The sequence below is a fragment of the Pangasianodon hypophthalmus genome, chromosome 1 (genome assembly GCF_027358585.1).
Source record: "Pangasianodon hypophthalmus isolate fPanHyp1 chromosome 1, fPanHyp1.pri, whole genome shotgun sequence".
In the NCBI taxonomy this organism is placed as follows: Eukaryota; Metazoa; Chordata; class Actinopteri; order Siluriformes; family Pangasiidae; genus Pangasianodon; species Pangasianodon hypophthalmus.
The window spans coordinates 12,497,031-12,569,119 of NC_069710.1; the positions used below are offsets into that span (position 1 = coordinate 12,497,031).

At 37.3% G+C, this 72,089-nt stretch overlaps 5 protein-coding genes across 7 annotated transcripts in view; 2 read left to right on the top strand and 3 right to left on the bottom strand.

Moving 5' to 3' along the window:
- The window catches only part of LOC113533697 (corticotropin-releasing factor receptor 1), a 23,830-nt gene extending 19,596 nt beyond the window's left edge, over window positions 1-4,234 (bottom strand). The window contains exons 1-3 of the mRNA XM_026925967.3: window positions 3,359-4,234; window positions 1,745-1,835; window positions 48-92 (exon numbers count right to left, since the gene is read on the bottom strand). Of these exons, the coding sequence (XP_026781768.1) occupies window positions 48-92; window positions 1,745-1,835; window positions 3,359-3,382 (160 nt within the window). The 5' untranslated portion in view covers window positions 3,383-4,234. The remainder of the gene's footprint in view (window positions 1-47; window positions 93-1,744; window positions 1,836-3,358) is intronic.
- A 7,055-nt stretch (window positions 4,235-11,289) lies between these two features.
- Window positions 11,290-21,060, bottom strand: crhr2 (corticotropin releasing hormone receptor 2). The gene is made up of 6 exons (XM_053235360.1): window positions 20,175-21,060; window positions 18,561-18,651; window positions 16,864-16,908; window positions 16,657-16,776; window positions 14,968-14,991; window positions 11,290-13,975 (listed from the first exon to the last, which is right to left on the bottom strand). Exons 1-6 carry the CDS (start codon window positions 20,196-20,198, stop codon window positions 13,935-13,937), a joined length of 345 nt encoding a protein of 114 aa, XP_053091335.1. The 5' UTR covers window positions 20,199-21,060; the 3' UTR covers window positions 11,290-13,934.
- A 9,732-nt stretch (window positions 21,061-30,792) lies between these two features.
- Window positions 30,793-45,844, top strand: LOC113534230 (protein FAM171A2). The gene is made up of 8 exons (XM_026926892.3): window positions 30,793-31,089; window positions 32,099-32,326; window positions 33,915-34,007; window positions 35,479-35,631; window positions 35,744-35,923; window positions 36,706-36,819; window positions 37,427-37,553; window positions 37,712-45,844. The coding sequence occupies exons 1-8, from the start codon at window positions 30,999-31,001 to the stop codon at window positions 39,279-39,281; spliced, it is 2,556 nt and encodes an 851-aa protein (XP_026782693.1). The 5' UTR covers window positions 30,793-30,998; the 3' UTR covers window positions 39,282-45,844.
- Window positions 45,845-46,984: 1,140 nt separating this feature from the next.
- dcakd (dephospho-CoA kinase domain containing) lies at window positions 46,985-53,995 on the top strand. Of its 3 annotated transcripts, none has more exons than XM_034302612.2 (6): window positions 46,985-47,278; window positions 47,837-47,949; window positions 48,492-48,695; window positions 49,229-49,316; window positions 49,821-50,113; window positions 53,875-53,995. In XM_034302612.2, the coding sequence occupies exons 2-5, from the start codon at window positions 47,838-47,840 to the stop codon at window positions 50,104-50,106; spliced, it is 690 nt and encodes a 229-aa protein (XP_034158503.2). In that variant the 5' UTR covers window positions 46,985-47,278; window position 47,837; the 3' UTR covers window positions 50,107-50,113; window positions 53,875-53,995. The 3 variants fall into 3 exon arrangements, with proteins under 3 accessions (XP_034158503.2, XP_053089680.1, XP_053089676.1); XM_053233705.1 differs by lacking the exon at window positions 53,875-53,995 and adding an exon at window positions 52,556-52,670; XM_053233701.1 differs by lacking the exon at window positions 53,875-53,995 and having other exon boundaries at window positions 49,821-53,382.
- Window positions 53,996-61,843: 7,848 nt separating this feature from the next.
- Window positions 61,844-67,774, bottom strand: LOC113533726 (C1q-related factor). The gene is made up of 2 exons (XM_026926013.3): window positions 66,883-67,774; window positions 61,844-63,515 (listed from the first exon to the last, which is right to left on the bottom strand). The coding sequence occupies exons 1-2, from the start codon at window positions 67,480-67,482 to the stop codon at window positions 63,336-63,338; spliced, it is 780 nt and encodes a 259-aa protein (XP_026781814.1). The 5' UTR covers window positions 67,483-67,774; the 3' UTR covers window positions 61,844-63,335.
- Window positions 67,775-72,089: the final 4,315 nt, after the last annotated feature.

A 72,089-nucleotide genomic window follows, 5' to 3' on the forward strand; every position in this document is an offset into this window, starting at 1 on the left:
AGGAAATGGATGGCACAACAGAGAACAGCTATAACCATGACACATACCCGAGTTATTAGTGTCAGAGTGATTAGCAGCATCCAGATGGTACACTGATTAAAGAGAGACAAAACAAAAAGAAAGTGATAAATCCACATTTCAACACAAAACCACTAACCAATTTTATCTAAACAATACAGATCCAAAATGTACACATATAAATCAGTAGTGTACTTGCTAACACGCTCTCTACAGTTTCGAAGTTGTTTTAAAAATAAAACAAGACAAAAAAGATCTTCCTTTCAGTATTCGCTTTAAATTCTGGTTAGCAGGTTAGGGTTTCGAGAAAACATGGCATCCTGACCCCTCCAACTATTGTATGAAGAGTTTTTACAAAGGTAATTTAGCTATCTGTCTTGTAGCTAACATTTTCTTCTGATTGCTAAGTCTGCATATTATGACTTAAAAGGCAGCATTAGCATTGTCTAGCATTAGTTAACCAGCTACTTTGAAACAAAAGCTAAGCCTCTTTTTTTTAAAGAAATGTCTGTGTTTCTATGTTGCTCTTTGTAATTCGGTATTTCTTGATAAGTCTCTTTGTAAACAATACATTCGGCTAACATGACCTGACAGACATTTTATTTAACATGCTAGTTGCTTTAGTGGTTTAGCTAGTTCAATATGTTAGTCAGCTTGCTCTGATACAAAAGATACGCCTTGAAGTTACTATGTTTGTAAATTGCTAGAAGTAATTACTAACGTTAAATTTGGCTAGCTATCATGAGTTTCTAGCTAGCATTAGCTGTTTAGTAGTTAGTTGTTATCTTGTTTTTTGCTGCAGAAGCCAAGCCTATTTGACGTTTCTCTGCTTACAAGTTGCTAGAACACAATCGTAACAATAAAACTGGTTAGCTATCATCACATGACCTGACAGAAAGCCTACATAACCTGCTAGCTAGCGTTAACTGTTTAGTTCTTAGGTATGGTAGTCAGCTTGCTTTGTGATACAAAAACTCAGCATTTTTTTAAAGTTTCTATGCTCTCCTAATGTTATATTTGGCTTGAGAGACATCTTACGTAACTTGATATGTAGAGTTGATTAGGTATTTAGCAATCAGTCAGTTTTTTTTAATACAAAAGTAAGCCTTTTCGAAGTTTCTATATTTGTAAGTTGCTATATGCAATTCATAATCGTTGTTAGAAGTAATCAACACTGTTAAATTTGGTTAATTATCATGGCATGACCTATAACTTATGTACGCTGCTACCTAGAGTGGGTTGTTTAGCTAGTTAGTTATGCTAGTTTGCTTTCTGATACACAAGGTACACCTTTTTGAAGTTTCCTTGTATGTAATTTGCTATTAGTAATTCCTAATGTTACATTTTGCTAGCTATTATGACATGATCTGACAGCCAGCTTAGGTAACTTGCTAGCTAGTATTAGTTGTTTAGCTAGTTTGCTATGTTAGTCAGCTTTTTGATATAAGAGCTTATGAAAACACCTAGTGGGAAATTGTGAGTAAACAAATGTCACATGTAGAGCCACTAGAAGCTAAACAAGTAATTGTGGACTTTGGTATCATGGTAATATGCTAATATAATATCAAGTTAGCGATTTAGCTCAATGTTCATGACTATTCCATAACCTCTACAAAGTATATCATTGACAGGACTGGATGGCATGGATATCTACCTAACTGACTGAATATGAGATTAAAGATGCTCACACACACACACACACACACACACACACACTGAAACGCACATGTTTGGTTTCCAGAAGCCAACATTAGCACAGCATTGCAGGTGAGATCAGCTGACACCTTCACAATCACAAAAGACAAGACAGACAAAACCTGAGAAACGAGAGCGAGACAGAAAAAAAGAAAGAGAGAGAGAGGACAAAATGTCATTCTTTTTGCACTCAGTTGATCCCACATCCTTTTTTTTTTCTTTTTTTTATGAGTTGGCTATTTTAAGAAAAGCACAAGTTGCACGTGAGCCAAAGTCAACACTTCATATCAGTCGATATCAGCTGACAATTCAGCTTCTGTGTCTGCGTGTAATGACAAGCCTAATATAAACACTGCGTTCATCACATCGGTATGCATGAGGATTCAATACACTTTCATATCTTGAACTTTTGCGAATTACTTCAAGCATATCGATGACAATTATCACGTATGTAAGGAATAAAACACTTAGAGGTGTACTGTTATAGAAAAATAATCAAATCAGTATCGAAGTTACTGTAACCATCCAGAAGCTGATTATTTTCCTATAATCGCATGACGGGTTTTATTCCTTTTATACCACAGCAACGATTACAGCTACTTATGTTTATAAGAGCAGCTCTGACAGTAGTTCGGTTGCAATACGTTATCGTTTCTATGGTAACTGTATACACTGATGTTTGTTTGCTGGGCAGATGATCTACGTGAGCGTGTTATCGTTATAAATTTTCTGTTTATTTAACATCTCCAGTGTCGCCGCTTTGTAACAGTAAGAGGTAAAGCTGTAATGTTAAGGTTTTTTTTGTTTTTTTTTTGCGTTTTCTTGGGAATATGACAAGCTTTTTCCTGTAGTAACAACTGTTTATAGCTACTCTATCAACAGGGTACTAACTTGTTTCAAAAATGTTACACGACATTAACTATAAACTGATATAAGATGTACAATGTACAACAACATTCTTTAGTAAATAAAACACTTCGGAATGTGCTGTAATTGGATAGTAGTCTACTTCAAGGTGAAAACAGTAACTGCCCTTCGTGTCAAGTCGCATCATACTGCCTCTTCATTGATTAATTTCCTCTAACAGCATGCTTTGTCATGTTTTTTTTCCTTCACAGTATAAGCTGTACAGAAGAAAACAAAACGTTGCAGGAAGAAATGGGAAATAGACCAATGACTAAACACGCTGGAATAAAATATGTGAAATTTATTTATATATAAATGTATTTTATTGATTGTTTAATTCCAATAGCAGTTCATTTTTCACTTACTGTATATTGTATAATTGTTATTTTGCATTGTTTTAGTTTTGACTTGTTAGCTTTTTGTCATTTTAGGGTTTTTTAAAGTGATGACACACACTCCAGTGTGGAGGATCAGGATAAGTTCAATACAATAATGCATGTTAAATCAGAATTTAATGCAGCCTACAACATAGCACAATTCTCTCATCAAATGTTTTTTTTTTCAGTCCTGCTCCTTGAATCCTCCTAAACTGCACATTTCAGCGTATTTCCCTCCTCACACACCCATGTTCACAGCCTGAAGGGCTTTACAATGAGTTGATTCAGGTGTAATGGATCAGGAAAAGTGAAAATGTGCAGACACTTAAGGAGGTCTGGAGGAAACAGTGCATTAGTCTCACCTTTAACATTAGGCAGATCCACATTTTCCCTTCCAGTTGATCAGATGGCAGGCTTATTAATCAGTTCAGCTTCCCAAACAACATCCTGTTTGACTTGACTGAGGTTTTGTTGGTGGGTTTTTTTGTGCCTTTAGTGTGAAGCAGTCTCCATCTCCATGCTTCTGAGTTGTCATATTTATTTAGAGAGCTGTCACTTTCCCATGCTCATGGAAAAGAAGAGATTTTTAACCTATGTATGCGTGTGGAGATGTTGCATGAGGTAAACACTGCTGCATTATCCTGTCGAGGATGCAAGTTACTCACAAAAAAATATTAGGATTTACAAATTGCACATGTCCAAAGAAGCAAAAAAATATCCAGGTGATATCGTAGTGCATGAATTATGAAGTGAAATATCCAATGCATATCAAGGCAAGTCCAATTTTTTCAGCAGATAAATGTCGAGAACTTTCTTTTTTTTGTGGTCTTCTTCTTTTTTGTGTAGTTTTCTCCTTAATTTATTTGTTTTGCCCATTTAATCGAGCTCCTGTTAATCCTGTTAATCCATTGATCGTCTCCGCTTTCTCTTCAACTTCATCACGGTTTGAAGGGGAATCACGCACCGTCCACGCGCGCACTCAGTCCCGCAACCTGACGCTCAGAGGGAAGCTTTGATTGGCACGCGGGTGGGCGTGGCTGACCGTTAATAACCCCCGCAGCAGCGGCGCATTAACCGGCGGAAAGTGTCTCACTGTCCTCCATCTGCCCGCGTGGTCTGCGCTCGTTAAACGCTTCTCAGAGAAGCGGGTATTTGTTTTCCTGGAAAAATGGCAACAATATGTGCAGCCTATACACTGTACAGTAACTGAGGCACGCACGCGCTTCGCCTCGGACTTGCAGGTGTCCCGGTCACGGCCTGCGCGCTCGCGCGCTCCCGGGGTCCATTACAGAGGACCGGGCCTCGGGCGGAGCTTCCGGAAGCTTTTCATGACCTAATGGCTAATAGTCCTACTACTACTACTACTAGCAGCCTAATAACAACAACAACAACAACAATAATAATAATAATAATAATAATAACAATAACAACAACAACAACAATACTACTACTACTACTACTAGCCTAAAAATAACAACAACAACAACAATAATAATAATAACAACAACAATAACAACAACAGTACTACTACTACTACTACTAGCCTAATAATAACAACAACAACAATAATAATAATAATAACAACAACAATAACAACAACAGTACTACTACTACTACTAGCAGCCTAATAATAACAATAATAATAATAATAATAATAACAACAACAACAACAACAACAACAATACTACTACTACTATTACTAGCCTAATAATAACAACAACAACAATAATAATAATAATAATAATAACAACAATAACAACAACAGTACTACTACTACTACTAGCAGCCTAATAATAATAACAATAATAATAATAATAATAATAATAATAATAACAACAACAACAATACTACTACTACTACTACTACTACTAGCCTAATAATAACAACAACAACAACAATAATAATAATAATAATAATAATAACAACAACAATAACAACAACAGTACTACTACTACTACTAGCAGCCTAATAATAACAACAACAACAATAATAATAATAATAATAATAATAATAACAATAATAACAATAACAACAACAACAATACTACTACTACTACTACTAGCCTAATAATAACAACAATAATAATAATAATAATAATAATAATAACAACAACAACAATACTACTACTACTACTAGCAGCCTAATAATAACAATAATAATAATAATAACAATAACAACAACAACAACACTACTACTACTACTACTACTACTACTACTACTACTAGGCTAATAACAATAATAATAATAATAATAACAACAACAACAACAACAACAATACTACTACTACTACTACTACTACTAGCAGCCTAATAATAATAATAATAATAATAATAATAATAATAATAATAATAATAATAATGATAATAATAACAACAACAACAGCAACAATACTACGACTACTACTAATAATAAGAAGAATAAAAAGAAGAAGAGGAAGAGGAAGAAGAGTTAGAACAACAACAGCTACAGCAACAACAACAAGAATAATACTACTAGTAATAATAATAATAATAATAATAATAATAATAGGAAGAACAAGAAAGAGAAGAAGAAGAACAACAACAATACTACTAATAACAATAATAATAAGAAGAGGAAGAAGAGGAGGAGGAAGAATAAAGAGAAAAAGGAGAAGAAGAAGAATAACTACAACAACAATACTACTACTGCTACTATTACCTATTGCATCTGGGAGTCTCATGTATTATGTTAAAAAAAAACAACAACAAAAAAAAACAAAATCTGTCTCCAAAAGTTAATTTAGATGAAACACCAAGACAAGTGTTAGTTAATCTCAGTTTAATCTGAGTGTTTAATTTCCCTGTGCTTTATAGCAGGGTGTCGCATTCCCGGCTGAGTTTAATAGCCTACTGCATTAACATACCTAATTCATCTCACCAGCTAATTACCAAAGTGGCATGTGGCCTGCTTAGCAATGATTTATAGGCTAGATATAGTTCCCTTTCCTTCTGTTTATTTGCACTAAGATTATTTAAGACTCTAGGTCTCAGCTTCAAAATATCCAGCACAAACAAGCCACAGCACATTGTCCTGTAATGTGTTTATTTCGACAATTAAGCACTGTCTCTGTTCTCACTCGCTTTATTGTGCAAACTCAAATAAATCTCTCGGAATAGCACGAATGGAATTGCTGAATAATTACCATCAGGCGCTTGTGTTTTTCAAACTTATTAGGTTATTATTATTATCATTAGATTCTTATTTCTCTCAGTATTTAAATAAACAATTGTTATTGGATGATGTATGATTCTTAAATTCCTAAATAGCCATGATTTCTCCAAGTCCTTTTACATATATTAAATTGAGACTATAAGGGTTAAAATTCAACAATTCCTATATCCATGGTTTAGCTCTAGTGTATATTGCTGATCTCCTGAATCAGTTTAACCCATCTAGAGCATGTTGCTCAGTTGAGGCAGGTCTACTCTTTTTCTTATATCACCCCTAAACTCTGGAATAATGTTTCAGAGAACATCAGGAATGCCAGATCAATGGATGTTTTCTTTTTTTTTCTTTCTTTTTTTAAAATTTTGATTGTAGTAATTTAAGTAGACCTATTCTCAGTTCATGGGTCTTTCTTCTTGTTAGGTATACTTATTGAGACAACACCTACCAGTAAGAATGCCAGACATGCATCAAGGGATCTATTATCACAGAAACAATCAGAACTTTTGTGACAGTTTGGTCATGTTTTTAAAATTTACCCAACTAAAACCATGAGAATATACAAAATAGTTATGTTTTCTGGTTTGATTTTGTGTATGTGTATACAATTCTCACCTGCCTGTTGGGGTTTAGTAGTCATTAAACAATATTTTAAATTCATCTGTTTGTGTATGTAATATACATACACACAATGTTGGTCAGTTTGGTGTCCTAAAGTAAAATTTCAAGCCAAAAGAATTCGCACTGTGGTTCTTTTAAGCAGAAGTAGCATACATTAATGGTGCACTACAGGTAATAATATAATCAAATAGTACATGATTTCAGACACAAATTCAGGCACAGCTAATAGAACAGGACTCTGGCCATTCCCCTCTTTTGAGTTGCTGTTTAGGGAAATGGGCCAGAGTTGAGGAGCTCCGTTCAGGCTGGGCTAAATTCCAAATTAAACAGAAGCCTGAGATGAAGATACCAGTGATATAACAAATCTAAAGCAAAAAAATTAGATATCTATAGGAAATGTATTTTACTATTTTTTACTATGATTTATAAAGCAGAGCAATAAAAAAAAGACAATGTACATTTAATACTTCTTTTATTGCATGACTAAAAAATACAATTCATACAATTACTACAATCAAGAACACTGCAAAGTCCTGCTTATGATATTTAAGGCTTTGAATGGGTTTTCATTTAGTGTATCTTCCTGATCTCCTAAAGCAGTATAACCCATCCTTTGTTTCAGATAACATCAGGAATGCCAGCTTAATAGATGTTTTTAAATCTAGATTTTTTTTTGTCTTGTTATGTTGTTTGCTATAATAATAATATTTCCTGTCTTGAAATATTATCAACACTGATGTACTCAGGAATACAAACACTGCATCACAAATTATGAAAATGGACATTTTTGTCATGAGTACCAATGGGTGTGCAGTTCACGAGGAATCTTCCTGTAAACACTGTAACATCATGATCTTGTATAAATGCAGTAGCCTATTTTATGTTAAACAAAATCCCATGAAATATTTCATTATATATTTCAAAATCAGATAATGCAACCATTTGTTTGAATAATGGTGGAGGAAATGCGTTAACCATTCACCTGTGGCCAAACACACACACAAATAGAAAAGATGACTCTGGTGACTTTGACCTCTTTGTGTAGATAGTGGATGCCTCCCTGTGATGTGTATATATGTATGCATGTGTGTGTGTTTATGTTTGCATGAAAGATAAAAAGTGACAGAGCTGGTTTGCTTCCTTTCTATTTCTGACTGCTGCATACCTCATTTCTTCTCAAATGGAAAAAGGAAATAAATAATTCCAGTTCAGCGATTAAGTGCACTGATCAAATGTGATATTATCCTCTTCACACTTCCTGCCAAGACTATGACCCAAAGCTCACAATTATAAATACACCAAGCCAACAGTACAAATATAATATAAATATAACTAACGCTTATATTTAACTTTTATTATATTAAATTAACTTATATTAAAGCTTATATTTAAACATCTTAACCTCCAAGATTTGGCACTGGTTATTATCTTATCTTTGTTGTTGACAAATATGTCATTTGTTCATGATACAGTGTTTTATTCCTGTTATACCATAGCAATTTGCCAACTTTATCTTTTTATTTATTTATTTATTTATTTTTTACTGATTAATGATAATGAGCAACAGTGTAGCAAACTGGAGAAACTCAGCAACCAGTCAAGCTCTGCCATGTGAGATGGTGAGACATGGCCACCAACTGGGATTGGAGTGGAATCAACTGTTTTTGTCAAATAAGTTTTTTATTCAGTCATCGAATAACCTTACAATAATCACAAGTTCCAGTAGTAATTTTTATATGCACAGAAACTTTCAAATAAAATAAATAAATAAGTAAAGGAATCAACTGTTTTTGGACACTCCAGTCCCAAGTCATCTGTCTCTGTGCCACCACTGACAGAGACCGTGTCCCTCCAATGTTTGAGAAGGTTATGGTGGTATATCTGCTGTGCGTTTCTCCTGTCTGTGAGCAAAATCTCACGGTCAGTTTTCTTTTATCATGTCCAACACATCATGAGTCTTCTGCCCATATAATAATTTAAATGGGGAAACCCCTGTGGAGGCCTAGGCTACCACACAGACTGCAACTAATAATTTTGCAACCATTTATGCCAATTTCGACTACAAACTTACAAATCTTGTTGTTAAGCAATTTATAAGCATTTAAGTGCTCCTCTAACCCTTCCATTAGTGGATGATAAACGCTGGAGTGGATCTCTTTAATTCCCAGTAATTCGTACAGTAATTCATGTCATATAAATGACGTGCCTTGATCTCTTCCGCTTCTCTTCTAGGTTCCCAACTTGGGAGATTACTTGAAACAGTGGAGCTCTTTTGCAGATGCACTGCTTTGGATTATCTTGTCACGCAGTCCACAAGGACTAATATGAAACAATATGCTTGTGCTGTCCAATCTAACGGCCTGACGAAATCCATGCCAGTTCTTCTGAGTTGGATCTCGATAAGAGGGAGAAGGCGCAACATGGTGTTTGGGGTAGCTGGGGGATTCATGAGCTGATATTCTGTCCTGCTGAGTGTCCCAGGTTACTCGGTATAAAGGATCCTTAATAAGAGTAAAATGGGGACAGGTTAGTGCTGCCCCAGCTTGCCCCAGTGTTCTTTGTAGTATATTTGCATGACTGTTCCAGCTAGAGGCTCGAGGAGAGGAGGCAGGTTCTCCCTCTCAGAAGGGCCCGCTGTCTTTCCGCTTGCCCCTGCCTTGTCATGGTTATCTGATGTATCAGTATCTGGAAGTGGTAGCCAAGTCAGCAGCCAAGTGTGTGCACGCAGATATTTGATCCTAAAATGCATCCCCATTTCTTTTTTCTCTCTCTTGAAGTTAATAAGACAAAAAATGCAGCTTGTCATGATACAGAGAAACCAAAACGCTTCTGACAGAAAACTTACTGACTTACAAAAATGCTGACACTGGAGACTTCTTCCATAAATGATAAATATACAATTCTTCACAGAAAACATCACAATTATACATTTTACTTTGTCAGATAACATGTAAATTTTTATTTTAAAAAATCAATTTATTATTAGGTTATTATTAGGTTATAAAGTGACCTCTAGCGTGCCCTTACAGTGAAGAAAATGTCATGAGGTGCCTTAATGGCTGACCTTACGATGAAATGCCCTTTTAAGATTTAAAAGGAGGATATGAGACTGAAGGGTGGATTTCTTCCAAGATGGCAAAGGTTAGGGATTTTCAACATCGATTACAATGGCTTTAAATGCTTGTTTTGAATGAGGATTAAGGGTCAAACAAACCTGGTCAAATATGCAATGCCTTTGTTTATGTAAATTGTTGTATATCAATATAAAGCTCCTGCATTTCTGTCCATCACCTCATTCCCTCTCTTACTGTACCTGTTACACATTTTTTCTCAGCATAAATCCAAATATCTTGATTGGAATTTGCAACTAATTAGAGACACAGGTTAAATTATGTAATGCATTATATTGTATTATATTATTTTTTCTTTGTATATAATGCAAATTATACAAAACACTGAATAATTATGGCTAAAATAGCAACCCACTAATAATACTACCTCTCATTTATTCAGCTCATTTTGTCTTTTAAACACATGTAAACAGCTTGTTTCTGTTTTAACCACATTAATTATAAAACTCGCTATAAACAGATTGGCCTTGACTTAGCATATGTTATGGGAAACCCAGTTTCTGAGTCTTAACTAACCAAGGTCAGTTAATTCTAAAGCTTAACTGCTATGTCTAAGCCTGTCAGAATTGCACACTGAATGAGTGTGTGAAGTGTGTGGGAGACACCAGAGATGGTCCCTGGAGAGACCCCCTGAAAGAGCCAGCACTCAGAGTCCCACCTGTCAGAGACGAGCTGCAGAGTTTGTGTGTGCATGTTTGTATGTGTGGTATGCAGTGGCAAGGTGCGAAGGAGGCTTCAAATTGGTCCCTCTGGTGGGTAGCACAGTGTTTCTGAATATAGAATATGTTCAATATGTTCAAGTCCAATAGGGTAGCAAAGCTAACACTGGCTGCTGTCTCGTAATTTAGAAGAACATTCTGTGTTATGCAAATGAAACATTTTTGTACGAATAACTGTCACTGTTCTCTGCATTTCTCTGCAATTAGCATACATTGTAATAGAATAGAATAGTACAGAGATATACTGAGATACATTTAAGCAATATTGCACTCGCAATCATCCTGTTATACCGAATATCAGCACGGCTGTGACTCACCCACAGGTAATATTCTGGTAACCGCTGATATTCACTACAATAACACAACTGCGATGCTGCTTATACAGCCATTCTATAAACAAGAAATTAACATAGAGTAACTGACATTTCAGACACAGTATATCCAAATATTTTGTTTATTTTTGCTTCTTGAACAGAAATAGTTCCCGAAGAAGCCACAGCTGGATAGAGCGTTGTGTGTTGCCATGGTAACGCACAGACCGACTGATGGCCCACAGTAAGTGTTGTAATGCTTTCAAAGTAACTGCTGCAACTTATGCATTACTTGTCACATTTGTAAAAGGAAACGCAAAAAAAACTGTGACTGATGTAAAAATAATTAGTGTGCCATGGATCAGGCTGCTCTATGCGTGCGCTGGATCAGTGATAGCTAATGGGGTGTTAAAGGGGATTGCTACCTGGCTGTGTTGTACCTTTCCTTCCTAAATTATGCAATATATGTGTGCATGGTGTGATGGGGCACTCATACAGAGCCACTCCGCTGCCCAATTATAACCAACGTCATGACAATTTTACTTGCAAAGGTGACATAGTGCATAATGCTAATTGTACCTTTTTTTTTTTTTTTTTAGCATGTCACTGTACTCTCACTTAGTTTTTATTTTAGTCAGTGTTAGACACTGTATTAACCGAGCAGCATCTTAATCAAAAACAAGATCAACATCTATCATATCCATTCAGAGGAATTGCAGGCAAATGGAAGCCTCGAGAAAAGGAAGGAAAACATGGGTAACGAGAAATAATGTTTTTTTTGTCAATTCAGAGTGTATTATGCTAATAATGACTGTAGTGATGAGTATCGAGCAAAGTGAGTAAAACCAAGATAATTATGTTTAAAAAAATCCCGTAGACAGATAAATAATAAAAAGCGGTGTACTACAGATATTATGTATGAATATGGTATACAAAATTACACAAATCTTTCTTTATTTTTGTAACAATCTTTTAACTACTTTAAAAACAATGAATTGCAAATATTGTTTATAAGCCATCAGAAATGAGCAATCATGTAGACACATATAGAACATAGAAATAAATCCATATACATAGCCACAGATAAAAAATGACAATATTTATCCATGATCTAAATGTTTTATCCACTGCTAAGCATTATGTATGAAATACCTAAATGAATAGGAATACTGCCATATAGACTACTTTTAATTATTTATACCTCATTGACATAATTTATTATTAATAGGAATAAATATGTATTAAAATGTTTTAGCAAAAACTCAAATTAACTGGCCTTATCACATGGCTGGTGGTACTCTAACTACCAATGTATATTACTGATGCAACTTTGTATAGATCACACATGGGAGGTGGGAAAATAATTTTGCAATAATAAACCTTATATAAATTTGGATATATGGACATAATGTCCAAGTTTATGCATTTTAAATAAGCTATTGCAATGTTTATGGTCATGGGTCATGGTTCAATATTAATATTTCTCAATGTCTGTTGAAAAGCAATCATGATCTCGATCTCAATGTTCATAAAATATCTTATACGTTCAGCTTTCTTTGGATTTCATTTGTATTCATAGAATGATCTGCTCAATATCCTGCTTATTTATCCCTCCAGCTGTACACTGACTAACCATTCTGCATCGTTTAGCACAGAGCAGGCACAGAAATCTCCTTAACATCTGTGGCTACAATGGCCACAACTGTGTCCTGGAAAAAACAAAGTACCATCAAAATCCTACCATCTGATGGACATTGGGGACATTGGGCATAATGTCCAATACAATTATACTTTTTAAAATTGAGGGAAAAAAATGGCTGTATGATAATATCTGAGTGGAATAAGAAATAGAACTATGCTTAAAATTACTATTAAAGAACTGTGCAGAAAGAATCCTTGTCTAACAATGATAAACGCGAGCAAACATGAAAAACCGACAAGCAAAAAATGAGGTACATTTTCAATTTGTGAATAAAAATAACTGTACTGTGTTAATATTAAACAATCCAATCCATAGTTCTCTGATCCAACCACAAATTCATTCCTTCTTTACAGAGAAGCACAACAATTACATTTAACCTCATCTGGCACCCTACTACCATCAAATTAAACCAGCACTTCATGCTCTTGTCCAACTATATTCTTATTCACAGTTATGTGAACAGTAATTACAGTAATGACAGTTTGGTATCCATTTTCAATGTTGGCTAAATTGGCAACTTGGCAGGTATTTTAGCTGAAAGTGGCTTAATTTGTCACAGTAATCATATGACAGTACTACTGCAATTCAATGGAAACTATCAGAATTAATGCCGGTAATGCTGGTAATGTAATCTGCAGCTATCTAAAGTTAAAATGCAATTCCCCTGATGTTCTCAGCTAGATTTGTCTTGCGATCAAAGTGGCATGACTGTTTTTCTGCACGATACTTTAATTATCATATGTCATTTCACTGTTCTTGTCTATTATAGTTGTCTAACCTCATCAAATCTACGAGAAAGTGACATCTTATAGATATAATTTAGTTTTAACAGGATTGTTTTATTTAATTGATCACTGAGTAAATGTCTACATTTTCTATATTTGAATTTATTTCGTACATCTTGAAAAATAAAGTTAATGATTACCTTTTAGTACTTACAATTATGTAAATCCTATTATTAATCATCAGCAAAGATAAGAAGGCATTTTTTCTAGTTAAATTTACATTTTACATCATGTAAATAACATGTGTGCTTGTTTTAGTTTTCCTTTATATGAAGGATGGTGGTTTTGGAAAAAAATATATATTATGTCAAGTATTATTTTAACCAATAAATACCATATTTTGTGTGTAAGGAGTTGAAGTATGAGGTTTATTCAGTGAACAATACAATAGAACATAATGAATAGTACTTATTGCACACTACAGGCCTAATAAATACTCTGTAGCACACAGTATATATGACATCATATATGACAATCGTAGTGTTATGCCATCGTAGTGTGGATGTTCAGGGTAACAGGACCATCTGTTAGGGGTTAGGAACAATGATGAAAAGAAAGACACCATGAGTCTAAAAGCCCACTGCAGTGAAACAAGCAGAAAAGAACACATATTGTGCACTGAGCTGCATATGTAGAAATTTGTCTCTCAGTGTCAAGAGGTTGCCACTTTTGTAATTAACTATTTATATTAATGTTAATTAATAATATTAACATTTGATCATTATAATAATAATGCTGATAATGAATGAACAATGACACTACTGAATAATGAAGACAAAGATTCACTATGTCCAATTCATATTCAGCCACGTAAAAAGAAGTTTCACGTGTTATACTGACAAGTAGGTGTATTTAGAGGGAAAAGACAACCTTAGTTACTTAATTTGCTTTGTTTAGCCTAAATATACACCACCAGTTTTGAATAATAGCTTTTATGTTAAATAACCACTTTTTTTTTTTGTACTAGTGTGTGAGATGATGAGGGTGATTATGGATGTCCTTGTCTTGACATGTCTTCGTACCATTAAAGGTAGCATGTAGCAATTCAAATATATTCATATTAGTTATACGTATTCTGTAAATATTGTTGCTTTCATTGACAGTATTTAGCCTGAAGTGGAATAGATTAAAGTTAAATTACACTAGCAATTATTGTCTAACTTGGAATAGATAGGATTTAGAAGGTTACAGTTTAAGGTCATAAAGTAAAATATGAGTATAGAATTTATAATTATATCTTTAAAAGGAATCTCAAATATCATGGTGGTCAATGGGTTTTTATCAAATATTTAATGTGTTTTTTTTCCCTTTAGAAGCTTTATAACACCTTTGAGGCACAGCTTGAAGGGCACCATGATAGATATAATTCCACTAACAAATATTGACTTATTTGGTCAGATGATGCTGAATTAGCTCACAATGATGTGCCATTGCCTGGGCCTTCCAAAAATTGTAATATGAAATATAATACATTTTATATAAATTTATATAAATATATAAAATGTGATTAACTCACTCATTTTCTGTATTGGATGCAGACCTACAGGAGACGAAAAAGGAGACATGTACTATTATTCAGTTGGTGCAATTATTATATAATTCTATAAAAGTAAATATAACTACTTGTGAAAGGATTAGAATCTCAGTTTGTACCATATAAGATTTTATATCCACACAGTAAATACAATGTTCATAACATTCTCAAAAGTGCATAAGAAAACAGAAAACACTTGTTGTAAGTTGTCAGCCAGCCTGTTATTTCTACCTGTCATGATCTCGCCCTCTGCACATTGTGCAACTCGTACATGTAAAACTGTAACCCCGTCCATGTTTTTTTACATGCATTGTCTATTTCTTTTCCACTTGTACACATACATAAAGCATATATAGAAACCCACAGAAATCTTTAGGTGACTCGGACACGCCTCTGCTTTCGTAAAACTCCACCCCTTGTGCGTAACTCTCACACAACTTCCGATTAGTCTGTTGTTCCGTCAGCATACCGATCCTCACTAGGCACGAATATCTCAACTCTGAATGGTTTTAATTAAGACACCACAAGCAATACTGAGATGCACGGGTCAAAGGTCATAAGAGTAACGAGACAGGCAGACGTGAAGATAAACAGACTGAAACTGTTTGCCTCCTGTTAGGACAAAACAACAAGAAGAGGAAGAATATTAATTTAGAATAACAAGACATTTAATATGCTAGAATTTACAGCTGTTCATTAATTACTACTTTAATTTTCCCTTGCTCCATAAGATATAAATATTGTCAAATAGTTTATACAGCCACTTTTGGCCTTTCTAACTGCCTCCAAGCTCTTTCCCATCCACTGAGCAGCTTTTGGATGCTCTCAGAACACATCATAAACTAAAATTGTGAACAGATCCTGTTTACGACATCCAATCGTTAAAAAAAACAACCCTGAATTTTCAAATCTAAACACACAGAAGACAAGAGTCTTTTACGCAGTAATGTATGTGAGCTTATGCTCCTATTAGAAATAAACACATTTGAAATACATTGTGATGAATATTAGACAATGGCCTGTGTTTTTTTTTTTTTTTTTTTTTTTTCATCATAATATCACTTTTGGTTAGGGATTGTGAATTAACTCCCATGACAATAAGTACTGAAAACTTTGTCCATATAAGGAAAATGATGGATAAATTGGACAAAATGGGTCAGAGAGGGCACACAGTATGGAATGTGAATAGGGACACTGTGTGTGTGTATGTGTGTGTGTGTGTGTGTGTGTGTCTTGTGGGTGTGAGAGAGATATTAGCCCACAGTTAGTGTATAGTGTCCAGTGATGTGATGAGTGGAGGAGAGCGATGGAGTTATCATCAAGGGGCACTGATACTGATACATGCAACAGAGGTATCTAGAACGAGAGAGACTGTGTGTGTGTATATATATATATATATATATACATATATGTGTATGTATAGAGAGAGTGAGAGAGAGAGCAAGAGAGACTAAAATAACAGTTCCAGGTCAGTAAGGTCATACCACAGACTACAAATGAAAAACTAATGCAACAAACACACATTTGTGTCTGCCGAGTGCTGCCAATTCATTTCCTGTATTCTTTATAAAAATATTGTGACAACATGTCCTGTTTTTTATTCATTTATCTGACTAATGCCAGATATTGTCTCCTCATTACATGTTGTGATGTTTTAAAATCTCTCCTTACTAGTGGTGTTGTATCGGACTCCATAGAGGAACTCTGGACACGAACGTGACACCATTTCCCCAGCCACGCTGCGCGGCCAGCAGGTGCCGATGCCATCGATAGCTGTTCTGCAAAATACACCTACACAAAGATAGGGGGATTACCAATCTGTCATCAGGGGAGGAAATGGATGGCACAACAGAGAACAGCTATAACCATGACACATACCCGAGTTATTAGTGTCAGAGTGATTAGCAGCATCCAGATGGTACACTGATTAAAGAGAGACAAAACAAAAAGAAAGTGATAAATCCACATTTCAACACAAAACCACTAACCAATTTTATCTAAACAATACAGATCCAAAATGTACACATATAAATCAGTAGTGTACTTGCTAACACGCTCTCTACAGTTTCGAAGTTGTTTTAAAAATAAAACAAGACAAAAAAGATCTTCCTTTCAGTATTCGCTTTAAATTCTGGTTAGCAGGTTAGGGTTTCGAGAAAACATGGCATCCTGACCCCTCCAACTATTGTATGAAGAGTTTTTACAAAGGTAATTTAGCTATCTGTCTTGTAGCTAACATTTTCTTCTGATTGCTAAGTCTGCATATTATGACTTAAAAGGCAGCATTAGCATTGTCTAGCATTAGTTAACCAGCTACTTTGAAACAAAAGCTAAGCCTCTTTTTTTTAAAGAAATGTCTGTGTTTCTATGTTGCTCTTTGTAATTCGGTATTTCTTGATAAGTCTCTTTGTAAACAATACATTCGGCTAACATGACCTGACAGACATTTTATTTAACATGCTAGTTGCTTTAGTGGTTTAGCTAGTTCAATATGTTAGTCAGCTTGCTCTGATACAAAAGATACGCCTTGAAGTTACTATGTTTGTAAATTGCTAGAAGTAATTACTAACGTTAAATTTGGCTAGCTATCATGAGTTTCTAGCTAGCATTAGCTGTTTAGTAGTTAGTTGTTATCTTGTTTTTTGCTGCAGAAGCCAAGCCTATTTGACGTTTCTCTGCTTACAAGTTGCTAGAACACAATCGTAACAATAAAACTGGTTAGCTATCATCACATGACCTGACAGAAAGCCTACATAACCTGCTAGCTAGCGTTAACTGTTTAGTTCTTAGGTATGGTAGTCAGCTTGCTTTGTGATACAAAAACTCAGCATTTTTTTAAAGTTTCTATGCTCTCCTAATGTTATATTTGGCTTGAGAGACATCTTACGTAACTTGATATGTAGAGTTGATTAGGTATTTAGCAATCAGTCAGTTTTTTTTAATACAAAAGTAAGCCTTTTCGAAGTTTCTATATTTGTAAGTTGCTATATGCAATTCATAATCGTTGTTAGAAGTAATCAACACTGTTAAATTTGGTTAATTATCATGGCATGACCTATAACTTATGTACGCTGCTACCTAGAGTGGGTTGTTTAGCTAGTTAGTTATGCTAGTTTGCTTTCTGATACACAAGGTACACCTTTTTGAAGTTTCCTTGTATGTAATTTGCTATTAGTAATTCCTAATGTTACATTTTGCTAGCTATTATGACATGATCTGACAGCCAGCTTAGGTAACTTGCTAGCTAGTATTAGTTGTTTAGCTAGTTTGCTATGTTAGTCAGCTTTTTGATATAAGAGCTTATGAAAACACCTAGTGGGAAATTGTGAGTAAACAAATGTCACATGTAGAGCCACTAGAAGCTAAACAAGTAATTGTGGACTTTGGTATCATGGTAATATGCTAATATAATATCAAGTTAGCGATTTAGCTCAATGTTCATGACTATTCCATAACCTCTACAAAGTATATCATTGACAGGACTGGATGGCATGGATATCTACCTAACTGACTGAATATGAGATTAAAGATGCTCACACACACACACACACACACACACACACACTGAAACGCACATGTTTGGTTTCCAGAAGCCAACATTAGCACAGCATTGCAGGTGAGATCAGCTGACACCTTCACAATCACAAAAGACAAGACAGACAAAACCTGAGAAACGAGAGCGAGACAGAAAAAAAGAAAGAGAGAGAGAGGACAAAATGTCATTCTTTTTGCACTCAGTTGATCCCACATCCTTTTTTTTTTCTTTTTTTTATGAGTTGGCTATTTTAAGAAAAGCACAAGTTGCACGTGAGCCAAAGTCAACACTTCATATCAGTCGATATCAGCTGACAATTCAGCTTCTGTGTCTGCGTGTAATGACAAGCCTAATATAAACACTGCGTTCATCACATCGGTATGCATGAGGATTCAATACACTTTCATATCTTGAACTTTTGCGAATTACTTCAAGCATATCGATGACAATTATCACGTATGTAAGGAATAAAACACTTAGAGGTGTACTGTTATAGAAAAATAATCAAATCAGTATCGAAGTTACTGTAACCATCCAGAAGCTGATTATTTTCCTATAATCGCATGACGGGTTTTATTCCTTTTATACCACAGCAACGATTACAGCTACTTATGTTTATAAGAGCAGCTCTGACAGTAGTTCGGTTGCAATACGTTATCGTTTCTATGGTAACTGTATACACTGATGTTTGTTTGCTGGGCAGATGATCTACGTGAGCGTGTTATCGTTATAAATTTTCTGTTTATTTAACATCTCCAGTGTCGCCGCTTTGTAACAGTAAGAGGTAAAGCTGTAATGTTAAGGTTTTTTTTGTTTTTTTTTTGCGTTTTCTTGGGAATATGACAAGCTTTTTCCTGTAGTAACAACTGTTTATAGCTACTCTATCAACAGGGTACTAACTTGTTTCAAAAATGTTACACGACATTAACTATAAACTGATATAAGATGTACAATGTACAACAACATTCTTTAGTAAATAAAACACTTCGGAATGTGCTGTAATTGGATAGTAGTCTACTTCAAGGTGAAAACAGTAACTGCCCTTCGTGTCAAGTCGCATCATACTGCCTCTTCATTGATTAATTTCCTCTAACAGCATGCTTTGTCATGTTTTTTTTCCTTCACAGTATAAGCTGTACAGAAGAAAACAAAACGTTGCAGGAAGAAATGGGAAATAGACCAATGACTAAACACGCTGGAATAAAATATGTGAAATTTATTTATATATAAATGTATTTTATTGATTGTTTAATTCCAATAGCAGTTCATTTTTCACTTACTGTATATTGTATAATTGTTATTTTGCATTGTTTTAGTTTTGACTTGTTAGCTTTTTGTCATTTTAGGGTTTTTTAAAGTGATGACACACACTCCAGTGTGGAGGATCAGGATAAGTTCAATACAATAATGCATGTTAAATCAGAATTTAATGCAGCCTACAACATAGCACAATTCTCTCATCAAATGTTTTTTTTTTCAGTCCTGCTCCTTGAATCCTCCTAAACTGCACATTTCAGCGTATTTCCCTCCTCACACACCCATGTTCACAGCCTGAAGGGCTTTACAATGAGTTGATTCAGGTGTAATGGATCAGGAAAAGTGAAAATGTGCAGACACTTAAGGAGGTCTGGAGGAAACAGTGCATTAGTCTCACCTTTAACATTAGGCAGATCCACATTTTCCCTTCCAGTTGATCAGATGGCAGGCTTATTAATCAGTTCAGCTTCCCAAACAACATCCTGTTTGACTTGACTGAGGTTTTGTTGGTGGGTTTTTTTGTGCCTTTAGTGTGAAGCAGTCTCCATCTCCATGCTTCTGAGTTGTCATATTTATTTAGAGAGCTGTCACTTTCCCATGCTCATGGAAAAGAAGAGATTTTTAACCTATGTATGCGTGTGGAGATGTTGCATGAGGTAAACACTGCTGCATTATCCTGTCGAGGATGCAAGTTACTCACAAAAAAATATTAGGATTTACAAATTGCACATGTCCAAAGAAGCAAAAAAATATCCAGGTGATATCGTAGTGCATGAATTATGAAGTGAAATATCCAATGCATATCAAGGCAAGTCCAATTTTTTCAGCAGATAAATGTCGAGAACTTTCTTTTTTTTGTGGTCTTCTTCTTTTTTGTGTAGTTTTCTCCTTAATTTATTTGTTTTGCCCATTTAATCGAGCTCCTGTTAATCCTGTTAATCCATTGATCGTCTCCGCTTTCTCTTCAACTTCATCACGGTTTGAAGGGGAATCACGCACCGTCCACGCGCGCACTCAGTCCCGCAACCTGACGCTCAGAGGGAAGCTTTGATTGGCACGCGGGTGGGCGTGGCTGACCGTTAATAACCCCCGCAGCAGCGGCGCATTAACCGGCGGAAAGTGTCTCACTGTCCTCCATCTGCCCGCGTGGTCTGCGCTCGTTAAACGCTTCTCAGAGAAGCGGGTATTTGTTTTCCTGGAAAAATGGCAACAATATGTGCAGCCTATACACTGTACAGTAACTGAGGCACGCACGCGCTTCGCCTCGGACTTGCAGGTGTCCCGGTCACGGCCTGCGCGCTCGCGCGCTCCCGGGGTCCATTACAGAGGACCGGGCCTCGGGCGGAGCTTCCGGAAGCTTTTCATGACCTAATGGCTAATAGTCCTACTACTACTACTACTAGCAGCCTAATAACAACAACAACAACAACAACAACAATAATAATAATAATAATAATATTAACAATAACAACAACAACAACAATACTACTACTTCTACTACTAGCAGCGTAATAATAACAACAACAACAACAATAATAATAATAATAATAATAATAACAATAACAACAACAACAACAATACTACTACTTCTACTACTAGCAGCGTAATAATAACAACAACAACAATAATAATAATAATAATAATAATAATAACAACAACAATAACAACAACAATACTACTACTACTACTACTAGCAGCCTAATAATAACAACAACAACAACAATAACAACAACAATACTACTACTACTACTACTACTACTAGCCTAATAATAATAATAATAATAATAATAATAACAATAACAACAACAACAACAACAGTACTGCTACTACTACTAGCAGCCTAATAATAACAACAACAACAATAATAATAATAATAATAATAACAACAACAACAACAACAACAGTAATACTACTACTACTAGCAGCCTAATAATAACAACAACAACAATAATAATAATAATAATAATAACAACAACAATACTACTACTACTACTACTAGCCTAATAATAACAACAACAACAACAACAATAATAATAATAATAATAACAACAACAACAGTACTACTACTACTACTAACAGCCTAATAATAACAACAACAACAATAATAATAATGATAATAATAATAATAATAATAATAATAATAATAACAACAATACTACTACTACTACTACTACTAGCCTAATAATAACAACAACAATAATAATAATAATAATAATAACAACAACAACAACAACAACAGTACTACTACTACTACTAGCAGCCTAATAATAACAACAATAATAATAATAATAACAATAACAACAACAACAATACTACTACTACTACTACTACTACTAGCCTAATAATAACAATAATAATAATAATAATAATAACAATAACAACAACAACAACACTACTACTGCTACTACTACTAGGCTAATAATAACAATAATAATAATAACAACAACAACAACAATACTACTACTACTACTACTACTAGCAGCCTAATAATAATAATAATAATAATAGCCTAATAATAACAATAGTACTACTACTACTAGCCTAATAATAGCAATAATAATAATAATAATAATAATAATAATAACAACAACAGCAACAATACTACGACTACTACTAATAATAAGAAGAATAAATAGAAGAAGAGGAGGAGGAAGAAGAGTTAGAACAACAACAACAGCTACAGCAACAACAACAAGAATAATACTACTAGTAATAATAATAATAATAATAATAATAATAATGATAATAATAATAATAATAGGAAGAACAAGAAAGAGAAGAAGAAGAACAACAACAATACTACTAATAACAATAATAATAAGAAGAGGAAGAAGAGGAGGAGGAAGAATAAAGAGAAAAAGGAGAAGAAGAAGAATAACTACAACAACAATACTACTACTGCTACTATTACCTATTGCATCTGGGAGTCTCATGTATTATGTTAAAAAAAACAAAAAAACAAAAACAAAATCTGTCTCCAAAAGTTAATTTAGATGAAACACCAAGACAAGTGTTAGTTAATCTCAGTTTAATCTGAGTGTTTAATTTCCCTGTGCTTTATAGCAGGGTGTCGCATTCCCGGCTGAGTTTAATAGCCTACTGCATTAACATACCTAATTCATCTCACCAGCTAATTACCAAAGTGGCATGTGGCCTGCTTAGCAATGATTTATAGGCTAGATATAGTTCCCTTTCCTTCTGTTTATTTGCACTAAGATTATTTAAGACTCTAGGTCTCAGCTTCAAAATATCCAGCACAAACAAGCCACAGCACATTGTCCTGTAATGTGTTTATTTCGACAATTAAGCACTGTCTCTGTTCTCACTCGCTTTATTGTGCAAACTCAAATAAATCTCTCGGAATAGCACGAATGGAATTGCTGAATAATTACCATCAGGCGCTTGTGTTTTTCAAACTTATTAGGTTATTATTATTATCATTAGATTCTTATTTCTCTCAGTATTTAAATAAACAATTGTTATTGGATGATGTATGATTCTTAAATTCCTAAATAGCCATGATTTCTCCAAGTCCTTTTACATATATTAAATTGAGACTATAAGGGTTAAAATTCAACAATTCCTATATCCATGGTTTAGCTCTAGTGTATATTGCTGATCTCCTGAATCAGTTTAACCCATCTAGAGCATGTTGCTCAGTTGAGGCAGGTCTACTCTTTTTCTTATATCACCCCTAAACTCTGGAATAATGTTTCAGAGAACATCAGGAATGCCAGATCAATGGATGTTTTCTTTTTTTTTCTTTCTTTTTTTAAAATTTTGATTGTAGTAATTTAAGTAGACCTATTCTCAGTTCATGGGTCTTTCTTCTTGTTAGGTATACTTATTGAGACAACACCTACCAGTAAGAATGCCAGACATGCATCAAGGGATCTATTATCACAGAAACAATCAGAACTTTTGTGACAGTTTGGTCATGTTTTTAAAATTTACCCAACTAAAACCATGAGAATATACAAAATAGTTATGTTTTCTGGTTTGATTTTGTGTATGTGTATACAATTCTCACCTGCCTGTTGGGGTTTAGTAGTCATTAAACAATATTTTAAATTCATCTGTTTGTGTATGTAATATACATACACACAATGTTGGTCAGTTTGGTGTCCTAAAGTAAAATTTCAAGCCAAAAGAATTCGCACTGTGGTTCTTTTAAGCAGAAGTAGCATACATTAATGGTGCACTACAGGTAATAATATAATCAAATAGTACATGATTTCAGACACAAATTCAGGCACAGCTAATAGAACAGGACTCTGGCCATTCCCCTCTTTTGAGTTGCTGTTTAGGGAAATGGGCCAGAGTTGAGGAGCTCCGTTCAGGCTGGGCTAAATTCCAAATTAAACAGAAGCCTGAGATGAAGATACCAGTGATATAACAAATCTAAAGCAAAAAAATTAGATATCTATAGGAAATGTATTTTACTATTTTTTACTATGATTTATAAAGCAGAGCAATAAAAAAAAGACAATGTACATTTAATACTTCTTTTATTGCATGACTAAAAAATACAATTCATACAATTACTACAATCAAGAACACTGCAAAGTCCTGCTTATGATATTTAAGGCTTTGAATGGGTTTCCATTTAGTGTATCTTCCTGATCTCCTAAAGCAGTATAACCCATCCTTTGTTTCAGATAACATCAGGAATGCCAGCTTAATAGATGTTTTTAAATCTAGATTTTTTTTTGTCTTGTTATGTTGTTTGCTATAATAATAATATTTCCTGTCTTGAAATATTATCAACACTGATGTACTCAGGAATACAAACACTGCATCACAAATTATGAAAATGGACATTTTTGTCATGAGTACCAATGGGTGTGCAGTTCACGAGGAATCTTCCTGTAAACACTGTAACATCATGATCTTGTATAAATGCAGTAGCCTATTTTATGTTAAACAAAATCCCATGAAATATTTCATTATATATTTCAAAATCAGATAATGCAACCATTTGTTTGAATAATGGTGGAGGAAATGCGTTAACCATTCACCTGTGGCCAAACACACACACAAATAGAAAAGATGACTCTGGTGACTTTGACCTCTTTGTGTAGATAGTGGATGCCTCCCTGTGATGTGTATATATGTATGCATGTGTGTGTGTTTATGTTTGCATGAAAGATAAAAAGTGACAGAGCTGGTTTGCTTCCTTTCTATTTCTGACTGCTGCATACCTCATTTCTTCTCAAATGGAAAAAGGAAATAAATAATTCCAGTTCAGCGATTAAGTGCACTGATCAAATGTGATATTATCCTCTTCACACTTCCTGCCAAGACTATGACCCAAAGCTCACAATTATAAATACACCAAGCCAACAGTACAAATATAATATAAATATAACTAACGCTTATATTTAACTTTTATTATATTAAATTAACTTATATTAAAGCTTATATTTAAACATCTTAACCTCCAAGATTTGGCACTGGTTATTATCTTATCTTTGTTGTTGACAAATATGTCATTTGTTCATGATACAGTGTTTTATTCCTGTTATACCATAGCAATTTGCCAACTTTATCTTTTTATTTATTTATTTATTTATTTTTTACTGATTAATGATAATGAGCAACAGTGTAGCAAACTGGAGAAACTCAGCAACCAGTCAAGCTCTGCCATGTGAGATGGTGAGACATGGCCACCAACTGGGATTGGAGTGGAATCAACTGTTTTTGTCAAATAAGTTTTTTATTCAGTCATCGAATAACCTTACAATAATCACAAGTTCCAGTAGTAATTTTTATATGCACAGAAACTTTCAAATAAAATAAATAAATAAGTAAAGGAATCAACTGTTTTTGGACACTCCAGTCCCAAGTCATCTGTCTCTGTGCCACCACTGACAGAGACCGTGTCCCTCCAATGTTTGAGAAGGTTATGGTGGTATATCTGCTGTGCGTTTCTCCTGTCTGTGAGCAAAATCTCACGGTCAGTTTTCTTTTATCATGTCCAACACATCATGAGTCTTCTGCCCATATAATAATTTAAATGGGGAAACCCCTGTGGAGGCCTAGGCTACCACACAGACTGCAACTAATAATTTTGCAACCATTTATGCCAATTTCGACTACAAACTTACAAATCTTGTTGTTAAGCAATTTATAAGCATTTAAGTGCTCCTCTAACCCTTCCATTAGTGGATGATAAACGCTGGAGTGGATCTCTTTAATTCCCAGTAATTCGTACAGTAATTCATGTCATATAAATGACGTGCCTTGATCTCTTCCGCTTCTCTTCTAGGTTCCCAACTTGGGAGATTACTTGAAACAGTGGAGCTCTTTTGCAGATGCACTGCTTTGGATTATCTTGTCACGCAGTCCACAAGGACTAATATGAAACAATATGCTTGTGCTGTCCAATCTAACGGCCTGACGAAATCCATGCCAGTTCTTCTGAGTTGGATCTCGATAAGAGGGAGAAGGCGCAACATGGTGTTTGGGGTAGCTGGGGGATTCATGAGCTGATATTCTGTCCTGCTGAGTGTCCCAGGTTACTCGGTATAAAGGATCCTTAATAAGAGTAAAATGGGGACAGGTTAGTGCTGCCCCAGCTTGCCCCAGTGTTCTTTGTAGTATATTTGCATGACTGTTCCAGCTAGAGGCTCGAGGAGAGGAGGCAGGTTCTCCCTCTCAGAAGGGCCCGCTGTCTTTCCGCTTGCCCCTGCCTTGTCATGGTTATCTGATGTATCAGTATCTGGAAGTGGTAGCCAAGTCAGCAGCCAAGTGTGTGCACGCAGATATTTGATCCTAAAATGCATCCCCATTTCTTTTTTCTCTCTCTTGAAGTTAATAAGACAAAAAATGCAGCTTGTCATGATACAGAGAAACCAAAACGCTTCTGACAGAAAACTTACTGACTTACAAAAATGCTGACACTGGAGACTTCTTCCATAAATGATAAATATACAATTCTTCACAGAAAACATCACAATTATACATTTTACTTTGTCAGATAACATGTAAATTTTTATTTTAAAAAATCAATTTATTATTAGGTTATTATTAGGTTATAAAGTGACCTCTAGCGTGCCCTTACAGTGAAGAAAATGTCATGAGGTGCCTTAATGGCTGACCTTACGATGAAATGCCCTTTAGGTTACCACTACGTGTAAGAAGTGCCCTATAGAGTGCCCTTCCAGTGGAGAGTACATGATGGGGTGCCCCATAGATCCCCTGCAGGTGAGAAAATGAGATGAAGTGTCCTGTAGGTGCTCCTACATGGGGTTCCACTTTTTATTTTTTGCCCCAGCCCCTCAGACAACCTGTATGCGCCTGTGCAGCACACTAATAAAAACCTGTGATTTGAGTTACAGCTGTAACCACTGTCAGAGCTGCTGTTATAGAAAATTAATCCACACCTTAAGACCAATCAAATTTGAGAACAGCGCTGATATAAAACTGAATAACTGAATGCATAATAAATAAAAAAAAAAAAATAATAAAGGCCTCTGACTATTTGAGATTCTGTGTTAACGTCATCTTGTTAGCTAAACCCTTGGTTCTTGGTAGTGGCCCCTTTAATGAGATTATAGGCTTACGTGTAGTCTAATTAAAAGTTTATTGAAAATGTAAATCACTGGAAAAGGCCATAGTATTGAATAGCCTTTGAAGATGAAGCTATAAAGAGCATTCTGTGTGCAGTGAGACACAATTAATAATGACGAAATTGAATTTCCCCTATAATCATTGGAATAAATATGTCATCACACCGTGTATTTATTATATTGTTCCACCTCCACTATAGACTCTCGTTCAATAGTTAGTGTTAGCTGGGATTGGGATTTATTTCTGTGTGAAATCCATTCTTTTTATTGTTAGAACAGACTGACCTAATTTTTCTGGCTCTACAGCACAGACTTGTTGGACAAACGAGTGTGTGTGTGTGTGTGTGTGTGTGTGTGAGTGATGAGTTTTCTTCCAGATGTTCTCACAGTGCCACGTAATCCAGGAAGAGACAGATTAACCGAGATTAAAACATTTAATAATCTAAAACAAGTGAAAGCAATTGCATGAAAAACAAAAATGTAAAAATATTAAAGTGCGATTTGTAAAAGTTATTAAAAGGTCACACTTTACACTTGAGGAGTGACATTATTACAGTAGGTTTACTTGATAAAATGCCATATGAATGTTGGTACAAGTGCATTTACATGCTGTAGGCTGTGCCTGTGAAACATAGCCAGGGTCAATAATTTTTCATTTTTGTTACAGGGATCAAAATCACAACCCACAAATTTATTATATTTATTATTGCAACCAACTGGAATATGCTAGCAACGACATAGCAACACCCTAACAACCAACTGGTATACCATAGCAACCACACAGCAACACCCCAGCAACCAGGTGGAACATTATAGCATCCAGATAGCAACATCCTAACAACCAACTGGTATACCATTTCAATGACATAGGAAGACCCTAGCAACCAACTGGGATAGCGTAACAACACCCTAGCAACAGCCTAGCAAACAGCTGCAATATCATAACAACCATGTTGCAACATCCTAAAAGCCAACTGGTATAGCATAGCAACCACCTAGCAACACCACATAGGAAGACTTTTGCAACCACCTGGAATATCATAGCAACCTAGACAGACCCTAGCAACCAACTGTGTTAGCAAATCGTCCACCTAGCAACACCCTAGTAACCACCTAGGAAGATCCTAGCAACCAACTGGGATAGCATAGCAACCACCTAGCAAAAAGCTGGAATAGCATAGCAACCACTTAGGAAGACCCTAGCAACCACCTGCAATATTATAGCAACCAACTGTTTTGGCATAGCAACCACCTGGGAACACCCGAGCAAACAACTGAAATACTATAGCAACCACCTAGCAACACCCTAGCAACCATATAGAATATCACAGCAACCACGCAGGAAGACCCTAGCAACCACCTGGAACACCATGGTAACCACATAGCAACACCTTAGATTATAACATTTTAGCCTTTTAGAGGTTCTATAGTTGTAAGCCTGTGCGACTGTGTCGAATTCTGGATTGTGATTGGTCAGAAGGTGTTGATTAATTTTCTATAACAGCAGCTCTGACAGTAGTTCCAGCACGGGTAATAATCACAGGTGTTTAGTTCACATTTTTGGATGGAGTTTGCAGTGTCAGTGCTAAGTGTTCTGGGAAAACATGATGATAACAGTATTCATTTTGGCTGCATCACCCCATCCTTGATTATTTTCCTCTAACACCCCACTCCCAAGTGTTTTATTCCTTACATTATATAGTTTGTACACAATGTCAGGTGTCAGGAATGTAATCAGTAACGCACTGTGGATGTGTGTTAGCTTGCAGGCTCTTGCTAAAGCAGTCGTTTTAATGTGTAAATACTTTACACATGCTTAATTAACAAACGACCTTTAATTTAAGAAAGAGGCTTAAGCAAAGCTTCCCTAAAGGGCAATAACTGTCTGTCCTACTTATTCACCAGGAATGGAAGGACAGAGAGAGAGAGAGAGAGAGAGAGAGAGACAGAGAGAGAGAGAGAGAGAGAGAGAGAGAGTTTATCTTTGCCAGTGTGTGTCTGTGATATCATTTTGTATTCATTTTTTTGATGGAGACGGAAACATTACTGCTTAGGTTTTTGTCCCAAAAGCCTTCATCACCTTCCACCTTAAAACGAAAGAAAGAAAGAAAGAAAGAAAGAAAGAAACAGAAATTGAAATGGAAGAACAAAAAAGAAAAACTCTTGCTCATGACACTGGAAGAAGAAAGATGATAATCCACAAATCTGAAAAAGATAGATAGATAGATAGATAGATAGATAGATAGATAGGAAATTAGGACATTTGAGAAAGAAAAAGAAAGACCTGCAGAAAAATCAACAAGTAAAAGAAAGAAAGTTGAGAGAAAAAAAAACACCAAGAGCAAATGAAATCCCAGAAATACATAAGTAAAATGAAAAGCAGAAAAAATGATAGAGAGAAAATGGAGAGAAAATGAGACTGAAATAAAGAAATAAAATGAAAGGTAAAGGGAAAAAGAAATACAAGAAAGAAAAGAGAGATTAAAGAGATGGCAATCTGGATCACCATTTACTTAATGATTTAGTTATCACAAATCAAAGAAAGACAGAAAGAAAAAAAAAAAGAAGAAAGGACAGGACAATTCAAAAAGATAGACATGCAGATGAAAATAAAAAATATATAAAATGAGACCAAACTGAAAGAATCAGTTAAGAAAAACAAAAATGAGAGAGAGAGTGAAAAAAAGAAAAAGCACTTATGCTAGTGAAAGAAAGAAAGAAAGAAAGAAAGAACCAACGTTTGAACAGGAAAGACAGGCAGAGGAAAATAAAATAATAAAAGCATATAAATAAAATTGAAAGAATCAATTTAAAAAACATAAATGAGAGAGAAGAAGAAAAAAGCACTTGTTCATTATGCTGGTGAAAGAAAGAAAGAAAGAAAGAAAGAAAAAGGAAGACGAGCTCTTTCATAACTCACTCTTTCCTAGATAGCTCATTGATATATATATATATATATATATATATATATATATATATATATACATTCACACACACACACACACACACACACACACACATATATAACTGAAAAGAAAAAGCTGAAAGAAAAAGCACACACAAAAAAAGCACACACACACACACACACACACACACACACACACACACACACATATATCATCATCTCTTTCTTTCTTTCTTTCTGTCTCTCTCTCATATATATATATATATATATATATATATATATATATGAATACCTACTGAATACATATATATATATATATATATATATATATATATAAAAAAGGCCTGAAGGGATTTCTGTTATAATGTGGTAAATGGCGCCCTCTGGCGCTCTGTGGCCGGAAACGCACACAGCACTGCGTTAAAGCGCATGAACACTTGGCAAACATTCATGCCGCAATGCTATTTTCCCACCACTAGATGTCGCTGCCGCTGATCTTTTATCCCTCCTGGAACAATGAGGCTTCAGTGCGCGGCGGCTGCGTCCTGAAGAGGAGCAGGAACAGGAGGAGGAGGAGGAGAGGAAGGATGAGAGGAATGCGTCGCGGTGAGGATGCGCGAAACGCCCCTAGCAACAACCATCCTTAAAAAAAAAAAAAAAAAAACAGGGGAAAAAAAAGCACACACACACAGACGGAGGAATAGAAATGGCTAACGTGGTGGGAATGGTGATGTAGGTTTGAACCATGCCGCCCGAGCGCGTGAGCCGTTTTGTCGTCTTCCTCGTGCTTTTGTGCTGCGCCGAGAGGACGCACGGGAAATCGGTGGCGGATCCCGGTGAGTGCGGGAGGAAAAGATGCGGGAAGGGTGGGGAGCGGCGCCCAAAGGGGATCTCATCTCTAATCAATTACATCAGCCAAAAAAAAAAAAAAACTAAACAAACAAACAAACCAAAAAAAACCGCAATATCTGCATGATTCACAAGCTAATAATCGATTATTCGATTAATGCCTATTGTTTTGTGTTCAAATTGCATTGTAGTGAATTCAGTTTATTATAATAAAACTGTGATTCTGGTATAAAAGAGCATCTTGTGTACAAAACGACCATCCCCAGCATTGCTATAGCTCTTAAAATGCTTTACTGAAGCCTCTCTTCATTTTGTCCTCATCGAGGTCCATTTTATTCAGTAGGTATTCATTTGACACCCATTTCCATAAGATGGGATTGTTTTTTTTTTGAAGAATATGACAGCTTCTTGAGCACGAGTCAATCAGATGACATCATTTGAGATCTTCAGGCCTGTCATTTATGTGAATTAGTAACACACACGCGACACACGCCGCCTTGCATTGCTTTTGTTTGTAAGACATGCACAGTAAAGCTCATGGTGCATGTGCAGGGCCAGGGATGCGTAGATATGTGCACCAGAATTACAACCCAAATTTGCTTTAGTAGCTACTTAAAGGAAAGATCCAGCCTTAATGACTTGCATCCATCCATTTTCTGTACTGCTTATCCTACACTGGGTTGCAGGAAGCCTATCCCAGGGGACTCGGGGCACAAACCAGGGGACACCCTGGACAGGGTGCCAACCCATCGCACAATCGCACACACACACTCCGGACAATTTAGAAATGCCAGTCGACCTACAACACATGTCTTCGGACTGGGGGATGAACCCGGAGTACCTGGAGGAAACCCCCAAAACACAGGGAGAGCATGCAAGCTCTGCACACAAGGGGAGAGGCGGGATTCCACCCCCCAACTCCGGAGGTGCGAGGCAAACATGCTGCGAAATTCAGTAGACATTAATCACTTTCTGTGTACGATGTTCCTCTTTCAGAGGTGCAGGTGAGGGTCAAGGTCTTTGACAGCGGCAACCTTTCGCCCCTGTCCGATGCCGCCGTCGTCGTCCATGGCAACCGGAGTGTGTTGGCGTCCAGCCAGGGGGCCAGTGATGATACAGCGGTAGTGAATTTCCAGTACCGCATGGGCACATGGGTAATCATCACGGCATCTCGAAAGGATTATGTCACCAGCTCAGTGCCGTGGCACGCCAGCAAAGTGCCCTGTGAGTAAACACTGTAAAAAAATACAATAATGCAACATCACTGTCGAATTCTCGATTCTGATTGGTGAGAAGGTGCTGATTCATTTCATTCATAACAGCTGATTCACAGGGACTTGCATGGCATATGCTCCTCATTTAAAAACTTTTCTGTAAGGAGATGTTTATTTACAGGAGGAGTCTCCAGTGTCTGTGTTTTGTAACACATCGAACAACATCATGTGGTTTTGTGGTTACTGGGGGAGATTTCCGGTAGCTCTTGACTTCTTTCATCAATTATAAGCATTAATCAGTTAATCTCGCTGTCAAAACAATAAAAGTGATACTTGAATGCTGGAGTTGCCAAAACAGATTATGTAAGCTCATACTGAGGGCGATGCTTGACGTGTCCCTTTGGCGTGATGCTGACGTGACACATCTGGTGTGAATTCGGAGTTAGCAAGCAAAATCCTATATTAATATCTTAATATGTGTTTATTCATGTATAAGTGTGTACAAAATGTAATAGTGCTCGCTCTCTACTTTACTTTCATTAATCAAATAAATTATTGGCATCTTGTAAATATATTTGTTAGAAAAAACCCAAAATATCAAACTTTATTTGTTTTCTTACTTTTCCTGGGACCCCCTCATGATGGGAGATTAATTCCGTAAGTTCACGTCAATATTATATCAAAATTTTAAAAAATGTTCAGTAGTGTGTAGACCACTGCCTTTAAACACAAACACTTGACTTTTAAAAATCAGGGGATAGAAAATGCGGACCTTTTGCTGCAATATGATGTATATAAATTGGTGTCATTTTGTAATATGATGTAACATAAATGCAAGAGACAAAAGAAGAAAAGACTAACAGTGAAATATAAATGTGAAGATGGCAAACATTTAATCAAACATCTAAGTTCAAGGTGAGAATCGTGCGGAACTGAGACATGCCTCAGGTTTCTACTTTATTAAGGTGCTAAATAAAATCTTTCAGTTGGATAGTTGGTTGTTTTCTTCCTCAGTGTTGACCAGTTTTATGTTTGTAGTGTTCAGAAGAGATGTGGGAAAGGATGATGGAGGCAGGATGATGATGATGTAGTGTGATGTGGATTGTTCTAGTCTCATCATGTCTGTCTGGATTTGAATGATGTTATTTTCATGACGTCATCTTCCGCTTTGGGAACAAATGTAGGTGATGGAAATGCAATTATTCAGAATTTTTTTAGACTTAAGCTGGAAAAAATGAACAGCTGCTGAGATTAGGAACACACCTCATCTTGATTATTAAATAAGGAATAAAACACAATGAGGTTTAGGCACAGCATCTGCCAGAGAAGTCCATGTGTAAGTTCTTACTATAGAAATGAAAGAACGACTGTTTACGCGTGCTATAACGTAAGTGACAACAGGAACGAACTTGTTTCACAGATGTTCCATAACATTCATTGTAACTATAAATGGATAAAAAGTATGATGTAATTTTTTAGCAAACAAATTGGAAAATTGCTGTGGTATATCTTTAAATATTAATACAGAAAGTAATGTGTATAAACCACATGATGCACCAGCGTTTTTTCATAATTCTCTCTCTTCTTCTGTATTCCAGTATTCTCCTCAGTCAGCCTGTACCTTTTGGCTCAAAGGCCAGGAACCCTCATCCTGTATGATGATGTCATCCATGTGTTTCACGGCTCTCCAGGTAGAACACGCAGAAGATATTGAATACCACTGCTGTGATGATGATCAGTGGTGGCTCATCCACAGGGGCATGTGGGGCATAGCCCAACTATATATTACCAATTCAGCAAATATTAATTTTCACAAAGTCCTCATTTACAGCTCCACAGATTTTAAATTCCCTTTGATATAATAATGATCTTTTGAGTAACCAATGATTTAATATATGTTGCTATTTGACAGGTATAAGTTAGTGTTCTATTGATTTACTTGCCTTTCTGCCCTATTTAGCTCCATAGAGTTATTATTATTGCATCTAGTGGTGTTAATAGAGGCCCACTGGGGCAGCAATCATGCTGCCCCATGCTCACTCTATGCTCTATAAATCGCTCTATGCTCCTCCATTTTCAGTGGAGGAGGAGCAACAAATAGTACAGTTAGCAGGTTTGCCAGGTGCCACATTGGGATAGATTGAAAATGCTCCTCAGCCAGAATTAAATATAATAAATTTTTGTAAACAAAGGCAAAGTGTAAGTGCAGACAAAAAAGTGAGAAAAAGAAGAAGAAAATGTGTCTCCCTTTTTCAATGCCTGAAATTTTGGGGCTAGTTTCAGGGCTTTTGGGATGTAGTTGGGCTGGAAATTTTACTCTCAACTTCCTGCTATGGGGTTATTCTAAAAATTCACTAGATAATAGCTTCCAGGAAAAGTCAAGTGTGATAGCTTCTCGACTTAATTTTGTTTGAGTCTATGCCGACTGAGTCTATCTCTCTCTCTCTCTCTCTCTCTCTCACACTCACACATGTGAACACACACACATAACCTTGTTGTCTTCAGCTACTTTTCCTTACAGTTACTATTTCCTGCTACTGTTTCCATAGCGACAACATCCTTGAAAATCTAATGCTTAACACAATATTCTAGCATGGATCTTAATTATTAAATACTGTATTTTTGTATTTTCTCTCAATAATAATAATAATAATAATAATAATAATAATAATAATTGTTGTATCAATGTGAAATCTATATTATGATATGGACAATTAGTTCTTGTAACACTTAAAAAATTTGCAAACTTTATTTTTTAAAATAATCTTTAAGTTTAAATTTTTTTGCAAGGTTTCTTTGTAGACAGGCTGCACTTTGCTCTTAAATGTGTAACAGGGTTGTAAAGTGTGGTTAACTAGCATCCATGATTAAAAAATGATAATGAATAGTTTATCATTTGTGTAACAGGGTTGTGCTTCCAAAATGATTTTGTCAGTCAATATCTTTGTAAATAAAGAAAAAAAGAATGAGATAACTTACTTACTTCTTCTTCCCATGATCTTCAGGAAATTGATGAAGTTATTTATCAAGTTATTTATTACATTGTTGTTGTGAAGAGCACTTTACCTGTGTTTAAAATGTCTTTCACTTTCACTCCAATATCAGTGGGTCACAAATTAAAAAAAAAACAACAACAACAACAACCCTGATTTGATCACACAGGAGGGCGGAGCCAGCCATGGCTGCACATTCCAAGGCGGAGCTTGCAGCTGAACTCCTCCTTCTCTGAAATGACTGCTGTTTTGACCACTGCCAGAGATATGAGTGAAATCAATGACTTCCCCTACCTCCTGGCCCTGGAGCACAACACCACAGGTCATATACCAGATGGAGAAATTGATATTATCACTGTAGATTTTGAGAATGATATACATATTTCCTGATAAACTACTGCATGTAAATAATGTGTTTATGTTCTCCTCTGCAGGAGGAGAGAACAGCTGGACGGATTTGACAGTAGTAGCTGCAGTCAGTGCCCAGCTGTTTGACCGGGAAGGGAGTGAGGTTCAAGTCACAGAGCCAGTTCATTTCTCTGTTCCTCTGCCCTCCGACTCCCGTGTTCGGTCGCCCACCAGCATACCTGTGTGGGTGTATAACATGAACACAGGTATGCATATAGTCAGAAACCTTGGAGACTTATCTAAGTAATAGATTTATGTAATGTTGTACTTTCTGATGGGTTCTTGTCAGAAATGTGAAATGTTAAAACTGGTGTGCCACAAGGTTCCATTTTGGGGCCTCTGCTGTTTGCTGTATGCTGATGACACTACTGTTTTTTGTACTGAAATATTCTTAGCTGAGGCAATTTCAGACTTGCAAGACAGATCATATTATCTTACTGTCATTATTTGTCCTGCAGTTACGCTGTAAGTTTATTTTGTTCTATTTTTGGCATTTCCCCATTTTCTCCCCAATTTGGTTGCCTGCTAATTCCCACCTGCCAGCCAGCTCTCCCCTATCATATGACAGATACCAATTGGGGAGGGTGAAGGCTAACACACTTCCTCTGAGACATCTGAAGCCAGTCAACTGCATCTTTTTGAAATGCTGCTCTGCTCATGCTGACTCACAGAGCAACATAACAATCTCTGGGGAAAGCGCTATTAACTGTGTTCCACATACATGAGCTCACAGATGCTCACAATTGTTGCTGTGATTGACAGGGGGGAGCCCACCCAGAGAGCATTGCCAATTTTGCTCCCTTGGCTCCTGGCCATGGATGGCTCTAGCATTGTTGGAATTCAAACTTGCAATCTCCCGGCATGAGGGCAAATGTTTTTCTGTTGTGCCATTTAGGAGCCATCCTTGTTCTGTGTTTTAATGTCTTATTTGGTAACTTGTCTGCCCTTTTATTCTAACTTGGCTAGTCTAACTTGTTTTTTTTTGCAGGCCTTTGGGTGAGAAATGGGACTGGCTACATTAGAAGAGACGGCTCTCATTTTACATGGGACTTTATGGCCTCACGGTTGGGATACTGGATAGCGGCCTTCCCCACTTCATCAGGTAAAATACACATGCACATTTATCCTTGAATAAAACACACAAGCCCAGTCATTACTCACTAGCTCAGAAAATAGACACATTTGGGCTGTATTAAGAGGTGGTGGCTTAAGTTGAAATTAAGTTCAATTTACATGGGAAGTGTTCTCTGCAGGTGCTCAAGTTGAGTTTATAGGCTCCCCGTTCAGATTATTAAACTTACTTGCATAGTTTATGTCTTTGAAGTTGCCAGGTTCTTCTTAAGTAGAAACATCAGAGAAGGCGGTTTTCACAAGTGTTTAAACCACCACCTGTAAAGACAACCACTTCCTTTTAAACTTGAAAAAAAAAATCTGTATCATGTGTAACTGAGATGCCTCTGTTTTCAGAAAACTCTGGCTAAACTTACTGTATGAATAGTGCGTAGGTCTACTGAATAGGACCCACTGTTTTGTTTTATTTTGTGAAGAATTTTATAAAGTATTGTGCACTTGTTTACAGCAAAAATAAATAGACTTACATTACAGTGTAACAATTTAAAAGGTGCTGTGTAATGTTTAATAGAGTTTCTAGATCTATAATAATTGTGCAATGACAATGATACATTAGTAAATCTGTGATTGCATTTTAGGACCTGGTTTGTCTCATCCAAGTCTGAGGGACATCACCGCATATCATACCCTTATCTTGCTCTCCATCCTGGGATCTCTGGCTCTGCTTGTACTGGTACTACTCTGTGTTCTCCTCTACTACTGCAGGTTGGTGGGTGTGGCATGTCAGTTTTTGTTGTTTTTTATTTTTTGAATGAAGGTTTATCCAAAGTCTTTCTTGAAGCAAGGCCTTTACAGAGACTCCATCATGTATCAACTCACATAGCACATGAACTCACTTTCTTGTTTTTGCCTCTTGCTGTTAGACGGAGGTGCCTGAAGCCTCGGAGACAACAAAAGCAGGGGCAAGTCTCAACTGTTCTGTGCAACTCCAGAAGAGACCAGGGCACCTCCACCTCTCGCCTCAACCTTATCTGCGGTGGTCATGTTGAAACCACCACCTCCAATGGCGATACGGAGGCCAGCAAATCTGATGCCTCAACGTCCCACGAATACAAGAGTGCACGTGATGAGTTTGCCAAGCACGTACCGGCACACAAACTCCGTCATTCATCCAAGAATAAACAGTCCAAAGGGGCCCAGAGAGGTGCTGAAAGCTTCCCTATGAAGGTGCATCGTTCCACAGACACAAGCAGCCTTGACAGTACCCTTCCCCATGAGGACTACAGTCGCAACTACAGCCCAGATGTCAAGGATCACGAATACCGTCGCAGACATGTCGTTAATGATAATCGTGGATACACGGCTGACCCACCTTCTCCACCCCTCTCAGACAAGCCTCCAGAATACTCACAGGTTTCCCAAGGTCAGGACCATCTTGCTCGTCCAACAACACTGAACACGCAACCTGGTCAGATTATATTCTGCAGCTCTTTAGATCAAATGACAGAGAACATGTATCGCAGCATGGTTCCAACCCTGGTAATTCCAGCACATTACATGCGCCTGTCATCTGAGTTTGGTGGCTCTGAAGCTGGAAAGGATGGCCAGAGTCAGGCTGAGAGGGAAAGGGAAGGCCAAGGAGGGGGAGGTAATGGTGGTAGCAGTGGAGTTCAGAGCCAAGGTCACCAGGTTCAGAGCCAGGGATCAGGCCAGTTGCAAGCCCAGCAAGGAGTAGGGTCCCCAGCCGGTTCAGAGGAGAATGTATGGGCGTCTGGAGGTCCGTCAGCACCAGTCCACATCCCTGTGCTCTTTAACGATTCCACCATGGCTCAGATGAACGGAGAGCTCCAAGCACTTACAGAAAAGAAACTTCGAGAACTAGGAGTCAAGCAGCACCCTCGTGCCTGGTTCATATCACTTGATGGACGTGCCAATGCTCATGTGCGCCACTCCTACATCGATGTTGCCTCAGAATTTGCTCACAGTGGTGCTAACAGCAGTAACCACAGTGCTCAAAGCACCCTGAGTGCCCCTGCTGGTACCAGTAAGGATTGCAGCCCAGACACAAGTCTCCAAGATACCCAACAGGAGCGGAAGCAGGCATCCGGACGGAAAAGTAAAGAGGAACGCCATGGAAATGGGCGGAAGGGGCATGGAGGAAGCAGCAGTGGGGGGAAGCAGTACTCCAAACTGCCTTATCATGACCCTCTAGATCTTGCTGGTGGAGTTGGCCGTATGGGGGCGGGATCACCTCTGGAAAATCCACTGACTCCCCTCCTGGATGATGGTCCAGAGGAACCACGAGGGTCACCAATGCCACGAAGAGGTCGAAGCCGGGGAAACAGCTCACGTAGCAGCAACAGTGAGACCCAACGGGATTCTGTCACCAGCCCAGAGGACGATAATGACCCAGATGACAAGGATGAGAACAAGAAGAGTCCATGGCAACGCATTGAGGAAAGGCCACTCATGGTGTTCCATCCCAAGAAGTAAAACAGTAACAGAAAGAGACCAAGTCACACCTTTTACATATGAAGGACGTGTCCACCTGTGTCCTGGAACATGTTTGACACTTGAGCACTATAAGCACCATCTTTAAAAAGGAGGTCATTTGTGGAAAAAGGTGATGCCTTTGTTTAATTATGTGAATATAAGCAAGGATATACAGAATTTGTACAAATTGGTGATTGTAAGCAAATTTTGCATATATTGGGACAATTTAATCTAGTTCATCCAAGCTGAATGAAGCAATGTCAGAATCATTTTGTAATAAATTAAATACCATCCTCATATCACCAAAAACTATATCTATAGCTCTGATGTGGACATGAGACTAGAAAAAAGATGAGATTCTGGGAACAGAAGAGCAGATGAGGTGACATTTCGACATAAGACATATTCAGCACCTCGATGATGCCTGACTGAAGTCCCTGATCATAATATGAAATAGCATTTTTACCATAGGTCTAAATAAAATATTCCTTAATGTACGTTATATATGTTTACAATCAAATATGGCACAAAGGAAGTCACAAAACTACATAAAAGACTGTTTTAATTGCTTCTCAGTCAGAATGGCTTGGTGGTTGTTGTGAATTTTTGGAATAGTGCCATAATCGAGATGGCATGTTCATGAAATGACTTGTTTTGAAAAAAAAAAAAAAAAGATTGTGCAGAAGAGTGAAAAATTACTTTTATGCTACTGGATGTTTTCATATGTTCATATTTGATGTTGTAACACAGCATTCCTGTGTACATCCTGTTTCATATTCCCAATGTACATTTTTATGTACACACCAAATTCCCAGATCCAACAGGAAGCATTATGTGTTACTTTATTCATGTATTATTAATGTTTCTTTTTTATATACATCAATATCGTCAAGATGAATTACAACATGAACAGTGATGATAAAATGAAGTACTGGTTTATAAATCCAAACATTCCACATCAGACATTCCCAGTTAATGACCAATGCTTGTGTATTTCACAGGATTTGTATCAATTTATAGTTTATTATGTAGTTAATTATTATGTAGTTAAAGTAAATCTTTTTCATTTGTTTATTCCTGTTTTTTATGTATTTACCTAGTGGTGATTTTTTTCTTTTCATAATGTCTGAAACAAAGATTTGGACAGGAAATACTGATTTTTTTTTTCTGTATACATGTATGTGCCAATTTGAACTTTTCAAATCATACTAATTGTAACTTTTTATCATGGTTTACAATATTTACTAAGTTTACCAGACTTTACCAGACATCACATTTGGGACTAATTTCAGCGTCAAAAAAATTTGTACTCACAAATCGCTTGAAAGTTTCTCAGCTGACAGAAAAGTACAACTGGGCTTTTTAAATGTAGTTAAGCTGGCAGTATACTTTAAATGAAAAAGAATGCAGTGGTCAGTATACACAAAAAGAGTACGTTGTGTATCCTAGAATGGATTGGAGGGGGCTGTGTGCTGCATCTGTTTCATGATATCGCACTGTTGCCAGGTTCACAATCAAAGGAACTGCTTCTCTGCTATGTAACCAAACGATATATTTAGACCAATCACAAACAAGGGGGCCAGACAAAACAAATTTGACTGTTAATCCAAACACAAGCAGTAAAACACACACTACGTAAACATTTTAGTCAGTCCGACCAACAGTTCTGTACCTGTTTTTCAAATTTACTTGCAATTCCCGTCTCAGAAATGTACATATATTTTTTATGGGGAATGTTACGTCGCTCAAATTTGGTCGTGGAACGATAGAAGACAGCTATCAGAGTTTATTTAAGACATATTTATCAATGTTATATAAAAATATTGTCTTACTCAGACAGCTGCTTCCTGAAAAGAGCAAAGGGGTAGTGAAGATATTTCAAAGAGTCAGTAATAATATAAAGTGCATTAAGCGAAAAGTAAGTAATAAAACACAACGGGACATACTGTTATAGGAAAGTAATCAAGGAATAATCAAGGATAGGGTTGGGCTATAACCACTCTGAAGTTGTTTTGAATTATTTTCCGTTGGCAGCATGTTCCAAAGTGTTTTATTCCTCTTATAACAAGCGTTATACTTTTTATCTGTTTATAGATAAAATATACATCCTTGAAACAAGTTAGTTCCTATTCTCACTTATGTTATAGCAGCTACAAACATTCATTCCCTCAAAATCCTCTCTTTTTTCTCTCTCTTAAAGTTAACAAGACAAAAGTAACGCAGCTCATCAAGTTACTGAGTAACCGCAAAAGGCGAGGTCTTGAAGACTTTCCTATGGCAGAAAAGTTGCACACCGTTACAAAGCACTGACACTGGAGACTCCTTCCATGAATGTTAAATAAACGTCTCCTCACCGAAAACTTCACCATATCAACAATTACATGTTTTTCTTTCTTAAATAACAACACGTTTTCGTAATTAGGATTAGATTATTTGGAGCGTCTACCATGCAAGTACGTTTGAATGAGCTGTTACTATAGAAATAGTAATGTATCAGAAAACTTTCTGACCAATCAGAATCGAGAATTCAACAGCTCTGCAGATTTTACTTTTAGCCAGACTCCATTAACACAAGTCCAGATGTTAGAGGGGTCCTGTGTATATATGGAAGCATTTGTATGCATGGGGTGTAGACTAGAAGACAGTTTTTTTTATGACTGAGGATCAAAATGGTTCCTATGAAAAAGTATGAAAATATGGGAGTATGAAATGTGCTGTGTTGCCTTTGGGGAATGTGAGTGAGGTGATTATTTAGCATGTTCGGTAGCGTCGAATAATGATGCCAAAATGGCGCTCAGACGCCTTGTTGAAGGCCAAAACAGCCTTGTGTTCCAAGTTGAAATATTTGGTGCTATTTGCTATCTGCCAGTGCATTTTACTTTAACTGTATGGCATTTTTTACTCTCTGTCTTTCGTCTGTAATCACTCTAACTGTATTTGAAATGTTGCTTTTTTGCTGAGAATTCTCAACTTGCTCTCCATTTGCTCTCATGTAACATTCATATAACAATATAATTACGCTCACTACGCTCCTTAGTAGTGACAAGTAACGTCCTTGTTTTTAACCGAATCTCTTTTAGCCTTTCACTTAATTGCTTAGTTTATTTCTTAATAATCTAATAATAATCAACATTGTGTGGCTCATGTGGCTAATGTATTTTCTGCCATTGTGGAGACATATTTTGAGAGACATTATTTTGGGTTAATTTTTTCAGAAAATAAAAAAAAACTTGTGGCCTATTTTAAATCAAAGCACAGCAGAAGCACAGGTCTTTCTTAGCACTACTGGTTTGGTTCGGCCAAAAAAAAAAAAACAATTATAAATAAATAAATAAATTGATTGATTACCTGAAAAATCTGTTTGTTTGGTTTTGCACTAAAAATGAGACATCTTTCAAGCTATGAAGCTTCTTAATCTACATAATCTCATTTTTATGATACTGTGAAGACTTAAGTAAGAACTAAAACATGATGAGACTGTGCTGTTGTGGAAAAATAGTCAATGATGAGCTGGTGTGATATTTCACTTCGAACTGTTACCACAGCATTGGTAACATCATTCCTCTTATACCACAGCACTTTGCCAACAATTAAATTTTTTTATGTATTAGTGAATGGCACATTGTACTTTTTATCCATTTATAGTTACTTGTAGTGTTTTGGAATGTACAATGCAAAAAAAATCTTAGCAATTAAAAATATCTTGAATATAATTAAATGTATCTAATATTTCATATGATAAGATTATAAAAAAAAACAAAAACAAAAGTTTATTAATTTTGAGCTTTAAATTTTCTTATTCTGTTGGCAGATTAGTTGGTTTCTTTCTAGCAATAAATGCTTATAATTAGCAAAAATATCTTATAATTAGTCAAAACTATTTTAAGCTTGAAATTAGGATGTTTAGAAATAGATTTAATAATAATAATAATAATAATAGATAAATTTTATTATATTTAAGTGCTTGGATGTCTTTATTTTGCAATGTAGCTCTAGTAAAAAACTAAAGAAACAAACGTTAGACACCAAACACGACTTCTGCTTCTTCTTTTTTTTTTTTTTTTGCCGAACCAAAATTACACCAGACGACCCAGACGATTATACAGTAGATCCCAGAAGTGTCAGTTCACCCTGATTGAAGCACTTCTAATTGCTGTCAATGACAACATTGACCTGTCGCTATTGGTGCTTTAATGGAAATACCGGTAGCATCAGTGCGCACAAGATGTCTGTGTAGTGTCTGTTTGTTTTTCTACATCTTCGGTAAAGAAAAAAATAGTAGCCCATTCTTAGTCGAAAGATATTTTATACAAAGCAGACTAAATGACACGCTGCTCACTCAAACAATTCTCTGTACATTGAATTTGGTCTATTGCAGGTTCTCAAAAAACAATTTCTGCACACCATGTAAATGCAGATTTATTTAACATAAAATAATCTTTATTAAAATTATCTCATTATTTAAACATGTAGAATAATATTTTGGCTATTTAATGAAGCCATAGAACTTTTTTAAATATATAATTTCTGAAACTGTAGCTGACAGAAGACCTTTCTGTTTTAGTTTATTGAATAAACTCTTGCCTGTTTTTGAGTTAGCGAGGTTTGGCATAAACCAACTCAATTCAAGTGACCAGTTAAACCAGCTATAACTATAATTACTTAGTAGTAAATATATAACTAACTCTAAACTTAAAAAAATCATGGATGTGTGAGCTTTGCGCTACAGGACCCTGGGATTATACCGGACCCCACTTTAAGGCGTGTATTCAGTGATACAGCTTTCTTTTTCTTATTGCTAGAAATGTTAAAAAAAAAAATCCAGAAGACTAAGGTTTTTTTTTTTTGGTTTTTCGCTGAAACAGCGCATTTCCCATATGAAGTTGAGAAACATTAACAAACTAAAGAACACTTTGTGTTTTTATTTTCCTAATTTATTTTCCTTATTTTGTCCCTTCAACCCGATAACAGTGTTTCTCTTTCTGAGAGGCTTCCAAGTAGAACGCTTTTAGGAAGCTAAAAACCATTAACTATCAAAGAACCTTCGAGGAACCCTTTTTTCCAACTAAGGTGTTGCAGAATCAGTGTTTTTTTTTCTCCAGAACCCTAAGGATATCTTTGATTTGTATCTTCAAGGTTTGAGGACTGTGAGGACTCCTTTTTCTGGATTTTTCTTTTTTGGTTTCTCTGAAATCGTTGTTCATTTGTTTATTTTCCAGAAGGATTTCTTTAGCTTGTCCCTTAAAAGTTGAGGAACCCATTTCAAGAGTGTTTTTTTTTCTCAGAGCCCTTAAGGAATTCTTGGGTTTACTCCTTCAAGGTTCTGTTTAGAACAATACAACAAAATGATTCCCTTTCTGTGTAGAATTGTTTTAGCAAGCGAGGAACTCTTATCAATCTAACAAACCCTTGAAGAACCCTTGAAGAACCTATTTACAACCCAACAATCCTTTTATTTAAGGCTGCAGAAAATAATGTGTTGCAGAATCTGTTTATTTTTCCATGTTTTTTTAAAATAGATCCCTAATTGTTTCTTTGGTTTGTCCCTTAAAGGTTCTATATAGATATAAATATAAAGATATAAACCGTCTAACAGTGTTTCCTTTGAGGAACCCCTTTTTTCTAAGATTATATAAACTAAGATATTGCAGAATCAGTTTTTTTTTTTTATTTCTTTGTTTTGTTGCTTAAAGTTTCTATTTAGAACCCCAAAACAGGGTTTTATGTAGAACCTGACAACAGAATGCTTTTTCCTAATAGTGTAGAAACCAAAGTGTTGCAGAATCTGTCTTTATTTTTCTTTTTTTTTTCACAGAAACCTATGGATTTCTACGGTTTGTTCCTTCAAGGTTCTGTTTAGAACCCTACAACTTTTCTGACAGGCTTTAGGAAGATTTTAAAAGATGTTTTGCAGAAACCAAGGTGTTGCAGAATCATTGTTTTTTTTTCTTTTTTTCGTGTAAACGATGACTGGCCCCCTTTTTTTCTACATGATTTGGTTTTTAGCTACACAACTGTTTCCATTATATTATTTTCACCTCCTGTTTACAGTGAAATGAATGATGTTTGACACAAATGTTTTTTGTACCCAAAAAAGATTTCTTCTTTACTGTGTAATTATAGAGTATTGTATAGAGAGAATTGTATAGAGAGTATTGTGTACTCTCTATGAATATGGCGTGTGTGAATTATCCTCTGTGTAAAGGTGCTCCCTTTGAAATCGAAGCCATTCTCCGTCATTACTGCAAACTGTCCCTAAATGTCAATACGCATTTGTTGGTATATATTAGTAATGTGATGTGATTGCAAGTGCTCTGAGAAGATGTGTAAATATTTCTCACTTCAAGCGAGGAGCAGTTTGATGGAGGAACACTCCCGTCCTGACACTTCGTGAATCGGCTCAGACTTTTCATTTGAGATGGTTGATGTTTTCAGTCATAGCTTTCTGTGTTGAGCATTTCAATTCTACACTCTTACTGAATTGTTTGCACACAAAAAAACATTAATTTGATTGTACATTCTTCGAAGAAAAAAATAATAAACTTGTTTACATATTGGTTTCACATATCTCTGTGGTGATTTTTTTTTTTCATTTTTAAATTCACGAAAAATTTTGGTCTATTCTAAAAGTGATAAATTAAGGAATCTGCTTTATGTTCCTGAAGCATGCTACATTGGAGGTTTAATCGTACACTGATTGATTGATTAATTAAATAATTAAATAATTCAGATGTATATGCTAGCTAGCCGATATTACGAGGGGTGGGGGTGGGGGTGTGTGGGGGGACGGGGGACGGGGGGGGGTGTGGGTTGGTTGGTGTAGGAAGCAATAATGAATTAGCCTTACCAGCCCAAAGTTAATGATTTTCTAAGAACATCTGGTCCTGACGTGTTTTATTTCTCTTATACCACAGTAATGTTCCAACACTAAACATTTTCTATTTACTAAAGAATGACATCATCCATTTATATTTACATTTAAGGTTTGAGAACCAAGTTAGTTCCTGTTATCACTTATATTATAGCAGTACGAGACTCCAGTTCCCAGCAGCCACTGCCTTTACCTCATCACTCCTTATTATGCTCACCTGTTTTCATTTTCACCTTGATTAGTTTTCTTATTTAAGCCCTGATGTACCTGTGTTTCATTGCTAAGCCTCAGTTGTCCTTTGAATGTCTCATGTCATTTGTTCGTGTTGTAGCTTCGTTTGTTTTGTTTGTCTTACATTTAAAATAAAAAAAAGCCAGCACTTGCATACGTCTTCACTATTTCGTGACGCAGTCGTTCCCTCACCATCCTCTTCTGTCTGTTTTCTCTTTGGAAAATGTAAACTCCTCTGTGCTGTAGACTTTCCAGTGGAGGAAATCATATTGTTATTATTCTAATATATTCTAATATTAAGCATTTGGAAGGAGTCTCCAGTGTCAGCACTTAACACTTTTACTTTAACAACAATAACATTATTATTATTATTATTATTATTATTATTATTATTATTAGTAGTAGTAGTGTTATTGTTGTTGTTGTTGTCGTCCTCCAGTCCAGCAGATGGCAGTAACGACATATTTTCCCCACAGAGCAGTATTTCGGTTTCATCCCAAATGGCTTCCTCTCAGACACACAGTGCACTACAGACGGCTTTCAGACGCCATTTTGGTCCGCCATTTTGTAGTGCTCATGTATAGGGAACAAGGGAACTATTTAGGACTTAACCTGCGTCACTTTTGGCCAAATGGGGCACTGTACTTTACTTCATCCTTCGGTCAAACTCTAACGTGGAATTTGGGAAAATATTTTAGTCTCACTATGTGACAGAACAGTCAAACTCCTAAAAGTGTATAATTCATTTATTTCATGGTGTCGAGTAGGATTTTATGTTGACTTGGAGTCCATATTGAAGGATTTCTTCGTGTTAAGGGAAGGAGAAGGACGCTTCTCTCTCTCTCTGTATATATATTTTAATCCCTTTATAGGTCAACAACAACAACAACGTTTAGTAAGTTGGCTAAACATTAACATTAAAGCGTTAACATTAACAAGTAAAGCTTTCAGGATGTTTTCAGCTGTTAGTTAACAATAAGCTAGTAATAACAATAATTACATTGTTATAGTAGCTAGCTAGCTCTTTTCCGTCTGCATATAACGTTAAATAATAACTAGCTAATAATAAATGTGTTACAGCTTTGTAATATGGATTAGTATATTAAAGAATACATGGTGTTTAGTGAGGTGAATAAATGCTATTTAATATGTAAGTGTGTTTAGAAGTATGCAGCTACTTTGCATAGAGAAACGAAACTGCAGTTTATATGATGGCCGCCAGGCGGCGCCAAATATCTGTTTCGTTTAAACACACAGAGAGTTTTCTGGGATTTATTTGAGTTACATAGCTCTGTAGAGCTATATGTAGCAGTGAGGCAGTGCTATTGTCCATTCTGCTTTCTGTCAGGGAGGAATCGTGCACTTTTGCTTGTTGAAATATAATCTGACAGAATGGTGTTTGTTTTTGGGTAATAAATGAAATGAAATGAAATGTTGTGTTGTTGTGTTGCAGCATGTTTCTGGTGGGGCTAACGGGAGGAATCGCCTCAGGAAAGAGCACCGTGTCCTCTCAGCTCAGGGAGCTCGGCTGTGCTGTCATCGACGCAGATGTCGTGGCCAGGAAAGGTGAAGAAATAAGGGGGAAAATTCCTGTTGATGCATGTAGTAACCAGTTCCTCCTTTCTGCACTTTCTTCTTTCCACAGTTCCTCTTTCTTTCTTTCTTTCTTTCTTTCTTTGTTCTGCACCTTCTTTCTTCCACACTATCTTCTTCCTTTCGTCTTTCTTTCTTTCTTTCTTTCTTTCTTTCCTTCCATCCTCCCTTTTGCATTTCTTTCCTTCCTTTTGCACTTCCTTATGCACTTTCTTCCACTCTTCATTTCTTCCTTCCTTCCATGCTTCCTTCCTTACTTCCTTCAGCATTTTGGCACTCCCTTCCTTCCTTTGTTCCTTACTCACTTCCTTCCAAACGTCCTTCATTTTTTATGCACTTCCGCCCGTTCTTCCTTCCCTGCTTTCACCCTTCCTTCCTTTTGCACTTCCTTCCTTCCACCTTTCCTTCCTTCCACGCTTCCTTCCTTACTTCCTTCAGCATTTTGGCACTCCCTTCCTTCCTTTGTTCCTTACTTATATGTGCTTCTAAAGCGTGTGTGTGTGTGTGTGTGACAGTGGTGGAGCCTCAGACCCGAGCGTACCGGCTCCTCGTGCAGCACTTCGGGCAGGAGATTCTGCTGGAGAACGGTGAGATAGACAGGCAGAAGCTCGGCCAGATCATCTTCTCCAACCCCGAGAAACGCAGAATGCTTAACTCCATCACACACCCCGAGATCCACAGAGCCATGCTCAAACAGATCCTGTACTATTTCATCCGAGGTTGGAGCCAACACACACACACACACACCCTTCTTCTTTCCTTCCTTCCTCCCACACTTCTTTCTGCACTTCCTTCCATATTTCCTTCCTCACCTCCTTCCTTCCTTCCTTCCTTCCTCATTTCCTTTCACATTTCCTTACTTCCTCACTTCCTTCTTTTCATACTTCCTTCCTTCTGCACTTGTTTCTTTCCTTCTGTATTTCCTTCCACACTTCCTTCCTTTCCAGCTTCTTTCTTTCCTTCCTTCCACACTAGCATCTGCACTTCCTTCCTTCTACACTTCCTTCCTTCCTTTGTTCATTTGTTTATTCGTTCGTTCCTTGTGTCCTTCTTTCCGTACTTCCTTCCATGCGTTTTTCCTTCTGCACTTCTTTCCTTCCTTCCTTTCCTCCCCACTTCTGTTTTTCTGCACTTCCTTCCTTTCCCGTTTTCTTCATACTGTTTTGTGTTTTTGTGTATGGTTATGAGAGATATTTACAATAATTTTTTTTAATGATGTAAAACATAAAACTTTTTGGTTTGTCTTTATAAGGTTACCGGTATGTCATTTTGGACGTGCCTCTGCTGTTCGAGACGCGTCGTCTCACTCACTTAATGAAGCACACAGTGGTCGTCTACTGGTAAGAGCTCTATTCATAATCCTATAATACAGCAAAGTGGTTCCTGGTCACATATGTTGTTGTTGTGTGTGCATTACTGCTGTATTACACCACAGCGCTTTTGAATTCTCGATTCTGATTAGTCAGAAGGTGTTGATTTAATTTTCGTTAACAGCAGCTCTGACAGTATTTCTGGCTCTAATTCAAATCACAGGTTTGAATTATATATTATATATAATGCGCTCACTCTGGTACGTTATCGTTTCTGCAGTACTAGCTAATTCACAGTGTCTTGTATGGTGAAGTTTTCTGTGAAGAGACGTTTATTTAGCATTTTTGGAAGGAGTCTCCAGTGTCAGTGCTTTGTAACAGTTAACTGAAGTTTTAAACTGGACTGTATATGCTAAAACATATGACTACAAGTCCTCCCCTTGCTCTGTCTCTCTCTGTCTCTCTGGCTCTCTCTCTTGCTCTCTCTATCTCTCTATCTGTCTCTCTCTCTGTCTGTCTTTCTCTCGTCCTCAGTGACCCCGGCACTCAGCTGGCTCGACTCATGCAGCGTGACACTCTGAGCCGGGAGGAGGCAGAGCAGCGCATTGCTGCTCAGATGCCGCTGAGCGAGAAGCGTGGGCTGGCCAGGCATGTAATCGAAAACTCTGGCTCGCGGGAGGACACACACCGCCAGGTTTTGCGCTTACACACTGCGCTGGACGACTCCATGGAGTTCCTGCCCATCAGAGCAGTCGCCGTGGCAGCCGTCGCTGGGCTGGGAGGCCTCTTTCTGTACATGATTAAACTCCTAGCCTCCTAGCCATCAGGTGCAAAAACTTTTTATATAGCTAATGTACTTTATGTGCAGAAATAACCTAGAGGTTGAGTCCAGGGCTTCCATACTTACACGAGTATTGCAATATGGGGTGAAAATGTCATTATGTATATATTTTTATTTTTTAAATTTAATGTCTATTACAAAGAGTTTGACAGACTAAACTCAAAATGTCAGAGCGTTGTCCTAGTGAACACATAAAAATCTGAGCAAAACTGTAGTTCTCACACACAACATGACCTTTATCACTTACCATCTGTTGTCCAGTTGACACACTACCATGCAGACAAGGCTCATGCATCAATCATCATCATCATTTCACCTGGAAGGATCAGAATAACAAGCACCTCACTCCACAATGCCTTGTTGAAATTTGGCCAAATATAAAATTGACACACTTTCCTGCTTTCTTTCCAAAACCCGACCCCTTTACTTTTGCATCAGGCCTCGTTTGTCAAGCTAGATACAAAAAAAGTTTTTGTAAATTTACATTACACACGTGAAACTCAATTGATCGGATTCAAACCGAATAATGGGTGATGAGTTACTGTGATTTTCTATGCAGATTACGCTGTCACGTTAAAATCGCTTATTTATTTCAAGCACAGACAAATTTTGGGAAACTCAGTCGTTTCATATTAATGGCTTGAAAGATGGTAAGCCAAAACAAATCTGTCAATTAAGAATTTACAAGGAGAAGGACACATAGTGTCCTTGGTAGCTATGGTAGCTGACCCGCTGCAGTGGCTGAGCTGCATTACTGGGAGGTTTAGTGCACACACTGCGCTCTTTCACTGTTCAGTTGTGATTTTGTCATTTTGTGTCTTTTGTGGGGTTTTGTGGGTATGGCAAAATGTAAACGTGCTGCGAATGCACTTGCTAATTTACAGCTTATTCACATTAATCAACATACGCACATGAGTACAAAGAAAATCAGCGAAACCTTTGCAAATCTGACGTGAATTTTTAGTTTGATTTGGCCTATGAAATCATTTACACACAGTTTTGCTAAAAGATTGATAAATGAGGCCCATTGAGTCACTCAGTCATAGGATTTAGACAAACAATTTATAAAATTTGTGAAATGAAATAACATGCTGTAAATAAAATATTTAATAAGATTTTATTTTAAGATTGCTATGTTAAAAAACATAACACTAACATGTTTAGCTAACACGATTTTATGGAAAGCCTTACCCGCTTCAATACTGTTTTATTTTTTTTAGTATTTTTAATAGTGTGTAATGCAGAATGGATTTTTAACACATAGACACTCACCCTTGAGGCATGTTTAGTGTCTGATGTTTGATTTTTGAAGCCTTGAGGCTAAAGTAGCTAACAAGTAATGGAAGTCTCACCCAAAATGGCTACAAATACATGCCTGCATTCTTCAAATCACATTGTGAAGCTACATGAATTCAATTTAATATAAACGTTATCAGTAAATGTTTTCAGTTTGAAATGGACGTATGTAATTCTCAGCAGCACAATTTACATATTTCTGGTACAACTCTGGTACAAAGCTTTGGGAAGTGGGGCTTGAGCCTAAACTGGATTTTTTTTTAAAGTATACCTTTAAGGGAGTCTATAAGGGAAGAAGGGGAAGAGGTGGAATCGAAGACAGTGTGTCAAAAGAGTATTGAAACACTGTCTTCATACTGAACCACACCATGTGGGTGTTTTTTCATTTGCATTTAGCCTCTTCCTGTTGAAAGTGAGTTTTCTCATTTTCTATGAAATTATTTATTCTTCTATATTTAGTTTACTGAAAGTGCACTAACGGACGTCCAGCTGACTTAACACACTTCTTCACAGTGTATATAATTCTGTAGTCATAAAGCTGAGGCTGAAATGCTCATCATATGACTCATTCCTGAAGTACCTGATATAAATACACTGTGATGAAAGCGCATGAACACTATCATCTGTTCATATAGCTCAGTTTCATTTTTCTTTTATCTCTGTCTCACACACACACGCACACACACACACTCTAAAATCAGTGCTGCTCTTTGGAAATGAAGGGAATGTAACAGTTGAACTGACACATTAAACAGGTTTCAACACAACCTGGTGTAAAATTTGTTTTATTTATGAAATTCTCTACACTTTCTGTATTTTCCTTGTTGCTGAGGTGCTATCTTTTATCTTGTATACCTTTAATATTTATCTTTCAACTACATGTGGATGTAGTGTACCGTTAAAAACAATTTAAGGGACACAACTGGACAGTAATTACTTTTTTACAGCTTTACAGCTTTAATTATAGCTTTAAAGATACACTACAAGCACCTTTCTAGGTAAGAGACATTGTTGTAATGCTTAATGTGTTGCTGGTGATGTAATACAATACATACAGTAGATGCTCTGCTTTTTTTGTCATGAAATTCACCTTTCAATAGGCCCGTTTATCAATCTTTATCTAAATTTTCAGAAACATTGATTTATGCATTGATGTTGATGAATGCCAGTCACCAGGCGCGTGATTTGCATTTGGTGACGCCCACTAAACTCCATAAAAGGCAAATTTCGCAGAGCCGAAATGATAAGTAAGTAGCAAAATTTATATAATTTGACCCCAATCAATAGAGGTTTACATTATTCTTCTTACACATAAATTTACACACACTTATGAGCATGAGAAGGATACAAACATTTTTTCTGAAATTACGGAATACCAAATTTCTTGTGTAAATGCTCATTTATGAATAAATCTATTCATATCCAGCTTGTTAAATGAGGCCTGTTGTGAATCACAATTTCCAGCATGGGAACGCTGCTTGCTATTGCTCACAGTTGTGCTTGCATTTATGTTTTGACATGTGTTTTGATGTTGATCTCTGAACATGTCCCTGTCCTGTCATTGGTTTATTACCCTGTTGTGTTCACCTGTTCTGTGTTCAGCCCTTAATTAGCTTGTCTGTTTCTTCCATGTTGCTTCTAATGCTTCTGCTTCTTCTTGTTTTCGTGCATTACTGAGGCTTAATTTCTGTTCCTGGTTTCTTCCAGTTTGCCGACACATCCCAGTTAACGGTTTTTGATTATGGGTCTTTGATGTCGCTTTCCTTTTAATTTAAAAGGATAAACTTTAATTATGATTCGTGGATCAGCCTTAATAAAACACATGCTGAGTATATGCACTTGCATCCCTCTTCTAACTGTATGTTGCATAAACTTTGTCTAAAATGTTTGTTTTCTGTATTAGTACATTTGATCATTTGAACATGTTTTTTTTTCTATTAAATTAAACTTTAAAATGCATTTTTGTCTGTCTATAATGAAATAACATTACGTAATACAGCTCTTTTCAAATGAAAGGCAAACCAAATATTAAACACTTTTAATTTTTATGAAAGCATCTTCACTTTACAGAATTTCTTAACTAATGACTTAGTTAAGTGTGTGTGTGCATGTGTGCATGTGCGTGTTATGTTAATGCAGAGTGACGAGGGCCAGCGGCTTCACAGCCCAGACCTCTGATTGTGTGTGTGTGTGTGTGCATGGGTGTGAGTGTGAGAGAGAGAGAGAGAGCAAAAGGCCGAGGAAGACTTCATGCTGGTACTTGTTAGTTCATTTGCATGTTTGAAAGCGAGGGAGAGAGAGAGAACTGAAAGACAATTAGTCTTTTTTCAGTTTTAATGCAGAACATCTGCAAGATGAATGTGTACAAATGAGAGCCGGTGAGTGAGAGTGTGAGAGAGTGCGCGAACCTCCATAAATCCACCGCTGTGTTCCATCTGTCTCTCGTTTCAGATCCGCCCCACAGCAGAGAAACCGTCCAGCCGCAAACACTGCTCTGAAAGACGAGTGTTTCCTTGGTTTCCTCTCTTTTTTATTATTATGTCTTTGTTAGATTCTTCATTTTACAAATTAATTACCTTTAATTTTGCAAACAAAGAAATCACACAGTGTGTATATTACATCTGATTACCAAAGGTGTAATATGTCTTGTGTGTGTGTGTGTGTGTGAGAGAGACAGACCCTCTGAGAGAGAGAGAAAGCCTGTAAAAAGGTTAGATCTGATGCCAGTCATGTGTTTTTAAATCAATAAGAGAATAGGTCAGAGTGAGTGTGTGTGTGTGTGTGTGTGTGTGTGTGGGTGTGTGTGTGTCCTGCAGGTTTTGCTGATGCTGTGTGACTGCCATACTGGCACCAGTCCAGTCATCCAACGCAGTCGTGCCAACTCTGCTGGAAAACACCCTCCAAATGGGAGCTGACTGCTGCTTGGTGTGTGCTCATCCACCCACACACACACACACACACACACACACACACACACACTACAAAATACTACTGAAAAACATTCTGTATATCTGTATATGTAGATAGCCTGAGATCACTGTTCTTGGCTGATAAGAAGGGTCTTCTGCTCTTGTAGCCCATCTGCCTCAAGTTTCAGCATGTTGACATGCTTTTCTGCTCACCACGGCTGAAAAGAGTAGTTATTTGAGTTACCACAGCCTTCCTGTCAGCTTGAACCAGTCTGGCAGTTCTCCTCTGAACTCTCTCTTCAACAAGGTGTTTCCCCCTGCAGAATTGGACGCACCAACATGCTGATGCTTGATGTGAGAATTAACTGAAGCTCTTGACCTGTATGTGCGTATTATAAAATTATAGTAGAATCATTTGCTAAAACATAAACAAGCAGTGCAGACCAAAGACCCTATTAAGGAAAAGCTTTTTGTGTCCGTGGGAAAGACGTTCTGCTTATTTAAACCATCGAACACATTTGTTTTCCGTTTTGAAGCTAGTGTGTAGTTGTATGTTTGTGTGGATGTGTAAAGTGATGTGGCATTTTGCTAATCCGATATGCCACATTTCACCCCTTCAGTCATAACTGCTACCGCTGTGAGAGGGATATTAAGTGTAAAATGTGGAAATGTGTGTGTATATGTGTGTGTGGGTGACTCACACAAAACAGTGCACCACTAAAGATTTACTTAATTACTGCAGCAACATCTGGATGCCAAATAAGGAATAAAACATGCTAATGACTGTTTATAGCTGTTATAACGTAAAATATGCTTCTAGTGTAACTAGTATATAACTAGTTTCATGGATGTTCTTTTTTTATATTAAATATAAAAAAGGATCAACATGTCATTTTTTAATAAAAGCAAAATTGTAATTGTTGTGGTATTTTTGATTATTTTCTATAATCTCAGGTTACTATAACGTCAAAGAGTTTTATTCCTCTTATACCACAGTCATTTCTCAACGATTACTAATTTTTATTTATGAAAGAACGACATGAACTTTTTTTATCCATTTATAGCTACATTTAATGTTGTGGAAAGTCTACTAAACAAGTTTCTGTTATCACTTACGTTACAGCAGCTATAAACGGTCGTTGAAGTTAATAAGACTTGTCATGTTACCGAGAAACCACAAAACAAAAACTTCTCTTTTCCCGAGTCAGAAAATTTAAAGTTACAGCTTCACCTCTGACTGTTACAAAGAGCTAACACTGGAGACTCCTTCCATAAATGCTAAATAAACATCTTCTCACAGAAAACTTCACCTTATCAACAATTACACAAGTTTTTAACCTGTATATGTTGAGTGTCTGCTATACAAGCTGTTCCTATAGAAATGATAATGTTTTAGAATGAATAGAATGCTGTTGGGCTGCGAATATGATAGAGGCAGCAAATTATTTCCTCTCCTGAGCTGTTTTCTTGGCTGCTGAAACACTGTGAGATGGAATGAAAACTCATTTGCATACAATCTAAGACATTTGGCTTTTATCTGATGGAGCTGACAGCAGTAGACAGAGACAGATAACGCGAGTAACGCTGCTAAGCAAGACCCTGATAAAGCAATAATAATTGGTCTTTTTGCCCCTGCAGGTGTCCAGCTCTAGTCCTGGATCTGTCTTTGCGAGATAAGACTGGCCTTATTAAAATAGAACGCAAATGCCAACACTGATCTCGTTCCGCACTGAAGTGACCACTGTCTCACATTGTCCTCACATATAGTTACGGATCTGTTCTGGCAATACAGATGGAATTTAAGCGGTAGGAGGGGGGTATAAGTTTCTTTACGGAGGAATGTGGGACTTAGACAGAGAGGGTTTATTTATTGGTATGGTGTGCTAGAGTATATACTAAAATGTCTTGCACTGGCAGCACTAGTGAATATCATTAATCTTCTTATTCATCTTTTGCAGAACAGACATTGACTTTTTCTTTTATGAATATAATAAGTGACCAGGTAACACAAACTCCATTTCCTAGAATCCTCAGCCAACCAACAAACTTCAAACCTTGTCACATGATCCTCTACCTCATTGTACTTTCCCGGATTTCTAATCACAACCACCTTTTCCCAATTATACCATTGTTGAATTCTCACTTCTGATTGTAGGTGTTGATTCATTTTCTATGACAGCAGCTCTGACAATTATTTAACAAAGAAAAAAAAAAGTATAATCATTAGAAGACTTTTAACATTTATGGAAGGAGTCTCCACTGTCAGCGCTTCGTAACAGTCAGTAAGTTTTCTGTCTTTCCGGTTTCTTATTAGCGTGAAAAATTCTGTTTTGTTTTTTTTTGTCTCACGAACTACAACAGAGAAGTATAAGAGGAATAAAGCACGTTGGAACACTGCTATTGGCAAATAATCAACTTCACAATGAGTCACAATAGTGAATGTGTGACAATAAATTGCATGATCTGTTGCTGTTTAAATAAGGTTTATTATATACAGTGGCTTGCAAAAGTGTGGCCACTCCTGGTCAAAATTTCTGTTACTGTGAATGGCTAAGCGAGTAATAGATAATTTCCAAAAGACATAAAGTTAAAGATGACACATTTCTTTAATATTTGAAACAAGATTACTTTTTTATTTCCATCTTTTACAGTTTCAAAATAACAAAATAGGAAAAGGGCCTGAAGCAAAGGTTTGGCCACCCTGCATGGTTAATACTTAATAACACCCCCTTTGGCAAGTTTCACAGCTTGTAAATGCTTTTTGTAGCCAGCTAGGAGTCAGTTCTTGTTTGGAGTATTTTCAACCATTCTATCTTTCAAAAGGCTTCTAGTTCTGTGAGATTCTTGGTCCATCTTGCATGCACTGCTCTTTTGAGGTCTATCCACAGATTTTCGATGATGTTTAGGTCAGGGGACTGTGAAGGCCATGCCAAAACCTTCAGCTTGCTCCTCTCGAGGTAGTCCATTGTAGATTTTTAGGGGTTCTGGATCATTATCCTGTTGTAGAAGCCATCCTCTTTTCACCTTCAGCTTTTTTTTTTAACAGATGGTGTGATGTTTGCTTCCAGAATTTGCAGGTATTTAATTGAATCCTATACCAGTGAAATGTTCCCCATGCCAGTGGCTGCGATAGAAGCAGAAAGCATGATCCATCCACCCCTGTGCTTAACAGTTGACGAGGTGTTCTTTTCAGGCAATTTTACACCCTATTTTCTCCAACCATACCTTTGCTTGTTGTGGCCAAAAAGTTCTCTTAACTTCATCAATCCACAGGACTTGTTTCCAGAATGCATGAGGCTTGTTTAGATGCTGAATTTTGTGGTGAGGAATCAGGAAAGGTTTTAATCTGATGACTCTTCCAAGGAGGTCATATCTGTGCAGGTGTCCCTGCACAGTAGAACAGTACCCCACCACTCCAGAGTCTGCTACATCTTCCTGAAAGTCTTTTGCAGTCAAACAGGGGTTTTGATTTGCCTTTATAACAATCCTACAAGCAGTTCTCTTAAAGTTTTCTTGGTCTTCCAGACTTCAGCTTGATCTCCATCGTTCCTGTTAACTGCCATTTCTTAATTACATTATGAACTGAGGAAACGGCTACCTGAAAATGCCTTGCTATCTGCTTGTAGCCTTCTCCTGCTTTGTGGGTATCAATTATTTTAATTTTCAGGGAGCTAGGCAGCTGCCTAGAGGAGCCCATACCTGCTGATTGTTGGGACAAGGTTGGAGGAGTTGGGACAAGGTTGGAGGAGAGAAATGTGCATCACATGGCCTTTCCTAACAATGACTTTGAACAAGCTATAGCTCTAATGAGCTAATTAAGATCTGAGACCTTGGTAAAAGTTATCTGAGAGTTCAAATCTCTTGGGGTGCCCAAACTTTTGCATGGTGCTCCTTTCCTTTTTTTTTTTAACTCTAAAATTATATAAAACAAAAATAATACACTAATCTTGCTTAAAAGTTTGAAAAGAATGTTTCATCTTTATGTCTTTTGGAGATCAGTTCATCCTTTACTCACTTAACTATTCACAGTAACAGAAATTTTGACCAGGGGTGCCCAAACTTTTGCATGCCACTGTATGTAGCTGAAATTAGTGAAATTCCAGCAATTTTTTACACAGCAACAGAAAAGCTTTTACTGTATCATAAAGTTTGAATCACGATGATGTCCTAGCCATTGGTAGCCTGGAGAGCAAAATTGCTCTTTGGGAGGAAGTGATGGCATACTCTCTCTCCCCTGTCAATCACAGCGACGCCAGCCAATCATGGGCATCTGTGAGCTCATGTATGTGGAAGAGGGCAGATAGCACTTTCCTCCAAGTGTGTTACGCTGCTCTGTGATGGAGCATGAGCAGTAGTTTGAAAAGATGCAATTGGCTAGCTTCACGTATCTTGGCAGAGGCAGAGGCTGGTTGGTAGCTGTTGTATGTCAGAGGAGAGCTGGCTGGTGGGTGGGAATTGATAAACGATCACATTGCGGTAAAAACGAGGAAAAGAAATTAAGTAAGGGACGCTTGGGGCATGCTGCTATTGGAATATAATCAACGACAGGGTGGTGCAATGCACCGAATTTGTTTTACACACATTCCACACTCTAAATGTCTAATATAAGGTTCACAAAGTGGGGTCTGGGGACCCCAGAGAATAAACACCATCGGTTATGACCATAAATTGTAATAGTTGGTAAGTTGGAGTGGAAGAAGAGGATTGAAACACTATGGAATGTGCTGTTATTGAAGAATTATCATTAAGGGTGGTAACAGTCGCACCACTTCTCATTGGGGTGCATCACCATTCTGTCATTGATTATATTCTTCTTAGAGGAGTCCCCAAGTGTTTTATTCCTTATTTATATGTTGACATTGTGGACCAGTTTATTAGTACAATACCACATTTTTAATTATTTAATCTTATCAGATAAAATAAAATCCCATTTATCAGTTTGAGTGCTACTTTAAAACATTAAGAAAAAAATACATTCGTGTTTGAAAAGAGAAGCTTGGATGACTAATATTAGTACTTTTACTAGTACAATGGCTGCATGATGACTTTTTTTTTAATCAGTTATGCTATTTCTTTTTTATGAGCTACTTGTTCTGTTTTCTGATTTATTTCTGAATATATAGTGAAAGGGTGTCAGTAAATTTCCAGAGTGTCACTGATTTTAATCAGTGACTAGGTGAAAACTGTTAATAATACATGAAAGCTGTCAATATGATCGTTATGGGCATGGTGTCATTTTAAATCCATGCTGATGGGCATCAAAATTCACACATAAAATTCCTTTGGGGCTCATTGTATGTCAATCGTTCAGAATATTTGAGAAGATGGTTGGGGTTTCAGTGGGGTCATTGCCTCTTTGTTAGTTATCAGATAGATAGATAGACTGGTTCTGTGTATGTGATAATTTGAAGAAACACTCCCGGCTTCTGAGAGGAGACAAATCGACATCTTGTTGCTAAGGATACTGTATGTGTGTGTTTGTGTGTGAGTTTTCTATTTCAGAATATCTCACATCTTGTAAATTGAGCTAAATGAAAGTGTTTTTTCCCCCCCTCTTTGCGTTTTGACACCTGCTTTTCTCATCTACAATGGATATAAAAAGTCTACACACCCCTGTTAAAATGGCAGGTTTTTGTGATATAAAAAAATGAAACCAAGATAAATCTTGTCAGAACTTTTTCCACCCTCAATGTGAAATTACAACATATAAAAATTAAGTGAAAAACAATCAGAAACATGTTAGGGAAAAATAAAAAAAGTTACAATAAACTGGTTGCATAAGTGTGCATACCTTTTATAATTGAGGTTGTGGCTGTGTTCAGAATGAACCAATCACATTCAATCTCATGTTTAAATGTAATTACCATTCAGCTCTCATCAGTGAAATTATTCTGATTAGGACTTTCTTCGCATCTTCTTGGTTTTGTCCGACTGCTGTAGCCATGGTCCCCATAGAGCTTACAAAGCCTGTACGGTAGTTCACTTTTTGAAAAGTATTGATCAGGAGAGGGGTATAAAAGAATTTCCAACACATTAGATGTACTGCGGACCACCATAAAGGCCATCATCAAAAAATAGAGAAAATGGAGTACCACAGTGACATCACCAAGAACAGGACGTCCCTACAACATTTATAAAAGAGACAAAAACTTACCAGGGAGGCTGCCAAGACACCAATGGCAACATTAAAGGAGCTGCAGGAATATCTGACAAATATTGATTACACTCTGCATGTGACAACAGTCTCTCATATTCTTCACATGTCTGGGCTATGAGGTAGTGTGGCTAGACGGAAGCCCTTTCTCAAAAAAACATCCAAGCTAAACTAAATCACCCCAAACCATGTGGTAAAATGTGTTATGGTCTGATGAGACCAGTTCCGAAAGGTATTAATAATTCCATAATTCCAAAAGGTATATTTGGTGCAAAAAAAGCACATCACCAAAAGAACACAATATCCACGGTGAAGCATCAGGTGTCTGCTAGTAAGCTGAAGATGATAAGGAATTTCACATTTCAGCATGACAGTGACCCAAAGCATACAGCCAAATCAACAAATTAATGGCTTAACCAAAAGATCAAAGTTTTTGAATGACCTAGCCAGAGCCCAGACCTGAACCCAGCTGAAAATCTGTGGGGTGATGTGAAGCAGGCTGTGCACAGGAGATGCCCTTACAATCTGAGGGATCTAGAATGCTTTTGCAAGAAAGAGTGGTAAAATATTGCCAAGTCAAGAAGTGCCACGCTGATAGACTCTTAGCCAAAAAGAATGAGTGGTGTAATAAAATTAAACGGCACTTCAACAAAGTATTAATTTAGGGGTATGAACACTTACGCAACGGAGTTATTGTAATTGTATTTTTTTATTTTTCCTTTTTTTTCCTTAAAACATTTCTGATTGTTTTTCACTTAATTTTTATACATTGTAATTTCACATTGAGGGTGTTAAAAGTTCTGACGTGATTTATCTTGGTTTCTTTTTTTTTTTTTTTTTTTTTTAACGTCACAAAAACCTGCCATTTTAACAGGGGTGTGTAAACTTTTTATATCCACTGTAGGCTCATCAAAGCAAATTGAATTCCCTTCTTAAACCATAAGACTAGGCTTTAGAGTCTGACCCCATTTTAAGAACCGTGGCTCTATATTATTAAGTAATTCTAGAAGTAAGCAAATATGAGAAGGCCAGCTCTAAGCTTGGGAGTCATGTTTGTGCATTTGTTTGACAGCTGATAGGACCTTTTTCAACATAAGTCCACATTTCTGAAATCCTCTTCTCTTTATGTATATATATATTTTATTTATTCTGCCAACCCATAACTCTGTTTGATCTCTTTTGATTTCATGCAATTTAGAGGCATCTCATCCTTATTTTCTATCTGTTTAATCAAGCCTCTAAGCCTCTCTTGGGTCTCTCTCACGTGCGCTCTCTCTGTCTCTTTGTTTACTGTTATATAGTGTTCTAGTCTAATGCATCTTCTTTCGGAAAGCTCCAGCACACAATGACGGTAAGAATAGTCTCTTTTTCAGTCACATATTGCTACAAAATCTCCATTTATTAGCAAAAGTAAAGTCACATTAGACATAATCAGATACATACAATGGACATCTGAGTCCCTTAAAACCCCAATCAGGGATGGCTGCATTGAGACATTTTTCATTCCTCTTATCTGATGAAAAGCTTTCTCTCAATAAGAGAACCGCTTACACCTTCTGCACCTAATTATCCAGCAGTAATTAATGCTGATGATACTATGAGATATGCGAGGTTACCATGTTTCTTTCTATCTTGGAGCGAAGTCCTGATTGGAATTTTAATTAATCTTTTCCATCTCAGGAGCTGTTTGTTGTAGAAATCGCCATCAGTCCTGATTAAATCCATAGTTTTGGTAAAATCATGCTGCTTCAGTTTTTTAGGAAAACCAATATATCCATGTCCACTTTTCACAGACACAGTACTGATAATAATTCACACTATGGTTTTGGATTAAACACCAGGATCAGGTTAATTTATTCCACATTGAATTTAGAAGCATAAAATTTTGGATAACACAAGTAGTAATTACACATGACACATCACGGCAAATTCAAGAACAAGACAAGAGACTCATACAATGACAGCATCTTGATAAAATGGCTAAATGCATCTTGGTCCAGTCTCAGATGAGTTCAGGGGAACCAAACAGAGACCAGTAGTTACAACATACCCCTTCTTTTTCTAAATATTATGATTAGATTTACAGTGCTGTGCATAAGTATTTACCCTTGAACCCCTTGAACTTTTCCATATTTTGTAGAACCTGGAACTGAAATGGACTTAATTTGTCCATTTAATGTCATGAATCTAGACAAAACAGCCCATAATGCTGAAGTGGGGGTCAAAATCAGTATAGTTTTAAATTATTTACAAATAAAAAAGTAAAAGTTGTGACTGCTTAAGTATCCCCCTATTGTTGTGAAACCCCTATATTAGTCAGACTGGTTCAATTTGGCAGGAAGGCTATGGTAAAATCAAATAACCACTCTTTACAACTGTGGTGAGCAGAAAAGCATCTCAGAATGCACGACACATCGAAACTTGAGGCAGATGCGCTGCAACAGCAGAAGACCACAACAGGACCACTCTGGACAGCCAAGAACAGGAATCTGAGCTACAGTGGACACAGGTTCACCAAAACTGGACAGGTGTGCCAGGCCAGGCAATGTTATTCCAATCTTCAGCTGTTTACTTATGCAACAGTACAAATCATGAAAAAGTAAAGGGGGTGGGGGGTGGGGGGTTGAATACTTATGCAAAACTCTGTATGCATTGAATGATACATTGAATATTTTTAGAAGAAAAAAATCAGCTATCTATCTAATTAATAATCATTTCAACACCCCTAAATTTAGACCTAATTTAACGCCTTTCTTTACTCAATAGTCTGAAAATTAGTGAAGTTGCCCTGTTTCCTTCAAGACACTGAACTCCCTTTTAAGAAATCATGAACCTTAACCTCAACTCCGCTAATCAGAGTAAAGGATGAAGCCTGCAAAGGTGCTGTATTTGTTGCTGTTTCCTCCATGAGCTTTGCCACCATCCAGCTTGATAAAGATCTCGTCACCAGGGTCCAGGTGCAGGATCACTGTGTTTGAGGCGTAATCGTAGCTCTGGTCCTGGTCCTGGGCTATAGCACTTGCCCTCACCTGGAGAGAGGAAGCATGAGAGACAGACAGAAAACAGGATGTGAAACCAGAAAGTAAGTATACTGAAAGTAAGTATACTGGATGCATCATTTCTCTGGATGATGGACGTAAAGAAATGGAAACTGTCAAGCTAAGCATGAGTAACATTGTTGAGTCACCCAGAAGCACTGTATGTGTGTGTGTGTGTGTGTGTGTGTGTATGTACTGAGATGGATGAGGATGGACTCAAGGTCAAATGAAAATACAAGTAAAAAATTTGTATTCAGTGCTTTTTTTCAGTTCTTTTTAAGGCTGTGACCACCTTACAGTAAGGTCAAGTTTAGCAAATCTATATAGTTAAGGGTTGTTGGCTTCCTAAAAGAGTTCTACTTAGATGGAACTACAGAGAATTCTAGCACGGAGGGCCATGGTTTGGTGCAATCCGGCATTATGAGGCACGGATTTGGGGATGAAAAGGGTAATGACTGATTTGACAGTTCTTCCAGAGGGATAACTGATAACATTTTTGGATTAATGAATGTGAATTTGTCAATTTCTGCATTTGATGGTGTGAACAATGGACTATGACCAAGATTCATATATAGCCTAAGAAACAGTATTATCAACTACCTCTAGGTTCATTTATTATAGATACCTGAGGCTTTCGGGACAGGTGCTGGCTCCAGGACTAGAGTTTGAGCAGCAGCTATTTAGAGCCATTTTGAGTCCAAGGATAATACGATGAGGCTGGAACTGTGTATGTCCAGCAAACGTCCTCTCTTGTCTCTGGCTCAATTCAAGCTGCCCCATCTATGACCAGCTATAACAGTTCCTAGATGTTTAAAGGGATATCCTGGAGATGGGTATGTGGAAGATTTTAGAGCCCTATCCAAACCTGGTTTTTCTCAACAGTCTGCTAAAGGGGGTACAGTAAGGGGCCCACCTTAGACTCCACGCCTTGTGCTGTGGTGGTTTTGGGCAGTGGCTAACAAGCTAAAGCTGAAGCTAGACTTTCAGCCAGCGTGCTGCCCATGGTCTTTCCAGTCATGCCAATCTTTGCGACCCTGACCCCAGACCCAGTCTCAGTCCTTGTCTCATGGCCAGGTCCAATCCCAGACAGGGATTGGAATCAAGGATCTATCTACACAGATCTATCTTGTAACTATATCCAGTCAGAGTGCCCATGTCAGGCCCTTAAATCCAGTCCCAGTACATTTACAGCATTTGGCAGATGCCCTTATCCAGAGCGACTTACAATTATCACATTTATACAGCTGAGCAGTTGAGGGTTAAGGCCTTGCTCATGGGTCCAGCAGTGGCAGCTTGGCAGTGCTGGGATTTGAACTCTCAACTTTCCGATCAGAAGTCCAGCGTCTTAACCACAGAGCTACCACTTCCCCATGTCCAGTATCCAGTATCCAGTATCCAGTACCCTGGACAGTACCCATGTCCAGTCTCAGTTTCTGTCTCAGACTCAGACCTAGTCCCTGCTTCAGGCACAGATCCAGTACCAGTCCTTGTCTCAGGCCTCATATCCAGTCCTTGTCTAGTATCTATATTCAGTCTTAGTGTATTGGACCAGAAACTAATCACTGTCTCAGGCCCTGATCCAGTTGAAGTCCCTGTCTTCTGACTAGATGCAGTCCCTGTTTCAAGCCAAAATCCTGTCCTAGATTCAGGCAGTCCCAGTTCATGTCTCCAGTCTCAGTTCCTCCAATGATAATGATATAGAAGACATAGATTTTGACAAAAAAGAATTACAAACATAATTGCATTTGTGTAAGTGAGTTGTGCTAGAATTTGGATTCTGGGGAGGGGGTTGGATTACCAGCTGACAAAACCGATTCTGACAATAAAACAAGAACTCACCACGGTCAACTTCAGAAGAAAAAATTGAGTTACAAGGTTTTTTTTTTATGACAGTTATTGTAGGCTCAGTAGAGCAAGATCATGAATATTAACGAGCAATGCACAGAACTGCTATGTGATTGACTGAGGTAAGACAGTGTTGAGGTTTGTTTAACCTTGGTGATTGGCTAAGTTACACTTTGATTAGATGTATCTTGGATTATTTATTCCTACATCTCCACAACCAGAAGTGGATTCTGACCCAATATATTCAAATATCTAAGATTTGCAGTGAAAATAATTTTTAAATGGCTGCTCCCAACACATTTTATTCACTTGGATTTGTATGTTGCTTTCAGTTGCTTTCAGTAAAGACAAACACATTTTTAACTTTTTGAATTTTTTTCTACTTGGTAGTTCTTGGTAGTAGACTCAGACTTCTGTGCGTCTGTGTGTCTTTGTTGTGTGCCTGTACTATTTGCGTATTTGTGGATGTTTTTGTGTGTTAGGACATGCTGTCAGAGCATTGCAGCTTCACTGGTTGCATCTATGTGTGTGTTATGACTGGCCACATGTGATTGAGAAAGCTACTGATTCAGGATGACACAGTAAAGGAGGCCAGAGAAGGGCACACACACACACAAAACACAAGTAAAGAAACATATCTTTCACTTCAGATCATGCTTAGATCTGTACCTCGCAAAATGTGCACCGACAATGCTTTTTCATTAATAGTCATAATAGCCATTTGCCTGTAGATCTGTTCAAAATGCTGAATGCAGAACATTGTTTATTCTGTTTATTCAGTTATGAATAATGAAGACAAAATTGTTATACTTTTTATACAAAAATACACTATTTAAAACTAAGATTTTGTAAAATACTGTATTAAGCTGAAAATCACCTTTTGGTTAATTTTTTGATGCTGAAAGCATACATTTTATAAACATTTGTACACTCTTAAAAGGATAGAGAGCACTAGTTGTGTTTGTAACCATGGCTCTCTGAATACTGGATAACTGTCAGGGTTCCCTGGCATTCATAACCAGCACTGATCCAGTAAAAAAAAAAAAAAAAAAGTAAGAGGGATCCAGCAAAGTCATTTATATAAAATACTATGACATTTGGTCACTTTGTGACTTTTCTGAAGCATGCTAGTGCAGGTGATATTCACCACCTGAATGTCTGAGCCAGTGTGTGACATATGACTACAAATTTCCCATCAATTTGAACCTATACCCTTATACTGACTATGATTTACTATTACAGGATTATAAGGGAGACTGAGAGTAGCTCAGGACCATCAGATTATACAGTATGCTTTTCTTCCCTTACTCAATAATCTATTTTTTTAACAAAATATCCTAGTGAGAATTCTCAGTGAGAATCCATATTTTTCAGCATTCATATTTTTCTACTTGGAGTATCAGTCATCATACACTACTAGAATTGCATTACAGTGTGTTTTGTAAATAACAATGCAGTCTTTGTTTTTTTATGTATTTCAGTTCAGTAGTAAAAGTAACAACCACTTTCTTACCTGTCCGTTTTTCACAAGATCTGCCCACATGCTGGTCCCATCGCCACCCCTCATCAGTACATTGTAGGTAAAGAAGTATGTACCAGGCACCTTGCACACAAACTTCCCTGATGCACCATCATAATTGTTGCCAATGTTGGTGACAACATCATCAAACCTGAGGATCTCGTAGCCCTCCTGCGGGTTCCGTAGGCCAGCATAGAATGCCACACGTGGACCTATATTAAAGCTGCCTATGCCAGCAACTGCTGTCGTGCTTTTTTCCCCCGGTGGCCCCATCGGACCTGGAGGACCGGGCTCCCCTGGTGGTCCTGGTGGTCCAGGCGGTCCAGGTTTTCCAGGTTTTCCCGGCCTACCGTGGATGTACGTTGGCAACGGCGGGCTTACACTGTGGTCACTTAGTGGCTCCGCCTCAGCTTGAATGTGCGTGTCGACGTCTGTTGCCGAGCTGATTCCTGTTCCGACAGTGCCTGCCTTGTCCATGTACGGATCGCAGACCATGCGGCAGGTGCCCAACATCTCATAGCGGCTACTATTCTCATTGCCGCCCACTGAGTTCACCAAGACTGGAATGAGTATTACCAAAATGATGAGAAGCATGATGGCGGTGGCGCCCAGCAGAATCTTCCGGGCCGCCTGCGCCAAATTCTCCCCGTATGCTGGAATGATGAGCAGTGAAGGGCAAAGAAATGGGTAGGAGGTCTATGGTGCCAGAGGGATACCAAAGTCTCCTGAAAGTGTGTGTTTGTGTGTATGAGTGAGAGAGAGAGAGAGAGAGAGAGAGAGAGAGAGAGAGAGAGAGGGAGAAGCGATACACTAGTCTGGCAGGTGAGCAGAGAAGAGTCCCAGTGTGTATCGAGAAGTCAAGAGAAGGAGATTGAAGGGATGGGCAGAAAAGATAACGATGTTTTTATACTCTTTCTCCTGACTCGGTGAGGGCAGGAGAAAGAAGGGGAGGAGAAACGAAGGAGGGGGCTAGGACAGTGAGCAAGCGAGGGAGGAATGGAGGAATAAATGGAGATGCAGAAGCAGCTATGCAAAAAACATTCGATTCATTTAAGTGTACTTTTATTTTTTAACATTTTGCTGTGGGATTTTTAAGGAGGGTTTATGTGTGAGACAATTAATGGTTTTTGAGTTTCAGGCAAAAAGAAATCAAGCCGAGAGAGAATGAGAAAAATAAATAAAAAGCGGATAACAAAAAAGGAGGAGGAGAGAAGAGACCGAAATTCCCATCATCACAGTCAGTACCAGTGAATCAAGTGACAAATTGAAGAAAATAGGTGAAAAAGATTGGTATCTAACTCTCTCTCTCTCTCTCTCCTTTATGGACCATTACATAATTCTGTCTGTATGCATTAACTTGTCTTAATTCCAGCTGGCAAAGATGACTGGAGTCGATGGGACTTCGCTGTGAAAATAAATTGTGATCCCCACACACACAGCTAAGAATCACCAGGCATGGTCATTAGCAGAGGAAAATGCACCAAGTGTGGCAGGGCGTGAAACACTGTCACCTTGGAATTTAAGCTCATATGTAAGCATATATCCAAGACAGTCAGTCATCTATAATTGAAATGGAGCAATGCTATATTAGCATAATGTACAAACTTTCCAGAGAAACAGAAACATCTGAACAAACTTTCTTCAAAATCTTTGCAAGCAAGTTTTTATGAAGCTACAGAAGGTAAAACCAGTTGATATCCAAAATAATAAAACTATAGAATATTGACCATGCCATGAGTGGAAATACAGAAGAGCCCATATCCTTTGGCCTAAAAGATATGACCTTTTCAGTTCAGATCTAAAACATTGTAGACTGAGGCGAATCCTGCTGACTCCACTGCTACACAGTATGACTCAAATTCTTCTACTTCCTGCTTAATTAAATCATTATTTTATTTGTTGTAGCTACAAGATGCAAGTAAATGAAATTCGTCACTCCTTCTGACTCAAACCTCCTTGCCCTTGGTCCAGAGGATTCTTGCCATCCTCTGTTGGCTCCCTAGGGCCTGTTTGTCTGCTCCCTCTGTCCATGAAAGGAGAACAGCTTCCTTCAAACCAGTCAGAGAGCCCAGAGATCATCTTTATCATCTTTGTACGCTTGGGAAGAAAATCTGTTAGGGTGAATTCCTAACTCATTATTTGATTTTGCTTGAAATCAGATATAAAGTACGAATTAGACTTGGGGCAGGGAGAGGACAGTATGGGAGTTTGAGTGGGTGAGTGTGTGAAGGCTGAACTACAACCTAGGTGTCTTTTGTCCCACTTTCTTTTGGATTTTTACACTTCAGTGCATGGACCTCAATTACACACAATTACTATATAGTTTCAGCAGTTATGGCATAAAGAGCCATAAAAGAAAACATACTGTACTATTGCTATATGATTCCTGAGTTTTCATTGCTTGCACCCCTAAAAGTAAAGAAAACATACCATAAGAATAGGCCTCTTGAATTGTTGGTGTTCGTGCTACCTGTGAGAAAACATACAGTCAATATAGGATACCTGCAACTTTGGTGCCTGGACCCCTATAAAGAAAGTATACACTGAGGAAAGCACTCATATATTAGAGCTGAAAAAAACAACAACATTGACCCAGATGGTAATGAGTTGCAGGCAGATGGTAAAGAAAGCAGATGAAATGCACTTGGTTAATCTGAAAATATTTTAGACTAGAAGCCAATTTTACAGTCAACTGCACAAAACTATGTTGAGAAAAATCTTACTTTTAATCCCACTCCAAAAGGAATTTCTCATACAGTTTTGTTTGTAGTCCTTCAAAACTAAATGAAATTTAAATAAAGTCCTTGAACTGTGGCATAGTGAAATCCATCGCTTTGTTAAAACAAACAAACAAACAAACAAACAAAAAAAACCCAAAACAAAACAAAAAAAAAAACACTGTTGGAGCCACAGGTTGCACATCACTATCAAATCACACTCTAGAGTAGCATAGTATTGTGTGGCAGCTCAAAGAGGCCGATCCAGACTTGTTTTCGAACACTAATAAGGCAGAATAATTTGTAGCCTGTGTGTGGCTGGTAATTAAAGTGAATATTGATGCATTCTTTGCTGCACAAACAGCCTAAAAATAGTGATGAAACAGTTTTTCCTTTACCTATGGAAAAACAAGAGTCACATTATGGGGCCTGCACCTTCCTAATAATAAAACATACAATCAACATACAACATACAGTCATGCATGTTAGATGCTTGGACCCCTAAACGGGAAATATGCAAGTAATAGGGAAATCTACTAGTGTGAGTGACTGTGTGGCTCATGGCTGAGTGGTTGTATATTATATAAGTATACAGTCCTCTCCGAAACTATTGGAACGGCAAGGCCAGTTAATTTGTTCGTGCTATACACCAAAGACATTTGGGTTTGAGATCAAAGGATGGATATGAGATAGGAGTTTAGGATTTCAGCTTTTGTTTCCTGGTATTTACATCTAGATATGTTCATCAACATAAAACATAGCAATTTTTGTATCAGACCACCCAATTTTTAGGCAAGAAAAAGAATAGGAACAGATAAGTCTTGAAGTAAATTAAAGTAAAGAACACTTAATATTTGGTCGCAATAACTCCATCAAGCCTGCGACTCATGGACATCACCAAATTGTTGGTTTCTTCTTTTGTGATGCTTTTCCAGGCTTTTAGCACAGCCTCTTTCAGTTGTTGTCTGTTTCGGGGGGTTTGTCCCTTCAGTCTCCTCTTCAGGAGGTGAAATGCATGCTCAATTGGGTTAAGGTCTGGTGATTGACTTGGTCAGTCTAACAACTTTTTCCTCCTGACAAAGTCCTTTGTTGAGCTGGCAGTGCGTTTTGGATCATTGTCTTGCTGCATGATAAAGCTTCTCCTGATTAATTTGGATACATTTCTCTGTAAATTGGCCGACAGAATTCCTGTAAATTTTTGAATTCATTCTGCTGCTAATACCATGAGTTACATCATCAATAAAGATTAGTGAGCCTGTTCCAGAAGCAGCCATGCAAGCCCAAGCCATGACACTACCTCCACCATGTTTCACAAATGAGCTTGTATGTTTTGGATCATGAGCAGATCCTTTCTTTCTCCACACTTTGGCCTTTCCATCAATTAGAGGTAGAGGTTAATCTTGGTTCCAGAACTTTTGTGGCTCATGTCTGTATTTCTTTGCAAATTCCAACCTGGCTTTCCGATTCATACTGCTGATGAGTGGTTTGCATCTTGTGGTATGGCCTCTATATTTCTGCTCTTGAAGTCTTCTTCAAACAGTGGATTGTGATGCATTCACGCCTGCCCTGTAGAGGTTGTTGGTGATGTCACTGACTGTTGTTTTTGGGTTTTCCTTCAGAGCTCTCAATGTTTCTGTCAACAGCTGTTGTTGTTTCCTTGGCCGACCCATTCATTGTCCGTTGCTCAGTACACCAGTGCGTGCTTTCTTTCTTTCTTTCTTTCTTTCTTAGGACATTCTAAATTGTTGTATTGGCTATGCCCAATGTTTGTGCAATGCCTCTGATTGATTTTCCCTCTTTTCTCAAAGTGGCTTGCTTTTCTCCCATAGACAGCTCTCTGATCTTCATGTTGGCTTATCCTTTTTAACAATAAAGGCTAAAACCAAGAGTAGTTGTTCAGAGCTATTTATTGTTTAAACAATCAACCTGGGTAACAAGACACACCTGTCAGTCATATGTTCCAATATTTTTGCTTGCCTACAAATTGGGTGGTCTTATACAAAATGTGCTATGTTCTATGCTGTTTAACACATCTACATATAAATACCAGGAAATAAAAGCTGAAATTCTAAACTCTCTTCTCATATTCATATTTTGATCTCAAACCCAAATGTTTACAGCAAAAACAAATGAATTGGCCTTGCTGTTCCAATAGTTTCGGAGGAAACTGTATATCTTGTGGTTGTATGTTATATAGGGGTGTGTGTGTGTGTGTGTGTGTGTGTGTGTGTGTGTGTGTAAGAACAGCAGAGCATAGCTGGTAACCTCAGATTAAGCAGCTGTCTGTTCGTCTTAGCATCACAGCACAGTGCTGACACCCAGAAAGTATCACACAGATAACAAACACGCTCCAGATCTCTCTCTCTCTCTCTCTAACACACGCACACACATACACACACACATTCACACACCATACTGTGCTCACTTGCCTGCGACTGCACCTTGGAATAGGTGGAACAACAGTCAAGGTGCAACAAAAGTCAC

Bases quoted from the DNA above. Each gene is read 5' to 3' on its own strand.
- crhr2 (XM_053235360.1), bottom strand. From the start codon at position 20,198: ATGTGGATCTGCCTAATGTTAAAG. The intron at 16,777-16,863 runs GTATGTGTCATG...ATCTTTGTGTAG, and splicing joins CTCTGACACTAATAACTCGG to GTGTATTTTGCAGAACAGCT. The intron at 14,992-16,656 runs GTAAGGAGAGAT...CGTCTCCTGTAG, and splicing joins AGTCCGATACAACACCACTA to GTCTGCATCCAATACAGAAA.
- LOC113534230 (XM_026926892.3), top strand. From the start codon at position 30,999: ATGCCGCCCGAGCGCGTGAGCCGTTTTGTCGTCTTCCTCGTGCTTTTG. The intron at 32,327-33,914 runs GTGAGTAAACAC...TCTGTATTCCAG, and splicing joins GCACGCCAGCAAAGTGCCCT to TATTCTCCTCAGTCAGCCTG. The intron at 35,924-36,705 runs GTATGCATATAG...TTTTTTTTGCAG, and splicing joins GGTGTATAACATGAACACAG to GCCTTTGGGTGAGAAATGGG.
- dcakd (XM_034302612.2), top strand. From the start codon at position 47,838: ATGTTTCTGGTGGGGCTAACGGGAGGAATCGCCTCAGGAAAGAGCACC. The intron at 48,696-49,228 runs GTTGGAGCCAAC...TGTCTTTATAAG, and splicing joins CCTGTACTATTTCATCCGAG to GTTACCGGTATGTCATTTTG. The intron at 49,317-49,820 runs GTAAGAGCTCTA...TCTCGTCCTCAG, and splicing joins CACACAGTGGTCGTCTACTG to TGACCCCGGCACTCAGCTGG.
- LOC113533726 (XM_026926013.3), bottom strand. From the start codon at position 67,482: ATGCTTCTCATCATTTTGGTAATACTCATTCCAGTCTTGGTGAACTCA. The intron at 63,516-66,882 runs GTAAGAAAGTGG...TCCTCTCTCCAG, and splicing joins ATCTTGTGAAAAACGGACAG to GTGAGGGCAAGTGCTATAGC.